The sequence below is a fragment of the Salvelinus namaycush genome, chromosome 36 (genome assembly GCF_016432855.1).
Source record: "Salvelinus namaycush isolate Seneca chromosome 36, SaNama_1.0, whole genome shotgun sequence".
NCBI classification, from domain to species: domain Eukaryota; kingdom Metazoa; phylum Chordata; class Actinopteri; order Salmoniformes; family Salmonidae; genus Salvelinus; species Salvelinus namaycush.
In genome coordinates, this window is record NC_052342.1 from 19100131 (window position 1) to 19172219 (window position 72089).

At 44.4% G+C, this 72089-nt stretch overlaps 2 protein-coding genes across 3 annotated transcripts; both read right to left on the minus strand.

Annotated features, from left to right (window-relative positions):
• Positions 1-1110: 1110 nt before the first annotated feature.
• On the minus strand, positions 1111-9287 carry LOC120030652 (ER membrane protein complex subunit 4-like). Of its 2 annotated transcripts, XM_038976091.1 has the most exons (6): positions 8449-9287; positions 7654-7800; positions 7268-7382; positions 6352-6505; positions 1605-1765; positions 1111-1464 (listed from the first exon to the last, which is right to left on the minus strand). In XM_038976091.1, exons 2-6 carry the CDS (start codon positions 7749-7751, stop codon positions 1429-1431), a joined length of 564 nt encoding a protein of 187 aa, XP_038832019.1. In that variant the 5' UTR covers positions 7752-7800; positions 8449-9287; the 3' UTR covers positions 1111-1428. The 2 variants fall into 2 exon arrangements, with proteins under 2 accessions (XP_038832019.1, XP_038832020.1); XM_038976092.1 differs by having other exon boundaries at positions 7654-9287.
• A 1095-nt stretch (positions 9288-10382) lies between these two features.
• si:cabz01101003.1 (ubiquitin carboxyl-terminal hydrolase CYLD) lies at positions 10383-30490 on the minus strand. The gene is made up of 16 exons (XM_038975716.1): positions 30413-30490; positions 29601-29824; positions 27776-28051; positions 27109-27486; positions 26795-26900; positions 26065-26528; positions 25689-25854; positions 20029-20170; positions 19507-19629; positions 19262-19353; positions 17968-18031; positions 17607-17814; positions 17417-17525; positions 11406-11524; positions 11061-11268; positions 10383-10840 (listed from the first exon to the last, which is right to left on the minus strand). Exons 2-16 carry the CDS (start codon positions 29766-29768, stop codon positions 10656-10658), a joined length of 2808 nt encoding a protein of 935 aa, XP_038831644.1. The 5' UTR covers positions 29769-29824; positions 30413-30490; the 3' UTR covers positions 10383-10655.
• Between the last annotated feature and the right edge of the window lie 41599 nt (positions 30491-72089).

A 72089-nucleotide genomic window follows, 5' to 3' on the forward strand; every position in this document is an offset into this window, starting at 1 on the left:
GATGGGAGGGTCACAGCTAGGCATAGGTAGGCATGTCGTCAGTGCTTCATTCGTAATTCGGGAGGTGCCGGAACACATATCACATTTGTGTAGTGACATAGAGCAGTAGAGTACAGGCATTTACAGAGGTTGCACACATTGGCCCTCCCCTTCCCACCATTCACTAACAGCCTGATAGTAAGCAGCAGCAGGTCATATACAGTACCAGTCAAAAGTTTGAACACACCTATTCATTCAAGTTTTTCTTTATTTTTACTATTTTCTACATTGTAGAATAATAGTGAAGACATCAAAAATATGAAATAACACATATGGAATCATATAGTAACCAAGAAAGTGTTAAACAAATCGAAATATATTTTATATTCTTCAAAGTAGCCACCCTTTGAAAAAACATGACATATTGATGACAGCAAATAGTGAGGAAAGTCTTACCTGCAGTCTAAATTAGATTTCATTTATCTGCCATCTACACTCCGTGGATGGGCTACCATCGCCTATCTCTGACCACGTTTTGAAGCAGCGTATTCTCTTGGAAATAACCACATCGTGTGGAGGCAGGGGAACAAATACAAATAGGCAAGATTCATTTGTTTAACAGTGCAAATGCTGCTCAATGATTGGCTGGAATTTCAGTTAGTAATCTCATTCTTTTTCTTCTAACCTGTTTCGTTTGTAAAATTGTCAGCGTGAAAATTGCAGGTGTAACAAGCATTAGAATGCCATTGCTAATTTACATCAATTTAAGACTTGCAATGTGTAACATGCATGAGCAGAAATAGTAATATGTAACCATTTTTGCAAATATCACCTGATGAAATGACATGCCTGGACAAAGTGGATGATTTGGAAGAAATGGCCTGATGATACAATGCAAAACTTACCTTTCCACATTCTTCACCAATGTGGAGAAAACAAGTTTGAAAACAGAGGCGTGTCCAAGGTTAAAAGGGAAAATAATGTTTTTATTCACTATTCTAGAACAGTGACATTCCCACACATTTACCAGTGAAGTCATCATTTCTCACTGTGACAACTATTCTGTCCGGTGCAAGTTTTTCTTCAGTTTTCTATAAATACACATCCAAAAAATACATTTGACACCTTAAATTTGTTTTTTGACCCCTTTTATTTGACAAAAAGTTGAAATGAAAAACATGTTATGGTGACATCTTAATTTAACCTAATGTGGATTTAAGTAGGATGGTGGACGTGATTTCCCCCCTAATATTATCAGTTGTAACGTTTGATCACCTGTGAAAATTGCAATAAAAACGCACGAATGAACAGCAACAAAGTGTAGGGATCAATACAAACCTTGAGGGGTTTGACAAAAACCTAAAAGCCAGAGAATTGACTTGGAAGAGATTTCATGTATTCATAATTAATAGTTGAGCATATTTCAGTGTGCACACGCATCTGTCCTCTTCACAACACCATCCCTCCACCCATAATCTCCATTCTCTGCAGAGGACAGAAAAGGTGTGAGTAAGATTTCCAATGTATTCATTACACATGACAAATAAACCTGAAAAACATTATATAAACACAAAACAAGTGCTAAAACAGGAAACTGAATTGAACAGCATAGCAAAAAATCTCACCATAGGCGGTTCTATGAAAGCGAGCCAATCAGAAGAGTGCGTTGGGAGAAGCCCCATTGATTGACACTTGTAGATAGCCAATGCTGAGCCAAGCAGGTTTCCTACAGAATAGACCAGCCCCTGAAGCCATTGCTGGTTAGAGTTCTCCAACAGCTTGAATGCTGACAGAAAAGGCAACAGTGAGAAGTGGTAACATGCTTATAAAATACGTCAAATCAAATTGTATGTCACATAATGTACAACAGTGAAATGCTTACTTACAAGCCTTTAACCAACAGCGCAGTTAATAAAAATAAGTGTTAAGAAAGTATTTACGAAAATAAACTGAAGTTAAAAAAAATGGAAAAATACCAATTAAAGAGCAACAATAAAATAACAGTAGCGAGGCTATATACAGGGGGTACCGGTACAGAGTCAATGTGCGAGGGCACAGGTTAGTCGAGGTAATAATTCAATTATGATATGTAGGTTCAGGAGAGCGCCAGGAGAAAGGTTGACAACATTTTAGTGATTTAGCGGACACTCTTGTCCAGAGAGACTTAGTTAGTGCATTCATCTTAAGTAGCTAGGTGAGACAATCACAGTAAGTACATTTTTCCTTAATAAAGTTGAGGTGACCACTGCTGTAGTCTCAGACGGCAAGGTAGAGCTACCCTTTTGCTATTTTGTGTATTTGTACAGATGAAGTCGGAAGTTTACATAGACCTTAGCCAAATACATTTCAACTCAGTTTTTCACAATTCCTGACATTTAATCCAAGTAAAAAAAATCCCTGTCTTAGGTCAGTTAGGATCAACACTTTACTTTAAAAATGTGAAATGTCAGAATAATAGTAGAGAGAATGATTTATTTCAGCTTTTATTTCTTTCATCACATTCCCAGTGAGTGGGGAACGATACCATTCCTCTATGTATATTGCTACAGGAGAAAGCTCTTAGCAGAGGGAGGACAGGTAACTGTGCACAATATAGAGACTACTATGACGTTAAATTGAACGTTACACACACACACACCTAGATCATGGTGAGAGTAGCAGAGATAGTGTAATCATTTCAGACACTATCGTCAACTTTCAGTGATTGGTTTGTCAAAGAAGGTACCGTGCTTGAAATAATAGCCACAGATCCCTGTATATAGGAGGCCAAATCCCCAGAAGGGAAGTTAGCGGTAATAATAGCATCACATCTCCTGCAGAGTGTGATGAAACATGTGACTCAGAGTTTTGTACTCTTCCAACACCACTAATCTCTCCCCCATTTCTAACAGCTAGTAAACACTTGACATCTCTCCCAGAAGACTGGGACGAGTGACACAATTTTTACACTGTAACGAGGGTGTTCACAAAGGGGTGGGGTGTAGATCGGCCTTGGGATGAGCGACGTGTACCTAACCTGAGCACAGGAAAGTATTATCCACAGGTACCGACTGTAGCAGAACACAGTAGGTCATTGGAGATGTTGGTGGTTAGGGAACCGGGTATGAGTTGGGAGACAGGTAGGGAGTATCTGAAAGGTTCAGTCCTAGACTTATCAGTGAACCACGAAGATAACAGGAGAGCAGGAGACAGATTCACGACAGTCGCTGTAGGGACAGTAACTGAAGGAGTTGTAGCAATGGCAAAGGATAATATAGTAACAGCATGGAACAGGACTACAGAGCAAATGAAGAGGATTGTGAAGTACGCGTCAGGGGCAGTTAGTAGTAACAGGGGTTACTTAAGTAGCATTGTTGGGATATCATCTTTTGAGGGCATTGATGTTGAAACGTATATACAGTGCTGAGTTACCACAAGATGAAGTAAAGGGACCCTTTTCAGGACCCTGTCTTTCAAAGATAATTCATAAAAATCCAAATAACTTCACAGATCTTCATTGTAAAGGGTTTAAACACGGTTTCCCATGCTTGTTCAATGAACCATGAACAATTAATGAACATGCACCTGTGGAACGGTCATTAAGACACTAACAGCTTACAGACGGTAGGCAATTAAGGTCAGTTATGAAAACTTAGGACACTAAAGAGGCCTTTCTACTGACTCCAAAAGAAAGATGCCCAGGGTCCCTGCTCATCTACGTGAACATGCCTTAGGCATGCTGCAAGAAGGCATGAGGACTGCAGATGTGGCCAGGGCAATAAATTGCAATGTCCGTACTGTGAGACGCCTAAGACAGCGCTACAGGGAGACAGGACGGACAGCTGATCGTCCTCGCAGTGGCAGACCACGTGTAACAACACCTGCACAGGATGGGTACATCCGAACATCACACCTGCGGGACAGATACAGGATGGCAACAACAACTACCCGAGTTACACCAGGAACGCACAATCCCTCCATCAGTGCTCAGACTGTCCGCAATAGGCTGAAAGGCTGGACTGAGGGCTTGTAGGCCTGTTGTAAGGCAGGTCCTCACCAGACTTCACCGGTAACAACGTCGCCTATGGGCACAAACCCACCGTCGCTGGACCAGACAGGACTGGCAAAAAGTGCTCTTCTCTGACGAGTCGCGGTTTTGTCTCACCAGGGGTGATGGTCGGATTCGCGTTTAACGTCGAAGGAATGAGCGTTACACCGAGGCCTGTACTCTGGAGCGGGATTGATTTGGAGGTGGAGGGTCCGTCATGGTCTGGGGCCGTATGTCACAGCATCGTCGGACTGAGCTTGTTGTCATTGCAGGCAATCTCAACGCTGTGCGTTACAGGGAAGACATCCTCCTCCCTCATGATGTGGTACCCTTCCTGCAGGCTCATCCTGACATGACCCTCCAGCATGACAATGCCACACTGCTCATTCTGTGCGTGATTTCCTGCAAGACAGGAATGTCAGTGTTCTGCCATGGCCAGCGAAGAGCCCGGATCTCAATCCCATTGAGCACGTCTGGGACCTGTTGGATCGGAGGGTGAGGGCTAGGGCCATTCCCTCCAGAAATGTCTGTGAACTTGCAGGTGCCTTGGTGGAAGAGTGGGGTAACATCTCACAGTAAGAACTGGCAAATCTGGTGCAGTCCATGAGGAGGAGATGCACTGCAGTACTTAATGCAGCTAGTGGCCACACCAGATACTGACTGTTACTTTTGATTTTGATCCCCCTTTGTTCAGGGACACATTATTCCATTTCTGTTAGTCACATGTCTGTGGAACTTGTTCAGTTTATGTCTCAGTTGTTGAATCTTGTTATGTTCATACAAATATTTACACATGTTAAGTTTGCTGAAAATAAACGCAGTTGACAGTGAGAGGACGTTTCTTTTTTTGCAGAGTTCATGTAATTATGCATACCATAGCACATTATTAATACTTGTTACGTTTTGTGTTTCTATTTGCTTTCAAGTCTTGTGCTGTCACTCTCTTAGGAACCAGAAGGAGGAAATGAAGAACGTCAAAATCTCCAGCTGAAATGTCATTATCAGTTGTCCGATGAGAGATGGTGTCACGTTCCTGACCTGTTTTCCTTGTTTTTGTATGTGTTTAGTTGGTCAGGACGTGAGCTGGGTGGGTAGTCTATGTTATGTGTCTATGTGGGGTTAAATGTGTTGCCTGATATGGTTCTCAATTAGGGGCAGGTGTTTGACGTTTCCTCTGATTGAGAACCATATTAAGGTAGGCTGTTCTCACTGTTTGTTTGTGGGTGATTGTTCCTGTGTATGTCGCACCACACGGGACTGTTTCGTTTTCGTTCGTGTATGTGTTCGTTCCTGTTAGTGCGTTATGTTCTCTAGTTCAGGTTTGTTCACATCGTTTATTGTTTTGTAGTTATTCAAGTGTTCTTCGTGTTCGTCGTCTTGTTTAAATACATTTCATCATGTATTCCACCTACGCTGCATTTTGGTCCGATCCTTCTCGTCTCTCCTCATCCGAGGAGGAAGAAATAGACGAACGTTACAGATGGACATAAAAGTGTACATAGTGTAGTTATAGATCAGAAGTCTCAGAGGTGTAAACCTAATCATCAACTGTGTTAATGGTTTATTTTTTTGTTCATTCATAAGTAATTTCCAAGTTTATATAACGTTGAACAGTATGTCATTATTATTCAAAATGGGTACTGACTTCTAAACTTGAAATATCCTTATTCATGTCACTGAGGGAGAGAGTAGAATGCAGAGTTTACATCCGAACAGAACATGTTATTGTTACATATTAGGAACCCTATGGAGTGGAGAAGGACTACAGTCTGGTTTCAGTTGTTTGGTTATTATTTTAAATACTTGCTACACCAGAAGTGAATGGTTATACATAGGAGGAATGTATATGGTGGGGTCAATGAAGGGTGGATATGAGCCATGGGCTTGGAGAGTTACTAAGTAAGGGAAAAGGGAATCACATGGTTGCGGTCACTGATAAGGGTGGAGAGATGTGGTTTAGTGAGGAATGGGGGCGGAGGTCAGGTCAGGACACATTAAGGGAGAAGGAACAGTTTATTACACACATCACTTAACTTCCTGCCTAGCAACAAAGATGTCATGTTTAGAGAGGAGGAGACATCTAAAGTGGGGAATAAATACTTGTGCTGGTGGGAACATGTCTTTGTCATTTCAGCTGTCTGACCCATTGGGTGAATAAACTTGGTTTGAGCTTTTCCTCATTGTCTGTTAGTTTTTCGCTCTGCTTGTCAGAACCTAACAACGGCTAAGGGCTGTATCCAGGCACTCTGCATTGCGTTGTGCTTAAGAACAGCCCTTAGTTGTGGTTTATTGGCCATATACCACAAACCCACACAAGGTGCCTTATTGGTAAAATAAACACTTACTGGCAGACATGGACATGAGAGCCTGGATGGGCCTCCAGGCCATCATACAGACCATCATGATGGGGAAGATGGATATGGTGTTACCAGACATGTACATAATGAATAGATTCATAGGAATCTGCTTCAGGGGCCCCAGAGCTACGTCCCAGCAACGCTGTCATAGAGGTGGGGGGGGGGGGGGGGGAAGAGCAATTTAATAACAATCTACAGGTAACTGCCAAAATAAAGGAAGCACCAACGTAAAGTGTCTTAAAAGGTTGTTGGGTCGCCAGAACAGCTTCAATGCACCTTGGCATAGATTTTACAAGTGTCTGGAACTCTATTGGAGGGATGTGACACCATTCTTCCATGAGAAATTCGATCAAAGTGTTTTGTTGAATAAAAAAAATAAAAAAACAATTGCGGAAAAGGGGGATATTGCGCCGCTCCAGAATCTCCCCTAAGTGTTCAATTGGGTTGAGTTCTGGAGACTGACATACACACCCTTTAAACCCCCTATGCTCCTTTGAGACCCCTCTTTCAAAGTTACTGAGATCTCTTCTTCTAGCCATGGTAGGCAAAACAACAGGCTACTGGGCATTTTATACACAACCTTAACCAGGATGAGATGTTGATTGCTTAATTAACTCAGGAACCACACCTGTGTGGAAGCACCTGCTTTCAATATACTTTATATCCCTCATTTACTCAAGTGTTTCCTTTAGTTTGGCAGTTACCTGTATATTCAAGGCATTTTTTTTTTAAGTACAATGTGCACAGGGAGATTTGTTAATGCACCCTGATCATATGTAGCCCGAGGGCCAGTCTGTTTGTGCTACCATGCAAACTTCCTGTCACTCATTGACAATGATAGCAACGGATTTGGCAAAAGTACAAACAGATCAGATCATTTAAATTCCTCCTTTACACTACCTACCTTCTCCACCAGGTTTTTGTCTGATTCCTGGATGCTGGTGTCTGGGACTGGTTTGTCTGAATAGCCAATTGGATACATCACATCTCCCTGGTTACTCTGTCTGTCACCACGACCCCTGGAAGAGACAGAGGTCAGTTCAGTTCACTTTATTCAGAGGGCTATAGATGGTGAGAGAGGCTGTAGCATAGGATATACAGGTTATTCATAGTTCTAACAAGGTAGCTAGTTCTTCAAGCAGGTCATGCCTGTGTATCTGAATTCATGATCAAATGTGGGCTCTGGGCACAATAATCCACCATTTGTCAGGTAAAATCAACATGGCTGATAGAGTTCCAATCCAAAAATCAACCACTAAACCCTACGCACCTGTGGGTTTTTCTTCTTACCTGGCATTGCCCAATGTCATCGCCAAAGCCCATTTCATCCTCCTAGCTCCTCCTCTTGTAGACAACGCCCCTCCCCCCTGTCCCCCTGGAGTCGCCATGGCAACGTAGAACTCTGCTGAACAACCACACAAAGTAGCGCCACAAACCCTGCAAAGTGAAAACACATGATTACATGAAAGGAACTGAAGTATATATTAACAATGACCAAAACCAACACAGATCTTTGTTTTTGCAGAACTTCATAGATCTTGCTTGTGTCAGAGACTATTACAAAATAACACATATTTTCATCTAGAGGAAAGGGAAAAGGCCTTGGTTTTACTTGACATAAAACAAACAAGACTATAACAGGGGTGAAACGTATTGGTTTCGTTTTAAACTTGAAAGAAACGCTAGATCTGGTTACAATCAAAATCAAAGTGTATTTGTCACATGCCAGATTACAGCAGGTGTAAACCATACAGGGAAATGTTTCCGTACAAGCTCTTCAACAATGAAGAGTTCAATATCAGAGGCAAGACAGAAAATCCAGAATAGGATCTTAAAAAAAAGATATCTGCTTACGATGTTGTGTTTGAATGTTAACAATACGTTTGTAGACGTCATTTACATTTAAAGGCGCTGTCAAGACATATCCCTAATGTAAACTGGGACTTTTGCTAATAGAGTACAAATGTGCTGAAGCAGCTGGCTAGCTTGATAGCATGCAATCTTAGCTACCGTTACTAGCTAGTTTCAGACATCTACTATAGTAAACATTAGAGGTTAAATATATAAAATGACAACATTCCTTACCTTACAGACACGTTCCAACTACTGTTTAATATGCTTTAATATTAGTATTGTGCAGAATTAGCAGGCAAATAATGGATAATTATCAAATTAAATCACAAGCAGTGAACACAACTTGAATGGACGACATTAGATGGCCGAGAAAAAATAAAAATAACATACGATGGTCGGTCTCAAAATGATGACATATCATTATTGATGTCGCTCTTCACTGCCCTCTTGTGGGCAAACATAGTAGTAGAAAAGTAAAACTTCTTCAATGGGGTTTAAAGGCGGTTGGCATCCGATGTTAATGGCGCATTACCGCCACCAGCTAGACGGGGTGTTGAATGAGGATGAAATAAAAAGCATTACGGAAAAGGGGGATAACGACATCATATAAAATTAGACACGTCAACTAACAAAACACATCCCACGTCTTCAATCAAAGTCCACTCCAAAATACATCCCTAGCAGGCTCAGGGGCCTGTGATGACGGTACATCACCCACAGCCTCGGCTGTGAAATTATGAAAAACCAAAAAACGTTCAGCTGCATTCACAATGATTCCAATTTTCTTTGACATCCTCTCCGCTCGTGCTGTACAGTTTATGACCATTGCAATTAATAATACAAAGTCCACCTTTAACATGTTGCATTTCACTATCCCTCGTTTGATTAGAAACCTTCACTGGTCGTGGTGGCTCTATGAAAATAAAACGTGATGATAATAATAATCATTATTATTTGGAGGGGTGCATATATTTGTCCTGTTACACACAAGTGTGTAATGGAAATGTTTTCTATTTTCCCAACTCTCCCTGAGACACCTGCAGGGAGTGGGGTCACGGCCAAGGTCACCATATCCCAACTCCCCCTGAGACACCTGCAGGGAGTGGGGTCACGGCCAGGGTCACCATATCCCAACTCCCCCTGAGACACCTGCAGGGAGTGGGGTCACGGCCAGGTTCACCATATCCCAACTCTCCCTGAGACACCTGCAGGGAGTGGGGTCACGGCCAGGGTCACCATATCCCAACTCCCCCTGAGACACCTGCAGGGAGTGGGGTCACGGCCAGGGTCACCATATCCCAACTCCCCCTGAGACACCTGCAGGGAGTGGGGTCACGGCCAGGTTCACCATATCCCAACTCCCCCTGAGACACCTGCAGGGAGTGGGGTCACGGCCAGGTTCACCATATCCCAACTCCCCCTGAGACACCTGCAGGGAGTGGGGTCACGGCCAGGGTCACCATATCCCAACTCCCCCTGAGACACCTGCAGGGAGTGGGGTCACCATATCCCAACTCCCCCTGAGACACCTGCAGGGAGTGGGGTCACGGCCAGGTTCACCATTGTCCAGCAACCCTGGAGCAATTGAGGTTAAGTGCCTTGCTCAAGGGCATAGCAACAGATTCCTCACCTCGTTGGCTCCCGTATTCGAACCAGAGGCCTATCGGCTATTGGCCCAACACTCTAATCTCAAGACTACTTGGTGACGATAAGCATTTAGGGCTATTTTTCATACACCAGAATCATACTTTGACAATAACATGTTTCAAACAACATATTTCATTATAATTCTCTTTAATATATTCTCATGGTCATTTTCTCTATCTATGTATTACAACATAACCAATATGAAATTAAAAAGTGGTGTGTAAAATAAAAATATGCAAATTACATTTCCTATATAATAATATCATTATATTATATCAAATTATGATATTATATACAATTATTCATAATTTTCTTCTCAGATTTCCATTGAACATAAGGATAAAGTAAACAAAAGAGTGAAAAACAGGTTGTTCGTGTTGCAAAGGCACATTTGGGCAGTGGTTAAAGCACATTTGGGCAGTGGTTAAGGCACATTTGGGCAGTGGTTAAGGCACATTTGGGCAGTGGTTAAAGCACATTTGGGCAGTGGTTAAGGCACATTTGGGCAGTGGTTAAAGCACATTTGGGCAGTGGTTAAAGCACATTTGGGCAGTGGTTAAGGCACATTTGGGCAGTGGTTAAGGCACATTTGGGCAGTGGTTAAGGCACATTTGGGCAGTGGTTAAAGCACATTTGGGCAGTGGTTGTTGTAGGAGTCTGTTTCTGTGTCACTTGTTGGAGGCACATTGGTGCAATACTGGAACTTGTGCGTGTGTTACTTGAACAGGCACAACAGTGGTTAATGTAAAATACTGCATGTCACTCATCCTGAAGGCACATGGGTGTGTGTGTCACTTGTACAGGCTGAGCTCGGGGCTGTGGTAGAGACACATGTAGGAGTCACACAGCAGCCGGCGAGCGGACTCTCTCAAGGAGGCGGGGTCTAGCCTGCCCAGCTCCTCCGCCGATAGGCTGAGGTAGCGGCCCACCTCTGGACACGCCCTCACCTGGGGAATATTGAAACCGTTCTCCCCGCCTGGCCGTAACCATGGAAACAGAACATGGCAACTATTATGGGATGTCACGAGCATATAAATTAAGAGTTTCATAGTTTCAAGGGAGTGATTCAGATCTGGAACACCAGGTGAGTAGACTCTCTGGCCAATCAATGACATTATTCAATCAATTGACTAACAGGAAGAAATTAAAAGTAGCTGCAGGCCTTAAGGCCCCTTTTTAAAGTTGACATCTCTCACCTTCCCTGTCGGCCATACTGTCAAAGAACAGCCAGTCGTCGGGGCGGGGCCCGTGCTTGACGAAGCTCACGTAGTGGCTGGTCTCGATGCACGTCACAGCAAAGAGAGCCAATCGCTGACGAGTTCCATGCAGTGGGCCAGTCCACGGACCACCAGCCACACCCACCTGACATGGACTGTGGGACTGGCGCTTCTTGTGAATGTGCACCTAATGGAAGGATGGAGGGAGAGGGAGAATGAGGAAGGGAGAGAGGACATTGTTGGTCCTGCAGTGTGTAGATGTAAGGGAATTTTGAAGGAACTTTGAGAGCTGTACTATAGGTAATAATGGTGTGCTATGGTTACCTGAGTGTTGCAGGTGTGGCAGTACTGTTTGAGATGACCAGGTGTGATGTCCAAGTCTTCATAACACTCTAGACACTCCCATTCTGCTACTGCCTGGCAAATACTGCACTGTCTGAGAGCTAGAGAGAGGGGGGAGGAGAGAGAGACAACGGGAGGGAGAAATAGAGAGGAAGAGATAGCAATAGGGGAAAGGAGAGAGAGAGAGACGAGTGAAGAGAAAGAGAGAAAGAAAGAATTAAATAGGTCATCAACAGGAAACCCGCCCGATAAAATGTCCTCATGTTTTAACATAGCAGGGTTCTTACCATAGACGTACACGGAGTATACCAAACACTAGAAACACCTTCCTAATATTGAGTTGTACTCGACTCCCTTTACCCTCAGAACAGACTCAATTTGTCGGGGCATAGACTCTGCAAGGTGCCGAAAGCGTTCCACAGGGATGCTGGTCCATGTTGACTCCAATGCTTTTGTGTCACAGTTGTGTCAAGTTGTCTGGATGTCCTTTGGGTGGTGGACCATTCTTGATACACGTGAAACTGTAGTGTGAAAAACTCAGTAGCGTTGCTGTTCTTGTCACACATCGGTGCGCCTGGCACCTACTACCAGACCCCGTTCAAAGGCACTAAAATATTTTGTCTTGCCCATTCACCCTCAGAGTGGCACACATACACAATCCATGCCTCAATTGTCTCAAGACTTCAAAATCCTTCTTTAACCTGTCTCCTCCCCTTCATCTACACTTATTGAAGTAGATTTAACAAGTGACATCAATAAGGGATCATAGCTTTCACCTGAATTCACCTGGTCAGTCTATGTCATGGAAAGAACAGGTGTTGTTAAAGTGTTTTGTAGACTCAGTGTAAATGTTCATATTTGAGTTTATATTGTAATGGAATTTTAATGTTTGTGCTTTTCTAATAACCAATTTCTGTGTTCATGCAAGTGACCGATTTAACGAATCCTCACTATCAGAGGGTAGTGCGTACGGCCCAGTACATCACTGGGGCCAAGCTTCCTGCCATCCAGGACCTCTATACCAGGCGGTGTCAGAGGAAGGCTCTAAAAATGGTCAAAGACTCCAGCCACCCTAGTCATAGACTGTTCTCTCTGCTACCGCACATCAAGCGGTCCAAGAGGCTTCTAAACAGCTTCTATCCCCAAGCCATAAGACTCCTGAACAACTAATCAAATGACTACCCAGACTATTTGCATTGCCCCCCACCTCTTTTACGCCGCTGCTACTCTGTTATTATCTATGCATAGCCACTTTAATAACTCTACCTACATGTACATATTACCTCAATTACCTCGTCAAAAGTGCCCCCACACAAAATAAGATGGCGCCGAAGAACATGGCTGACGTTTTACATTCTCCCAACCAATTGTGCTATTTTTTATTTTATTTTAGCGTTTTGTGTAACTTATTTTTTACTTATTGTGTACATAATTTTGCTGCTACCATCTCTTATGACCGAAAATAACTTCTGGACATCAGAAAAGCGATTACTCACCGCGGACTGGAAGAAACTTTTTCCTTTAACGAGGCCGACGAGAAGGATATCCTGCTTTCACTGGAACAGGCCCAGATCCACGCCTTTTGCGTGAATAAAAGATGATGGAAAAGGGGCCGCCGATCAGGCATCCTTCTGAGAATCCGGAGGCGAGCGAGTAAACTCCCACTGCCTTCCATTCTTCTGGCTAACGTGCAATCATTGGAAAATAAAATTGATGACCTACGATTAAGATTATCCTACCAACGGGACATTAAAAACTATAACATCTTATGTTTCACCGAGATGTGGCTGAACGAAGATATGGACAATATAGAGCTAGCAGGATTTTCCATGCACCGGCAGAACAGAGACGCTACCTCTGGTAAGACGAGGGGTGGGGGTGTGTCTTTTTGTCAATAACAGCTGGTGTGCGATGTCTAATATTAAATAAGTCTCGAGGTATTGCTCGCCTGAGGTAGAGTACCTTATGATAAGCTGTCGACCACACTATCTACCAAGAGAGTTCTCATCTGTATTACTCTTAGCCATCTATTTACCACCACAAAACGAAGCTGGCACTAAGACCGCTCTCAACCAACTCTATAAGGCCATAAGCAAAGAAGAAAATGCTCACCCAGAAGTGGCACTCCTAGTGGCCGGGGACTTTAATGCAGGCAAACTTAAATCAGTTTTACCAAATTTACCAGCATGTCACATGTGCAACCAGGGGGAAAAAATATCCTAGACCACCTTTACTCCACACACAGAGATGCATACAAAGCTCTCCCCCGCCCTCCATTTGGCAAATCTGACCATAATTCTATCCTCCTGATTCCTGCTTAAAACTACAGGACTGTTTTGCTAGCAGACTGGAATATTTTCCGGGATTCATCCAATGTCATTGAGAAATACACCACGACAGTCATCAGCTTCATCAATAAGTGCATCGATGACGTCGTCCCCACAGTGACTGTACGTACATATCCCAACCAGAAGCCATGGATTACAGGCAACATCCACATCGAGCTAAAGGCTAGAGCTGCCGCTTTCATGGAGCGGTAGACTAATCCGGACGCTTATAAGAAATCCCGCTATGCCCTCAGACGAACCATCAAACAAGCAAAGTGTCTATACAGGATTAAGATTGAATCCTACTACACCGGCTCTGACGCTCGTCGGATGTGGCAGGGCTTGAAAACTATTAAGGACTACAAAGAGAAACCCAGACGTGAGCTGCCCAGTGACGCGAGCCTACCAGATGAGCTAAATGCCTTTTATGCTCGCTTCGAGGCAAGCAACACTGAAGCATGAACGAGAGCACCAGCTGTTCTGGATGATTGCGTGATAACGCTCTCGGTAGCCGATGTGAACAAAACCTTTAAACAGGTCAACATCAACAAAGCCACTGGGCCAGATGGATTACCAGGACGTGTACTCAAAGCATGCGCGGACCAACTATCAAGTGTCTTCACTGACATTTTCAACCTCTCCCTGACCGCGTCTGTAATACCAACATGTTTCAAGCAGACCACCGGGTCCCTGTACACAAGGAAGTGAAGGTAACCTGCTTAAATGATTACCGCCTCATGGCACTCACATTGGTAGCCATGAAGTGCTTTGAAAGGCTGGTCATGGCTCACAACAGCATCCTCCCGGACACCCTAGACCCACTCCAATTCGCATACCGCCCCAACAGATCCACAGATGACTCAATCGCACTCCACACTGCCATTTCTCACCTGGACAAAAGGAACACCTACAGTATGTGAGAATGCTGTTCATTGACTACAGCTCAGCGTTCAACACCATAGTGCCCACGAAGTGAGTTAGTTAAGGACTCTGGGACTAAACATCTCCCTCTGCAAATGGATCTTGTACTTCCTGACGGGCCGCCCCCAGGTGGTAAGAGTAGGCAACAACACGTCTGCCACACTGATCCTTAACGTCTGCCACGCTGATCCACTCAGGGGTGTGTACTTAGTCCCCTCCTGTATTCCCTGTTCACCCACGACTGCACGGCCAAACACGACTCGAACACCATCATTACGTTATCTGACGACACAACAGTCGTAGGCCTGATCACCGACAACGATGAGACGGCCTATAGACAGGTGGTCAGAGAACTGGCAGTGTGGTGCCAGGACAACAACCTCTCCCTCAATGTGAGCAAGACAAAGGAGCTGATCGTTGACTACAGGAAAAGGCGGGCGGAACAGGTCCCCCATTAACATCAACGGGGCTGTAGTGGAGAGGGTCGAGAGTTTCAAGTTCCTTGGTGTCCACATCCCCAACGAACTATCATGGTCCAAACATACCAAGACAGTCCTGAAGAGGGCACGACAAAACCTTTTCCCCCCTCAGGAGACTGAAAAGATTTGGCAAGGGTCCCCAGATCCTCAAAAGGTTCTACAGCTGCACCATCGAGAGCATCCTGACCTTTGCATCACCGCCTGGTATGGCAACTGCTCGGCATCTGACCGTAAGGCGCTACAGAGGGTAGTGCAAACAGCCCAGTACATCACTGGGGCCAAGCTCCCTGCCATCCAGGAGCTATATAAAACAGGCAGTGTCACAGGAAAGCCCATAAAATTGTCAGACTCCAGTCACCTAAGTCATAGACTGTTTTCTCTGCTACCGCACGGCAAGCGGTACCGGAGCGCCAAGTCTAGGACCAAAAGGCTCCTCAACAGCTTCTACCTCCAAGCCATAAGACCGCTGAACAATTCATAAAATCACCACCGGACAATTTACATTGACCCCTCCCCTTTGTACACTGCTGCTACTCGCTGTTTGCTTGTTACCTATGCATAGTAACTTCGCCCCACCTACATGTACAGATTACCTCAACTAGGCTGTAACCCTGCACACTGACTCGGTACCGGTGCCCCCTGTATATAGCCTCATTATTGTTATTCTTATTGTGTTACTTTTTATTATTACTTTTTATTTTAGCCTACTTGGTAAATATTTTCTTCTTCTTGAACTGCACTGCTGGTTAAGGGCTTGTAAGTAAGCATTTCACGGTAAAGTCTACACTTGTATTCGGCGTATATGACAAATAAAGATTTGATTTCATTTGATTTCATTTGATTGATTTCATTTGACATTGAGTCTGTACCGGTACCCCCTGTATATAGCTCCGCTATTGTTATTTGATTTCATTTGATTTCATTTGATTGATTTCATTTGACATTGAGTCTGTACCGGTACCCCCTGTATATAGCTCCGCTATTGTTATTTACTGCTGCTCTTTAATTATTTGTTATTCTTATCTCTTGATTTTTTTGTAGGTATTTTCTTAAAACTGCATTGTTTGTTAAGGGCTTGTAAGTAAGCATTTCATCGTAACACGGAACCCAAACCGGCTGCGCGCGTGCGCCATCGTGCGCTATCGTGCATAAATGTATTTTGTCCCCCTACACCAAACGCGATCACGACACGCAGGTTAAAATATCAAAACAAACTCTGAACCAATTACATTAATTTGGGGACAGGTCGAAAAGCATTAAACATGTATGGCAATTTAGCTAGTTAGCTTGCACTTGCTATTTAGCTAGCTTGCTGTTGCTAGCTAATTTGTCCTGGGATATAAACATTGAGTTGTTATTTTACCTGAAATGCACAAGGTCCTCTACTCTGACAATTAATCAACACATAAAACGGCCAACCGAATCGTTTCTAGTCATCTCTCCTCCTTCCAGGCTTTTTCATATTTGAACTTATATGGTGATCGGCATCTACACTTTCATAGTATTACCACGACAACCGGCAAAACAGTTCGTCTTTCAATCACCCACGTGGGTATAACCAATGAGGAGATGGCACGTGGGTACTTGCTTCTATAAACCAATGAGGAGATGGCACGTGGGTACTTGCTTCTATAAACCAATGAGGAGATGGGAGAGGCAGGACTTGCAGCGCGATCTGAGTCAGAAATAGAAAGGAGTTCTATTTTAGCCCATGGCATCGCAGATGCTCGTTGGCGCACGCGAGCAGTGTGGGTGCAATAATTGAATAACATGGATTTCAAAATTTATTTTGCGACGCCCGCGCACACGACGTGTCTGGTCTGGTCAGCATGTAAGGTTGTACCTGTTGTATTCGGCACATGTGACAAATAACATTTGATTTGATTTATCAGAATCCGCAATTTGGCAGTACGCCCAGACCTTGTTTTGAGAACGAACAAAAGCTATCTCAGTTTCAAGGTCTCAGCTTAGAGAGAAGCCTCGTGAGGTGTTGGTCTGTCACGTTATGAACCAGTATTGGTCTGTCACATGAATGAAACAAAACAGTAATGATGAATTAATTATGCAAATATAACTTGTCTGTGTATAGTCGTATAGAAGACAACTGCTGGGACTGCCCAGACAGAGTTCCTGATTGACATGTGTACTATGGTGCATTTAGTTGGTTGGAACCTCTCTGGCGCGCTGACAATAAACAATGATTCATTAAGATTGACTTCCAGTGTCCCCGTGTAAGAATTTCCACGACAATATCTTTGTTTCTTACTGTCATCCAGCAGGTCTGTGATGTCGATGGTGAGTGAAGGCAAGATGGCGTCAAACATCTTGAAGTCCTTCCCAAACCTAGGCATGAGGAGGGGGAGGCAGGAAGGGGCCTGGCGGAGGGGAGAGTCAATCCATCAACCCATGAATGTTGAGTTTGTTTGTGTATCTACTATGTCGTCTTGTGTTGTTACCTCAGCAAACTTTAGTCCCGCGTGGAGAAAAGATGTCTCTAGCAGAGTCTGAACATTGGCCACTCTCATGAGTACTGCAGGGGAGGAGAGAGGGATGGGACAGAGGGACGGAGACAGAGGGACAGGGGAAGAGGGACAGAGGGGAACGGATGGAGGGAAGAGCTGGTAGAGGTGACACTCCTGAGGCTGCTGCTTCTGTGTCACTGACCTGAAAGGAACGAGGGGGAGCAGGAGAGACAGTGTGTGTAACAGAGAATAAGAGAACAAGAGAGAGAGAGAGGGGGAAGGGAAGGAGAGAGAGAGGGGGAAGAAGAGAGAGAGAGAGAGAGAGAGAGAGAGGGGGGAAGGAGAGAAAGTATACCTGATCTTCAGAAGAGGTTCGACCCGGAGGAGCTGGAAAAGCTTGTTGAGGAACTCTTCTGGGTCTGACAGAAAGAAGACAGATGTGTTTAAAAACACTCACCACCAATGTTCCCTCAAATATCAGCCTGCGCAGAGTGGCACGAGATTCAACTTCACTCAACTTTCTAGAGTTAAATAACACTATCAACCTTTCCCCTTCACTGTGGAAATTGTGATCAAATCAATGCAACATTAGCCACTTTCAATGCAACATACCGAAACAAAATGAACTATGCAGGACTTATTATGCAAAACTAACTATGCAAGAGATTGTGTTGTAGACAGAACACATCGATCGGAGTAGGATTCTATTGCATTGACAGGCACGACTCAGGCCCTTACTCTAAATAGACTGATGTGCCATAAATAGAGCTGCAGTAGGCCTAGTTAAATAAAAAAAATATGCAAATAGACCATTGCCATATATGGATCTGTGATGTTTTCACAGCTTGAACGGTGGTGAGTAGACGCACCTGTTTTGAGATCAAAGTGAAAGCTGCATGTATTTCTAGATCTGTGAAAAGCGAGTCAGGTAAAGAGCTTTTTTGTCTTAAAGGGGCAGTATTGTATTTTGAGACGGTCTTGAATAAGCTTAGTAGCCAATAGGCAGAGGGTAGCATAATTTGTCTGATTCTCTGTAATAATGGTGTGGAAATAATAATGCATTTTATTTTGTAAAGTGGTTTCTTGCATCATCAACACAATAACATTTTCAGTCACCTCCTTGTCCGAAGGACAAGTGGATAAACAGGTTAATGTCAAGCCCTGCATGTTTTTTCCCCCAAAAAGTCTCATGGAATGTAGGTCTGCATTGAACACCACACATTGGCTGCTACTGTAGGCTGAATGATAGAACAGCTATTTTCATGTTAAAATTTTATTGGATGCATTTTCTCCATTGTTTTTGATGGTAGGCCACTCTGGTAAGCCTACATTATGATCAAATAGCCACATTAGTCTACTTGACCATTGTTAAAACTAACTTAAAGCGGGTACAGCCTCACTGTTCACAGTAAACGCGCACAGGAAGTTGCACAGAATTTTCACAACTTTCGAGTTTGCGCTCAGCAGACCTGAAATTTTCTCAGTGACAAAACAAATTAGAGGGAACATTAATCCACACATAGATGAACATACAGTCCCTTTCTCTCCCTCATGCCCCATCTTACTGACACGGACGGACAGACTGATGGACAGACAGCCAAACACCCTCTCCCTCTCACACGGACAAACGGACGGACACACACACACACCTTTTTCCTGGTTGGTGAAGCCTGTGTCACTACTCTCAGCCTCCAGTAGTCTTCTCAGGGCCATGGTTTTACTGGCACATACATAGCCAAACCTGAAAGATACACACATAGCCAAGTACATTCATAAAAGCTATTAAAATTCACTATATAAATACAAAGTGATACTGATCTACAACAGAACAATTTAAATCACAATATATGCCTATACATAAACATCCATTGTGAAGGAGCACACACACACACACCTGCGTAGGGGGTTGACTATCTCACAGCGAAGCAGGTCCTGGGCTTGGCTGCAGTGGGGACCGTCTGAGGGGTTCGAGGGCCACAGCAACACCCAGTCTACTGAACTGCAGCATGAAAACAGACTGAGAGGGAGAGAGAGGGGGAGAGAGAGGGGGAGGGGGAGAAAAGAGTTTAATGAACATGAATGCATCCAGCATTTCTTCTAGTTTAAAAAACAACCTTAGATTCGATATGACATTGCCCAATTTTACATTTTTGCACACAAAAAAAGCATTTGACTGCATTATCTAATCCTTAATTCGGTTCTATCGGAGTGTTCCGGTTCTAACTGAGGGTTCCGGTTCTGAGGGTTCCGGTTCTAACTGAGGGTTCCGGTTCTAACTGAGGGTTCCGGTTCTAACTGAGGGTTCCGGTTCTAACTGAGGGTTCCGGTTCTCAACATCCTATTACATAACTGAATAACAATTATTGGCTTAATAATATCACAAACAGGACGGAGGGAGAATGCCAGCGTTAGTCACCTGAATAGTGAGGCGTCCAGGTAGCAGGAGTTGAGGTGGCCTTGGATGCCTCTCTTCCAGCCCTGGTACATATCTCTGGCCTCGTCCCCCTGGACTGGAGGGGTGTGCTCCTCGACACGCTCACTGCCCCACTCGGCAAACGCTGGTGGTTGGAGTGGTCATCATGTTACATGGTATGGAGACACACACGCATGCACACACACACTCATAGAGACAAAAATGTGCCACACACACACGCAAACTCTGGGATGGATGTCACCCCTGCTGAGACAACGGCTTCTGGGATGGAGAGAAAACAGAGACTCAAGGGGGCGGGAAAAGGAACAGAAGGGAGAGAGCCGAGAGGCACCGCAGAAAGAGGAGGAGGCAGCTAGGACTGTTTCGGTGACCGTATTACCGCCATACCGGCGGTCACGAGTTATGACGGCAGTGAAATTTCACGTGACCGTTTAGTCATGGTAATTAGGCTTCTCCAAGCTGTGATGCTGATGATGGTCATTAGTAGCCTACCAAACTTGCTAACTGGTACTCAGCACTCTACTGTCCCTCTAATCACACTGACATCAATGCAAATGTAATCAAAAATGTAATCAAACACTTCATGAGAGCCCATGAGCTCATGTTGCGCAACATTTCTATAGGCTATGAAATGTTGTGAGAAAACAGAGTGATGGCCTCTATTAAAAAGAGGAGGATCACATCAGCTTTCTATAGGCCAGGCCAGGTATTCCCAAACTGGGGTACGCGCAACGCCGTCTGAGGTACGCCAAATAAAAATGTGATTCACATTATATATAAACCCCCCCCCCCCACACACATTTTCAAACAGTACATTTATATTTTTCAACAGGGCTATACATTTGGGTGAGGTTTTTCTCTCGCCTGAATAGCCTTGTTTCACTGCCAAAAATAAAATTGGTGGTCAAGATGTGTTGGTATCTGTACTGATGGCACAAAAGCCATGAAAGGGAGACATAGTGGAGTGGTAACGCGCATGTAAGCAGTTGCTCCCGACACCACTTGGGTACACTGCAGCATCCACCGAGAGGCTCTTGCTGCCAAGGGAATGCCCGATAGCTTGAAAGACGTTTTGGACACTACAGTGAAAATGGTTAACTTTGTTAAAGCAAGGCCCCTGAACTCTCGTGTATTTTCTGCATTATGAAATGATGTGAGCAGCGACCATGTAAAGCTTTTACAACATACAGAAGTGCGCTGGTTATCAAGGGGCAAAGTATTGAAACTTTTTTTGAATTGAGAGACGAGCTTAACGTTTTCTTTACTGACCATAATTTTCACTTGTCTGACCGCTTGCATGATGACAAGTTTCCTCACATGACTGGCCTATCTGGGTGATGTTTTTCCTCACCTGAATGATCTGAATCTAGGATTACAGGGAATCTCCGCAACTATATTCAATGTGCGGGACAAAATTGAGGCTATAATTAAGAAGTTGGAGCTCGTTTCTGTCTGCATTAACAAGGACAACACACAGGTCTTTCCACCATTGTATGATTTTTGGTGTGCAACTGAACTCAAGCTTACGGACAATGTCAAATGTGATATAGCGAAGCACCTGAGTGAGCTGGGTGCGCAATTACGCAGGTACTTTCCCGAAATGAACGACACAAACAACTGGATTCGTTATCCCTTTCATGCCCTGCCTCCAGTCCATTTACCGATATCTGAACAAGAGAGCCTCATCGAAATTGCAACAAGCAGTTCTGTGAAAATGGAATTTAATCAGAAGCCACTACCAGATTACTGGATTTGGCTGCGCTCAGAGTATCTTGCAATGGCAAATTGCGCTGTTAAGACACTGATGCCCTTTGCAACCACGTACCTATACGAGAGTGAATTCTCGGCCCTCACTAGCATGAAAACTAAATACAGGCACAGATTGTTTGTGGAAAATGATTTAAGACTGAGATTCTCTCCAATACAACCCAACATTTCAGAGTTATGTGCATCCTTTCAAGCACACCCTTCTCATTAACCTGTGGTGAGTTATTCACAATTTTTGATGAACAAATAAGGTTTTATATGCAAGATGGCTAAATAAAGAGCAAAATTATTGATTATTATTATATTACTATTTGTGCCCTGAGATCTTTGAGCTCTTTGTCACTTCCCACAAGCCGGGTTGTGACAAAAACTCACACTCATTCTTATGTTTAATAAATGTATCGTATAGTGTGTGTGTGGCAGGCTTACAATGATGGCAAAAAACAATATTTGAGAGTGCACTGACCCTGGTGCTAGAGGGGGTACGCAGCTGGAGGTTGAATGTTTGAAGGGGTACGGGACTATAAAAAGTTTGGGAACCACTGGGTTAGGTCTACTATATTTATTTCTCAACTTACCTAATATTAAGTACATTTCTTCTCTTTACAACAGGAGTATAGCCTACCTTGCTGGCATGAAAATAAACCACGGGCAAAAGCAACCTCCATTTGCTATTAAAGTGCATAGATGACATGTATTTTCCCCCCTCTATCCCTCTAAAGCTCATTGCTTTAAACAGTTTTTTTGATGCTAGTGGTTGTGTTAATTTGGGATCTATCGCATCCCACAACTGTCCCAGACTATGTTTGGAATATTTATTTCGCTCACAGAATAGGTCAACTTTTGTTATTGTTGTTAATGTTGTAAATTACTATTGTAACTGGAAATGGCAGATTTTTATGGAATATCTTCAGTTGAAGTCGGAAGTTTACATACACCTTAGACAAATACATTTAAACTCAGTTTCACAATTCCTGATATTTAATCCTAGTAAGAATTCCCTGTCTTGGGTCAGTTAGTATCACCACTTTATTTTAAGAATGTGAAATGTCAGAATAATAGTAGAGAGAATGATTTATTTCAGCTTTTATTTCTTTCATCACATTCCCAGTGGGTCAGAAGTTTACAAACACTCAATTAGTATTTGGTAGCATTGGCTTTAAATTGTTAAACTTGGGTCAAACGTTTTGGGTAGCCTTCCACAAGCTTCCCACAATAAGTTGGGTGAATTTTGGCCCATTCCTCCTGACAGAGCTGGTGTAACTGTCAGGTTTGTAGGCCTGCTTGCTCGCACATGCTTTTTCAGTTCTGCCCACAAATTGTCTATGGGATTGAGGTCAGGGCTTTGTGATGGCCACTCCAGTACAGTCATGCCCTGACCATAGAGATACTTTTTATTCTCTATTTTGGTTAGGTCGGGGTGTGACTAGGGTGGGTAATCTAGGTTGTTTAATTTCTATGTTGGCCTGGTATGGTTCCCAATCGGAGGCAGCTGTTTATTGTTGTCTCTGATTGGGAATCATATTTAGGCAGCCATTTCCCCACTGTGTTTTGTGGGATCTTGTTTATGTGTAGTTGCCTGTGAGCACTCCATAGCTTCACGTATCGTTTGCTTTTTTTATTGTTGTGTGCGTTTCATGTCAATAAATATATGGAACCCATATCACGCTGCGCTTTGGTCCGAATGTTCTTACGACGATCATGACAAGTACCTTGACTTTGTTGTCCTTAAGCCATTTTGCCACAACTTTGGAAGTATGCTTGGCGTCATTGTCCATTTGGAAGACCAAGCTTTAACTTCCTGACTGATGTCTTGAGATGTTGCTTCTATATATCCACATAATTTTCCTTCCTCATGAAGCCATCTATTTTGTGAAGTGCACCAGTCCCTCCTGCAGCAAAGCACCCCCACAACATGATGCTGCCACCCCCGTGCTTCACGGTTGGGATGGTGTTCTTTGACTTGCAATCCTCCCCCTTTTTCCTCCAAACATAACAATGGTCCTTATGACAAAACTGTTCTATTTTTGTTTCGCCAGACCAGAGGACATTTCTCCAAAAAGTACGATCTTTGTCCCCATGTGCAGTTGCAAACTGTAGTCTGGCTTTTTTTATGCGGTTTTGGAGCAGTGGCTTCTTCATTGCTGAGCGACCTTTCAGGTTATGTTGATATAGGACTCGTTTTACTGTGGATATAGATACTTTTGTACCGGTTTCCTCCAGCATCTTCACAAGGTCCTTTGCTGTTGTTCTGGGATTGATTTGCACTTTTTGCACCAAAGTACGTTCATCTCTAGGAGACAGAACGCGTCTCCTTCCTGAGCGGTATGATGGCTGCGTGGTCCCATGGTGTTTATACTTGCGTACTATTGTTTGTACAGATGAACGTGGTACCTTCAGGCATTTGGAAATTACTCCCAAGGATGAACCAGACTTGTGGAGGTCTACAATGTTTTCTGAGGTCTTGGCTGATTTCTTTTGATTTCCCCATGATGTCAAGCAAAGAGGCACCGAGTTTGAAGGTAGGCCTTGAAATACATCCACAGGTACACCTCCAATTGACTCAAATGATGTCAATTAGCCTATCAGAAGCTTCTAAAGCCATGACATCATTTTCTGGAATTTTCCAAGCTGTTTAAAGGCACAGTCAACTTAGTGTATGTAAACTTCTGACCCACTGGAATTGTGATACAGTGAATTATAAGTGAAATAATCTGTCTGTAAACAATTGTTGGAAAAATGACTTGTGTCATGCACAAAGTAGATGTCCTAACGGACTTGCCAAAACTATAGTTTGTTAACAAGAAATTTGTGGAGTGGTTGAAAACCAAGTTTTAATGACTCCAACCTAAGTGTATGTAAACTTCCGACTTCAACTGTACATAGGCATACAGAGGCCCTTTATAAAAAGAAAAGATTAAGATGGGCAAAAGAACAGACACTGGACAGACAAACTCTGCCTAGAAGGCCAGCATCCCGGAGTCGCCTCTTCACTGTTGACGTTGAGACTGGTGTTTTGCGGGTACTATTTAATGAAGCAGCCAATTGAGAACTTGTGAGGAGTCTGTTTCCTCTGGGTTGAGAGCTAGGGTATTCACAAGATAAGTAGTCTTTGTAAAGGGCTTTGCTTGAATAAATACAGGTGGTGTACTTCCTCTCAAGGGGCCACTGACCGAAATAGACCAGATGGTTTCCTCTCTTGGTAACTGTGTGGGTTCATGCTTGGGGTGTGTATGAAAATGTCTTAGGTGTGACTATACCTCTTCCGTCTCGTAGGACACTAGGTCCCGTTACGGTGAGTAACTTCAGGTCCACAGGTGAACGGTTCGTGACGCGCACCCGTGTAAAACTAAGGTATCTATATTTAATAAAAACAGTTGCAGAGGAGAAACTATACTCTCCCTCTAGTTCCCCTGGTCTTATGCTTCCCCTGGTCTTATGCTTCCCCTGGTCTTATGCTTCCCCTGGTCTTATGCTTCCCCTGGTCTTATAGCCCTAGGATAGCCTGATGACCTACGGGTTGCCCTACCCCGGAGTTGGATGCCCTGCTGAGTGGTTTTGAACAAAAAAAAGTTCTCCCACTCCAGCTGTCGGCCGCCAAGAACTACGCCGGTGCCGCGGCTGGAATTGGCGGGTTGCTGGCATCTGGACTGGGCTGGAAGGGCGGCACCTGTAGGTCATAGACCTGAAGCAGTGGGAACCTAGGCTAGTTCATTCATCTCAAGGGAGTGGCGTGAGTCGGGCAAGACAACACACACACACACACACACACACACACACACACACACACACACACACACACACACACACACACACACACACACACACACACACACACACACACACACACACACACACACACACAGATAACACACCTATGGAGTTGCAGCGCTCCACCTGATTGACTGGTGTCTCAGGGGCAGGGAATCTGGAATCCCGCCTACAGTTCCGGAGTTTGACGAACAGCCCCTTGTTGGCAGGGCAACGGAAGTGGCGTTCGCCAAGGTAACTGCCGTCTGTTCCAGCGGTCAGTTCCTGGTCCTGAGAGAGGAAAGTAAGCAGATAAATATGTTACAAACACACACTAGACATTTTGGAGTTTTTAAGGGGGCCTTAGTTGAAAATGTTTGAATACCGCTGCTTTACAACGTTGTCATACACTGATTGACTTGACACTGACACAATTACAGAGTTGATGGAATTACAGGGAGTTGATGACACACAGTGACAGTGTTGACAGTGTTACCGTACCAGCTCGATTCCTGACACCAGTTGTGGAACTCCACTGATTCGTCCAATCCAACGAATCACTCCAAAAAGGGGCGGGTCATTCACCTCCACCATGGACCCCACCTCCAACTCAATCTCCAATCCCGCGTCTCCGTTCTCCTCAGCGTCCAATCCGTCACCTCGACCCGGAGAGAGGGGACCGGGCGAATCGCTCAAGAGCTGTGGTTGGTCGGTGGCGGTCGGGGAGGGCAGGGTTAGAGGTTTGATGGTGGGAGGGGTTGGGGGAAGGGGGTGAGGTTTCGTGAAAGGTTTGGGGCTGGGGAGGGGTGGAGGTTTTAAGGCCAGTTTGGCTGAGAGGAGTTGGGGGGGCATCAGAGCGATCTTTGGGGTGGAGGCAGGTGAGGATACAGGGGCAGGTGGTTGGGTGGGTTTGAGGACCGGTTTGGGGTTCTGGAGGGGAGGAGTGTGGCGGCGTGACCTTGGTTCTGCGGGGGGGGGGGGGGGGGGGGGGGGGGGGGTCAGTAGAGGTCAACGGTCAAACACAGCACACAATTCAAAGACCGGTAGGAGGAAAATGAAAGAGAATCAGGGGTAAAGGAAGGGAGGACGTCAGTCATCTAACAGTCATGATTTTCCACACCGTTTTGTTTTCCAATTACACCCTCTCTCATAACTGTCATAATAGTAACTCAACAGCAAACCAAACAGGATCTCTGATCTGCCGTAACATTTGAACCAGGGAGTGACGTACCAGGGGACACCTTGGAGATGGGTAGCAGGCAACCATACAGAGAAGAGGAGATGGAGCACAACTTCTCTCCTTTATATGAACCATCCCAGTTACCAACCGCATTGTCCTGCGTATAAACAAACTGATTAGCGCAAATATACAGTAAACATTGACTGTTAGATGAAGAATATTGCCTAAAAGTGTGTGAATGTTATCCACAAAACACTATATTTTGGGTGTCTTAAAACACAATAATTACTATAAAATCTAAAATGTGTATAATCACACTGATTGCATTTCTATATACAGCCACACCCTCCAGCAGTGATACTCACCAACAGGATTCCTACAAACACCCCAGTGGAGGTCCGTCCAGGCAGGACCCCACAGAACCTCACCTCTCCCCCATGGACAGTATCCTCCAGGGGGAAGCACACCCTGTGGCCCACCTGGAGGGGAGGTGGGGAGCTGGGGTTTCGAGCCAGGACTGGGGCCAGGCTGGGAGACGATTCGGCCGTTCTAGCAATGATGTTACCAATGGAGGGTTGAGGTTGAGGAGGAAGAGCGTTGTTGTGATGGTCGTCATTGGCACGGGACCAGCGTCGTAGCCTGATCTGATTGGCCGGTAGGAAGAGGGCGGAGGCTTCGGGACAGGTGAAGAGCTGATGGCCTTTGTAAGAACCATTACTGTTGCCTCTACCTACTGCTGAGTCCTGAGAGAGAGAGAGACAGAGAGTCAGAAACAGAGAGAGAGAGAGAGAGAGAGAGACAGAAACAGAGAGAGAGAGAGAGAGAGAGACAGAGAGTCAGAAACAGAGAGAGAGAGAGAGAGAGAGAGAGAAAAAAAGGTAGATCCGAGTCATTTGACAATTTGGGTAGTACTGTGTGACAGTGGCTAACTAAAATACAAGTAAAATGACGTTCAAGACGATCATCAAAGAGTGAAAGTTTGTTGTTATGATCTATTGTCTATAGCTAAAAACACCACGTTAGCAACAATACCTTCAGCTGCACCCCAAACAACACAGCAGTACTTCCCCTGGTCAGCGGTCCTCGATACCTCAGCTCTGCCTCCGCCAGCTCCCCTGGTTGGCCCATCTGGACATAGAGGGGGGTGCCTAGGGGTAAGGCAGCCAATCGGTAAAGTTGCTTGGGGTTAATGAGCAAATTGAGGCGGGACTCCGGATCGGATACAGGCTCCAATAGGCCGGTCAGGTCGGTGGGGACTTCTATAAGGAGCTGTTTGTCAATCTTTACCATACAACCATAGTCTAACACCTGAGGGAGAGAGAAAGAAATGAGAGGAGTTTATAACTTGTCAATCTTCAGCTGCTTGACAGTCTTCAACATACTGGCATTGTCAAATACCTGATGGAGAGCGAGAGAGCGAGAACTGCATGCAGAATTCTGCAAAAATATCCTCCGTGTACAACGTAGAACACCAAATAATGCATGCAGAGCAGAATTAGGCCGATACCTACTAATTATCAAAATCCAGAAAAGAGCCGTTAAATTCTACAACCACCTAAAAGGAAGCGATTCCCAAACCTTCCATAACAAAGCCATCACCTACAGAGAGATGAACCTGGAGAAGAGTCCCCTAAGCAAGCTGGTCCTAGGGCTCTGTTCACAAACACAAACACACCCCACAGAGCCCCAGGACAACAGCACAATTAGACCCAACCAAATCATGAGAAAACAAAAAGATAATTACTTGACACATTGGAAAGAATTAACAAAAAAACAGCGCAAACTAGAATGCTATTTGGCCCTAAACAGAGAGTACACAGTGGCAGAATACCTGACCACTGTGACTGACCCAAACTTAAGGAAAGCTTTGACTATGTACAGACTCAGTGAGCATAGCCTTGCTATTGAGAAAGGCCACCGTAGGCAGACATGGCTCTCAAGAGAAGACAGGCTATGTGCTCACTGCCCACAAAATGAGGTGGAAACTGAGCTGCACTTCCTAACCTCCTGCCCAATGTATGACCATATTAGAGACACATATTTCCCTCAGATTACACAGATCCACAAAGAATTCGAAAACAAATCCAATTTTGATAAACTCCCATATCTACTGGTTGAAATTCCACAGTGTGCCATCACAGCAGCAAGATTTGTGTCCTGTTGTCACAAGAAAAGGGCAACCAGTGAAGAACAAACACCATTGTAAATACAACCCATATTTATGCTTATTTATTTTAACTTGTGTGCTTTAACCATTCGTACATTGTTACAACACTGTATATATATATAATATGACATTTGTAATGTCTTTATTGTTTTGAAACTTCTGTATGTGTAATGTTTACTGTTAATTTGTATTGTTTGTTTCACTTTTGTGTATTGTCTACCTCACTTGCTTTGGCAATGTTAACACATGTTTCCCATGCCAATAAAGCCCCTTGAATTGAATTGAATTGAGAGAAAGAGAGAGCGAGAGAGTGAGACGGAGGGTGGTGGGGGACAAGGAGAGAGAGGACGGGCGAGAGAGCACGGGCGAGAGAGAGAGGAAGGGAGAGAGAGCGAGAGAGAGGGAGAGAGGGAGAAAGGGAGAGAGAGAGGAAGGGCGAGAGAGAGGGGAAGGGAGGGAGAGAGAGACAGGGAGTGGTGGGGGACCAGGAGAGAGAGGGAGGAAGGGAGAGAGAGCAAGAGAGGAGGAGAGAGCGAGAGAGAGGGACGGAGGGTGGTGTGGGACAAGGAGAAAGAGAGTGCAGAGAGAGAGGGAGGGAGAGAGAGCAGAGAAAGAGAAAAAGGAGAGAGAATATTCAAACACAAGGATGAGAGAAGACAGGCGTGATAAAGTATTAATTCATTTTCTTACCTTTACCCACAGTTGGTCGCCCCTGCTCCTTCCCCCCTCTTGCTCCTGACAGAGGTTCCCCCGTAGCAGTCGGATGGTACCTTCCAACTGGTCCTGAATCTTTAGGTTGGATACCACCAAGTACATTTTCGGGGGTTGCTGTCTCTTGTACTCCTGGGCCCCAGACATTGTGGTGTGAGTATGTGTCCTCAGTCGAGTGAGCTCACCTATCCATCAGCCCCTATCTGTGTGAATAGAGCAGGTGAGTGTTTCTCGTGGCATTGATGGTGCTGTCACTAAATGGCACAACATAGCCTCAAAAAGGTAGATTATAAACTAGTTATAAAACATAACCTGCACATTTTAAGATAACCTAATCTCGGACCAGAGCCGAATCTCGCGTGAATGTAGTTACAGGATATTGGGCGTCTAGCTAGATGTATGGTCATGGCTAAAAGGGTTCCAGTTTCTGTCAGATTAGACTTTCCCCAACAGGTTAGGAGAATTAACGTAGCTGTTAGGAGAATCAAGATAATTAAGGCTAGGAAAAGGGTTAGGGTTAGCTAAAATATATACTTTTGACGTAAATTTGACAAAAGTTGGAATCCTTCTAGCCATAACCCTACAATAGCCCACATCGCAATGTTCAACATTTCTGACCAGCTAGCTACGGTCACGCTACCTGACGATTCCGACGCGTTACCAGCTACCAAAACGAGTCATTCTACCTCACAAACCATGACGAAAAGGAAACAGGTGCCATATCGTTTCAAAACTCGACTGAAACTAATATATTTGCACATTATTTGACAGTTAATAATATCAACACTTACCAATTTCACCAACTTTTAGATCAACCAAAACTTGCATAGAACATAACTCACGAAATGTCCCAAAACAGAAGGAGGACCAATAACGAGCGAGAAGTTTTACATATAAATCGTTCTGGCCATTCAGAGAGGTCTGTGGGTGTGGCTTAAACAGAGGGGAAATTCCACAGCTCTCAGTTCATGTCGGAAACTGACGTATCCGAGAATAAAAAGGTAGGCCTGGTTCTTTGAGCTTCATGACACGTTATGAGTACGAACTAATAGGCTACACATTATTATCATCTTACTAAAGTAATAATGCACTAACAGTATTTAAAGAATTTGGTCGCTTAGAAGTAATTACAAAATCTCCCACATCTTAGATCATTTTTATGTGCATTAATTTATACTTGCTTTTATTATAAATTGTTCAGAATAGACAACACATACTAATCTCTTTAATACAAACTAAATACAAAACATGTAATTACATTATCAAAAGTTATATTGCATTCTCAGGCCACTAAAGTGGCAGCAGATGGATTAAAAAAGGTGTCGCTATGTGTGAATGTTTCAATACCTTTAGCAGAGAAGCCTACTGGCCAGAACCTCCTGTCCATTGCAATAACATAACACCATTCTTATTATATGCAGCACCACTTATTTCAAACATCCCTTTAAGGGAACCATTGAAGAGCACACAATCTAGAGTTTCCATATACTCTGTCATTTCCTAATAAGGCCCTTTCAATGTCATTTCTTGCCTTGAACCCACTCTGTGTGTGTCATTAGTAATAAGAGGATGTTGCTAAAGGTCTTTGGTTTGGTGTCTGCCATACACAGATCACACATAGATACATACAGTAGTACATGAGTAGAGAGTTATTAAAAACACAATTAATAAATTATCACAAATTATTGCCAACTAAGTATATATATTCTGACAGTCTGGATTTTGGTTTAACATCTTCATCAAAAAGACAACAGAAAGGAACTGACTGGGATCAGAAATCAACCCGGGTATTTCTAACACAAAATTGTTTGGCCAGATGAGTGTTGATGATTGGTTGGAGAGGTCAGAACAGGGGAGCTGATTGGTCAGTTTGTGTGCTCCAATCACCCCTGCAATCACTGGACCATGGTTTATCCATATTAAAGAGAATATTAAAACGTGAGTAGGAAGGGAGAGATGGTTATAAAGTTAAGGCTCAATCTCTTTTAGTCTTTCCTTGATTCTGTGCATCCTCAACCGTAGGAGAAGGTCCCTTCCCTCAAACTTTCTTCTCCAATACATTTTGAGAATCAGGCAAGGAGAGACGACAAGGAATCGAGTAAAGATTAAATGAGTCAGTCCATATTTTTCTTGTCCCACTGACTCACCGATTCATAGCTTGAAGCTGTTGAAGGAGTGTTGGTTGATGGACTCCAGGTTGTTCTTCAGAGCGATGGAAAACTCTACCATACTGCGCACATGGCTGTAGGACATATCACAGCCCTACAGGGGGAGACAGAGAACAAGAGAACACTTCCACTTCATTGACAAGATTTGATTGGCGAAAACAATAACATGATAAGTGACCTTTCTTTCTCTTATCCAATCACATACAGATCACTAACTACCTCAGAGAAGAGAGTAAGTAAGGGCGTATTTTTTTTAAGTATTTGAACTCGACCCAGTGAGGCAGAACAGAGCTATCTATATACGACCTTTCGCTCTTTCACAAAACAGAACTTTGGCTTAGAGAGAAGCTGCAAGACACAGAGGGGTTGAGAGAGAAGCGGCTAGAGACAGAGGGGTTGAGAGAGAAGCTGCTAGAGACAGAGGGGTTGAGAGAGAAGCTGCTAGAGACAGAGGGGTTGAGAGAGAAGCTGCTAGAGACAGAGGGGTTGAGAGAGAAGCTGCTAGAGACAGAGGGGTTGAGAGAGAAGCTGCTAGAGACAGAGGGGTTGAGAGAGAAGCTGCTAGAGACAGAGGGGTTGAGAGAGAAGCTGCAAGAGACAGAGGGGTTGAGAGAGAAGCTGCTAGAGACAGAGGGGTTGAGAGAGAAGCTGCAAGAGACAGAGGGGTTGAGAGAGAAGCTGCAAGAGACAGAGGGGTTGAGAGAGAAGCTGCTAGAGACAGAGGGGTTGAGAGAGAAGCTGCTAGAGACAGAGGGGTTGAGAGAGAAGCTGCTAGAGACAGAGGGGTTGAGAGAGAAGCTGCTAGAGACAGAGGGGTTGAGAGAGAAGCTGCTAGAGACAGAGGGGTTGAGAGAGAAGCTGCTAGAGACAGAGGGGTTGAGAGAGAAGCTGCTAGAGACAGAGGGGTTGAGAGAGAAGCTGCTAGAGACAGAGGGTTTGAGAGAGAAGCTGCTAGAGACAGAGGGGTTGAGAGAGAAGCTGCAAGAGACAGAGGGGTTGAGAGAGAAGCTGCTAGAGACAGAGGGGTTGAGAGAGAAGCTGCAAGAGACAGAGGGGTTGAGAGAGAAGCTGCTAGAGACAGAGGGGTTGAGAGAGAAGCTGCTAGAGACAGAGGGGTTGAGAGAGAAGCTGCTAGAGACAGAGGGGTTGAGAGAGAAGCTGCTAGAGACAGAGGGGTTGAGAGAGAAGCTGCTAGAGACAGAGGGGTTGAGAGAGAAGCTGCTAGAGACAGAGGGGTTGAGAGAGAAGCTGCTAGAGACAGAGGGGTTGAGAGAGAAGCTGCTAGAGACAGAGGGGTTGAGAGAGAAGCTGCTAGAGACAGAGGGGTTGAGAGAGAAGCTGCTAGAGACAGAGGGGTTGAGAGAGAAGCTGCTAGAGACAGAGGGGTTGAGAGAGAAGCTGCTAGAGACAGAAGGGTTGAGAGAGAAGCTGCTAGAGACAGAGGGGTTGAGAGAGAAGCTGCAAGAGACAGAGGGGTTGAGAGAGAAGCTGCAAGAGACAGAGGGGTTGAGAGAGAAGCTGCAAGAGACAGAGGGGTTGAGAGAGAAGCTGCTAGAGACAGAGGGGTTGAGAGAGAAGCTGCAAGAGACAGAGGGGTTGAGAGAGAAGCTGCTAGAGACATAGGGGTTGAGAGAGAAGCTGCTAGAGACAGAGGGGTTGAGAGAGAAGCTGCTAGAGACAGAGGGGTTGAGAGAGAAGCTGCTAGAGACAGAGGGGTTGAGAGAGAAGCTGCTAGAGACAGAGGGGTTGAGAGAGAAGCTGCTAGAGACAGAGGGGTTGAGAGAGAAGCTGCTAGAGACAGAGGGGTTGAGAGAGAAGCGGCTAGAGACAGAGGGGTTGAGAGAGAAGCTGCTAGAGACAGAGGGGTTGAGAGAGAAGCTGCTAGAGACAGAGGGGTTGAGAGAGAAGCGGCTAGAGACAGAGGGGTTGAGAGAGAAGCATCTAGAGACAGAGGGGTTGAGAAAGAAGCGGCTAGAGACAGAGGGGTTGAGAGAGAAGCTGCTAGAGACAGAGGGGTTGAGAGAGAAGCTGCTAGAGACAGAGGGGTTGAGAGAGAAGCTGCTAGAGACAGAGGGGTTGAGAGAGAAGCTGCTAGAGACAGAGGGGTTGAGAGAGAAGCTGCTAGAGACAGAAGGGTTGAGAGAGAAGCTGCTAGAGACAGAGGGGTTGAGAGAGAAGCTGCTAGAGACAGAGGGGTTGAGAGAGAGGGGGAGGCAGAGAAAGAGAAAGGGTACGTTTGGTAACAAACTAATGGTCAGTTCATGGTCAGGTTACCAGTTGAGGAAAATCTTCAGGCCCTTCTTCCCTTCTGAGTTCCAGACCAAACTCTGAAGTGGGACTCTATTCCCTATAGTTCACTACTTTTAAACCCAGACCTTTTTTATTTAACCTTTATTTAATTAGGCAAGTCAGTTAAGAACAAATTCTTATTTACAATGACGACCTACCCCGGCCAAAGGACGACGCTAGGCCAATTGTGCGCTGCCCTATGAGACTCCCAATCACGGTGATACAGCCTGGAATCAAACCAGGGTTTGTAGTGATGCCTATAGCACTGAGATGCAGTGCATTAGACCGCTGTGCCACTCGGGAATCCTGAGTGGCCCTAGTCAAAAGTAGTGCACTATATAGGGAATAGGGTGCTCTATTTGTACCTCATCAAAGTCTGAGATGATCTCGTTGAGGAGAGTCCATCTCGGTTCACGCTGCAATCGTTGTAGAAGTCCTTAAACTGGGGTACCGAGGCGAACACAACACACACACATTATATCATATAACACTGACACAACCACGTTATATATACACACAAAACACGTCATCATGTCATATCACAACACACACACATTATATCATATAACACTGACACAACCACGTTATATATACACACAAAACACGTCATCATGTCATATCACAACACACACACATTATATCATATAACACTGACACAACCACGTTATATATACACACAAAACACGTCATAATGTCATATCACAACACACAGACATTATATCAAGCACACACATGATATACACAAACACGTTATATACATGGTTTGGTTGGTCATTTGCATGAAGTGGCGCTCTCCCCGTTACAGTGCTGCTGGGGGCAATCAGACTGACCTTCTGTAGTCTCGAGACCTGGCTTCCACTACTATTTAATATCTTTACAACATTTGCTTTAGCCTGACGGGAGTGCCATCTGGGCATTTGCACTTTTGGGACTTTTGTAATAATTAAATTGCAAAAGGCAGCTCAATCAAGCACAGCTTAAGTATTTTAAATGATTTCAAATAGTACTTGAGTCCGGGTGTCACGTGTACTCCCTCTCCGACCTCTAGGTCATCAGGCTGCTGATTATCCTGTCACCATCGTCTCGCACACCAGCACCTCATGTGGACCTCACCTGGACACCATCAACTCTTTGATTATCTTCCCTATATCTGTCAGTCCCCTTTGGTTCTTTCCTCAGGTGTCATTGACTCTGTTTTCATGTCGGTGCGTTGTTTGTGTTTCGTGTTTTTTGTTTTGTTAATTTATTAAAACACTAACTCCCTGAACTTGCTTCCCGACACTCAGCGCACTCGTTACACCAGGTTGGACACACACGCACACACACACACACACACACACACACACACACACATGAAAGCAGAAAGGCATGGATGTGACAAGCACGCATGCATGTATGAACACACAGACAGACAGATGAAATAGAAGATGAACAACCAACTCCAGCCATGATCTTAGGGTCCTTTAGGACTCCAGGCCTGGGGAAATACAAACACACACTTTGAGCCACCATGTAATCATCCGTCTTTCCCTTGTTCTCTCCCCCCCTCGGTCATGTCAGTCTTTTAAAAAACATATTCAAACTCACTTTCCTGAGAGAGAGAGGGAGGGGGAGGGAAGGAGAGAGAGAGGGGGAGGGAAGGAGAGAGGGAGAGGGGGAGGGAAGGAGAGAGAGAGGGGGAGGGGGGAAGGAGAGAGGGGTTTCCACAATCTGGTATCACAGAGTGACAGACAAAAGACATGTCTGGCTCAACCCAGGTTTGAGTTTCATGCCTTTTGTCTGTCACTCTGTGAGTCCAGATTGTGGAACCCAGACGATAGTATCATTTTACCTTTATTTATTCACGCAGCTTAAACAAAGGGCCAAGGAGATAACACGGCCTCAGGCTTCGCTTTGATGAAAGCTGTTACTAAAGGTGTGTGTTACTATTTACATTTACATTTACATTTAAGTCATTTAGCAGACGCTCTTATCCAGAGCGACTTACAAATTGGTGCGTTCACCTTATGACACAGTTGTGGCCCGCAGACGACCCAGGTTTGTCATAAGGTGCACTATGTTACTATCTGTTATCCAGTCTTACTTGGTGTCGTTGTAGAGCAACGTGTGTGTGTGTCTCTCTCTCTATGGCTGCGTTCACACAGACAGCACAATTCGGATTCTTTTTTCCACTAATTGGTATTTTTGACCAATCAGATCAGCCCTGAAAAAGATCTGATGAGGGGGGAGAAAGAGAGTGATCACAGGTCACTGATATTAGACTAGATATCAAGCACCTTATGACAAACCTGGGTCGTCTGCGGGCCACAACTGTGTGTTAGGTTAGCCTACTGAGCTAAAGCCTAGGTACTTTCTCAGGGGGCTAACGAAAGTGTTTATGTCTCAGGTAAATGTATAATTGATTAATTGATTGGTTGATTGCTTGATGGATTGAGGAGGTACTCACAGGGACAGTGTATAGGTGGAGGTTATGTAGTGGAGGTTATGTAGTGGAGGTTATGTAGTGGTGGTTATGTAGTGGAGCTATGTAGTGGAGGTTATGTAGTGGTGATTATGTAGTGGAGGTTATGTAGTGGTGGTTATGTAGTGGTGGTTATGTAGTGGAGGTTATGTAGTGGTGGTTATGTAGTGGTGGTTATGTAGTGGAGGTTATGTAGTGGAGGTAATGTAGTGGAGGTTATGTAGTGGTGGTTATGTAGTGGAGCTTATGTAGTGGTGTTTATGTAGTGGTGTTTATGTAGTGGAGGTTATGTAGTGGAGGTTATGTAGTGGAGTTATGTAGTGGTGTTTATGTAGTGGAGGTTATGTAGTGGTGGTTATGTAATGGAGGTAATGTAATGTAGTGGAGGTTATGTAGTGGAGGTTATGTAGTGGAGTTTATGTAGTGGAGGGTATGTAGTGGAGGTTATGTAGTGGTGGTTATGTAGTGGAGGTTATGTAGTGGTGGTTATGTAGTGGTGGTTATGTAGTGGAGGTTATGTAGTGGAGGTAATGTAGTGGAGGTTATGTAGTGGAGGTTATGTAGTGTTGTTTATGTAGTGGTGGTTATGTAGTGGAGTTATGTAGTGGTGTTTATGTAGTGGAGGTTATGTAATGGAGGTAATGTAATGTAGTGGAGGTTATGTAGTGGAGTTTATGTAGTGGAGGTTATGTAGTGGAGGGTATGTAGTGGAGGTTATGTAGTGGAGATTATGTATTGGAGGTTATGTAGTGGTGGTTATGTAGTGGTGGTTATGTAGTGGATGTTATGTAGCGGATGTTATGTAGTGGAGGTTATGTAGTGGAGGTTTGTGAATGTTTGTGAATTCTAGTATGTGTGTGCATGCATGTTAACGTGTGTGCGTGTGTGTGTGTGACTTACAAAGTTCAGTATAGCCATGAGCAGGGTGATGAGGAGACAGAAGCAGACCAGTAGTGGCCAATCTGTGCGATAGCGACAACATCCAGTGGACATTTAAGTCATTTAGCAGACGCTCTTATCCAGAGCGACTTACAAATTGGAAAGTTCATACATATTCATCCTGGTCCCCCCGTGGGAATTGAACCCTGGTCCCCCCGTGGGAATTGAACCCACAACCCTGGCGTTGCAAGCGCCATGCTCTACCAACTGAGCCACACGGGACAGTGGACACCTTAGAGCTCAACCTCTGAAACGCACACACCCACACACACATATATACATCACATACCTTGCTAGAGCACTCACACTGGAATTGTTAAAGAGAAACATTTAGGGTTAGGGTTGAACCGGGATGTGGACATGAAGCTAGGTTTAGGGTTGTGTTTACAGTGTTACCTTGAGGTGTCCGGTGCAGACCACAGAGAGGAGTAGCACCTCAACAGGAAAGGTAACTTCATACGACACAGCCATAGCAATGTTTCTGAGAGAGAGAGAAAGAGAGCAACAACATCTATTCTCCACCTCTCTCCATTAATCCTTTTAGACCCTATATACCTCCTTCCCCCCTCCCTCCTGTTCTCCTTCCTCCTTTTTCCCCCTCCCTCCTTTATCCCTCCCTTCAGTTATAGTCCCTCCTTTTCCCCTCCCTCCTTTACCCCTCCAGTTCTCCTCCCTCCTTTACCCCTCCAGTTCTCCTCCCTCCTTTACCCCTCCAGTTCTCCTCCCTCCTTTTCCCCCTCCCTCCTTTTCCCCTCCCTCCTTTATCCCTCCCTCCTTTTCTCCTCCCTCCTTTACCCCTCCAGTTCTCCTCCCTCCTTTCCCCCTCATTCCTTTTCTCCTCCCTTCAGTTCTCCTCCCTCCTTTCCCCCTCCCTCCTTTATCCCTCCTTTTCTCCTCCCTCCTTTTCCCCTCCCTCCTTTATCCCTCCCTTCAGTTATCCTCCCTCCTTCCCCCTCCCTCCTTTTCCCCTCCCTCCTTTATCCCTCCCTCCTTTTCTCCTCCCTCCTTTACCCCTCCAGTTCTCCTCCCTCCTTTCCCCCTCATTCCTTTTCTCCTCCCTTCAGTTCTCCTCCCTCCTTTTCTCCTCCCTCCTTTATCCCTCCTTTTCTCCTCCCTCCTTTTCTCCTCCCTCCTTTATCCCACATTTTCTCCTCCATCCTTTACCCCTCCTTCCTCTTCTCCTCCCTTCAGTTATCCTCCCTCCTTTTCTCCTCCCTCCTTTATCCCTCATTTTCTCCTCCATCCTTTACCCCTCCTTCCTTTTCTCCTCCCTTCAGTTATCCTCCCTCCTTATCTCCTCCCTCCTTTATCCCTCATTTTCTCCTCCATCCTTTACCCCTCCTTCCTTTTCTCCTCCCTTCAGTTCTCCTCCCTCCTTTCCCCCTCCCGCCTTTCCCCTCCCTTCAGTTCTCCTCCCTCATTTCCACCTCCCTCCTTTCCCCTCCCTTCAGTTCTCCTCCCTCTCTTTCTCTGGATGTTACAGAAAATGCAAAACAAGAACTCTTTCTTTCCTTTGATCTCTGCTGGATTTACATGTGACATTTCACTTGCAGCACAACAGTAGTGTGTGTGTGTGTGTGTGTGTGTGTGTGTGTGTGTGTGTGTGTGTGTGTGTGTGTGTGTGTGTGTGTGTGTGTGTGTGTGTGTGTGTGTGTGTGTGTGTGTGTGTGTGTGTGTGTGTGTGATGGTGGTAAACAGAGACACGAAGATGAGAGCCATGCAGCCTACTGACTGGTGGAGACCTTTCACCTCCGAGAGACACACAACCCTATATAGTACATTACACAACTCAGGAAAATCCTTGGCAACAAAAGAGTGATCAAATTAAGATCCTACATCTGCAACCCCCATTACACCAGACACACCAACCATAATGCATCAGTCAGCCATAAAATACACTACACTGCTAGAAGAAATAGTTATACGTATATAGCACCTACAAGGGTTCAACGGCTCGATTCATGGCCCTCAAAAAGCTGCAAAGCACCCTTCCTTTTAGGAGTGTACTTTAATACAAGACCTATCACAACATACAACACTGACATTAACACCACACTTCAAAAGACAAGCCTTAACACACAGACATGTCACAAAACATGCCCGTAACTATGACACAACAAAACACAGCAGTAAAAAACTCCCACCTGTTTCTCCAGCTTTAGGTGTTTGAATAACAGGGATGGGCAGTTCAGCTTCTTGGCTCTCCGCCTGTGAAAGACAGAATAAGAGACGAGAGGAGACAGTCTGAGGAGAGAAATAACATAGAGGTATAATGTCATAAGCATGTACGAGCCTTTATAAGGTCTTATAACAAGGCTTATAATATGTTATGTCAGTTGGCAGAGAAAAGAACACGACACAACAGAAAAGTGTTAGAGCTAGGGGAAAACACTTACCTTGCAGCGTCTATGGTATCTAACGACCCTCTTATGCCATCGTCCAGGACCTGACTGCTACTAAGAAATATTCATTCATTAAAACTACAGTAATACAATAATGGGAAAAAATGATGAAAATAAAATACAAATAAAAATCTGGTTTACCTGTTGGAATCGGTCTGAGTAGGAGTTCGCTCTTAGAAACACACACACGCAAAACCACATAGTCAACAAAACACAGAGTTCATTCTGAATACACATACAATTAACTCTGTCAGCTGTGAAAGATTGACAGAAGAGAAAGTAAGCTGTTCAATGATTTGTTATGTAAGATAAAATAGACATTTGTGTCCTTTGTGAGGACGGCTAAGTAGTCATGTTAATGAATGGGAAAGGAGTGGGTGGGAGAAAGGCTCAGGGTGTGAACACCATGTCATGAATGGCGGTGTGTGTGTGTGTGAATACCATGTCATGGATGGCGGTGTGAGTGTGTGTGAATACCATGTCATGCATGGCGGTGTGAGTGTGTGTGAATACCATGTCATGGATGGCGGTGTGAGTGTGTGTGAATACCATTTCATGCATGGCGGTGTGAGTGTGTGTGAATACCATGTCATGCATGGCGGTGTGAGTGTGTGTGAATACAATGTCATGCATGGCAGTGTGAGTGTTTGTGAATACCACTTCATGCATGGCGGTGTGAGTGTGTGTGAATACAATGTCATGCATGGCAGTGTGAGTGTTTGTGAATACCACTTCATGCATGGCGGTGTGAGTGTGTGTGAACTTGAACTTGGTCTTTTACCAAATAGGGCTGTCTTCTGCTGTGTCACAACACAACTGATTGGCTGACACGCATTAAGGAAAGAAATTCCACAAATTTACTTTTAACAAAGCACACATGTTAATTCCAGGTGACTACCTCATGAAACTGGTTGAGAGAATGCCAATAGTGTGTAATGCTGTCATCAAGGCAAAGGGTGGCTACTTTGAAGAATCTCGAATATAAAGTATATTTTGTAAAGTATACTTTTTTGGTGCCTACATGCTTCCATATGTGTTATTTCATAGTTTTAATATCTTCACTATTATTCTGCAATGTAGAAAATAGTAAAAATAAAGAGAAACCCCTGAATGAGTAGGTGTGTCCAAACTTTTGACTGGTACTGTACATAAATACATCAATACACACAACAACAGGTTCTAAAACATGCATTTTACACACACCTCTTCCTTCTTCTTAGAGGTGGTATCTTCCTTATGGGGGTCGACCACCAGGTAGGTTTTCCTCCCCTTTAGCAGAGAGTCCCAGCTCCCCCCGTCAGTGTCGTCCACTTGGTATGCCCCAGCTAAGTGACCCAGTGTCTCCTCTGTGATGTGGACATGCCTTGGGTGGGAAACATTGCAGGTAGAATTGTACTGAATAGAACTGACACAATGTCGTATTCTGCATGGTAAACACTAATATCTGTTCTACCTAAGAAATTTCTGTCTGAATGATCTGTAACGTTGTGCCCACCTGAACACACACTTGCATAAAGATATCATAACACACACACACCACATGGGTTTTTAACCCAGGTATGACACATGTCTTATAAAGCTTATTACTTATTTATAACAGTTAATAAAACAAACACATCAGCTTCCTGGTTCCTTACGCTGACATGCCCCCAGACTCCAAAAGATTGGCCAGGGGCACGTCATGTGACCAGACATCGTACTGTCACTTCTGTAGACCAATTACGCCACAGAGAATGTTGCCGGAGTGCACGCCCACTCTCATACTGATCTCCACACCTGTAGCCTCCCGTAATTTACTACAGAGATATGACAAGGTTATAACAATCAGTCTTGATCACAAACCATGTCATACAGACTATGTTAAATGATTTCTGCGTTGGCAGGGAGACAAGGTGATTTATCAGAAACAGAGCCAATAAAATAATGAATAGAGAAATTAGATTACTGATTGAGATAAATGATTGATTTATCTACATGATACATGTAGGCAAGTCAGTTAAGAATCAATTCTTATTTTCAATGACGGCCTAGGATAGATGAAGGTGATACATGGAAGTGATACATGGAGGTGATACATGGAGGTGATACATGGAGGTGATACATGGTGGGGATAGATGGAGGTGATACATGGTGGTGATAGATGGAGGTGATACATGGAGGAGAGAGATCCAGAGATGGAAGCAGGGAGGGAGAGAGGGGTAGAAGAGGAAGGGAGAGCGAGGGGGACGGAGACGAGGGGAGAGGGGAGAGGGAGGGGAGAGAGAGAGATGGAGAAAGAGTCAGAGAGTCAGTGATGGAAGTTTTTACATGGTACCCTCTGAGTAGTATGAGAGGGAAAGATTAGGATTAGTATGAGATGGTGTTTGAGTGAACGTATGTCATCGGGATCTATTGAGCTGTTGTTGAAATGATATGTCACCTTGGCAATGTCATCAAACCTGCTGAAGAGTTTGTTGATGACTCCCACCAGCTCCTCTGGAGAACAGGTACTGGCCAGCTTAGTAAACCCCACGATGTCAGAATACAGAATACTACACAGAGCAAATAAGATACAGTAGGGGAATCAATGAGACTCTGCTAAATCCTCTGATAGTATTTAGGTGGCCAAAGTAACAGATCATTGGTGTTTCAGAAAAGGGAAGATGATAGCAACTCCTCCCAAAAAGCAGGTTGATGTTTATTGGGATGTATCTTGAGTGGTTTCCGCTAAATTGTCAAGCTGCGAAGTCAGAATTGGCTATATCGTAAATAGTTTAGAAAAACAAAACATTTATTTTTGGTCTTAATTTAAGGTTAGGATTAGGCATAATGTTAGCAGTGTGGTTGAGGTTAGGGTTAATGCTAGGGTTACTGTAGGTTTAAAATCAGATTTTATGACTTTCTGGTCTAAATAAGATAGTGAACACTCTGCAGAGCTTCCTCCAGGACAAGACTCATCCCAATAAATGCCAATCTGACAAAAAAAGACTGCAACAACTTGTGTGCGATATCATCATCACCTTGCCTTTTTTGGAATACCAAGGATGTAAAAAGTCCTCACCTAGTCCTTCTAGCAGTATTCATTGGTGCACAATCATTCAAGTGCACATTTCCTGAGCTGACGTCTTTGTGTTGGCGGATGTACAGACACATTTCCTGAGCTGACGTCTTTGTGTTGGCGGATGTACAGACACATTTCCTGAGCTGACGTCTTTGTGTTGGCGGATGTACAGACACATTTCCTGAGCTGACGTCTTTGTGTTGGCGGATGTACAGACACATTTCCTGAGCTGACGTCTTTGTGTTGGCGGATGTACAGACATTTCCTGAGCTGACGTCTTTGTGTTGGCGGATGTACAGACACATTTCCTGACCTGACGCCTTTGTGTTGGCGTATGTACAGACTGTAGAAGTTCTGTCCTTTGTCTTTATTCTCTGACAGTCATTTGATGATCTCTGTCTTCAGCTCCATGGTGATGTACCGTGGCAACAGGAGGAGATGCTCCTGTTGTCAGGGGGAGGGGCATGGGGAGGGTTTGCATGTAACTATCAAACTGAGGGGAATGATCAATAGGACTATAGAATTGAATTGACTTGACTTGAGCTGAATTGAGATGAGTTCAGTTGATTTTGAACTGAATCGAACTGAACTGTACTGAACTGAGTTGACTTGACTTTAAGTGATTTGAATTGAACTGAACTGAATTTAAAACTGATGCGAACTCAACTCAACTCAACAACTTGACTTGTCTACCTGCTGGTGTTTCTGTATGACTCTTTGTGAGTGCACAGTGCTGAACCTCTCTCTCTCTTCTTACTGGACTTCCTGTGGGCATGCTCAGTCAGCCACAGGAGAAACACGCCCACGCTTTGACACACAAACAATACTGCATTGACCTCCAGCTGTCAGGGAGGGAGATGGGGGTGAGGGGGAGAGACACACATTTTTTATAAATGTTTTATTTAACGTTTATTTAACCAGGCAATTAAATCTGTCCATTAAGAACAGATTCTCATTTACAATGAGAGAGTGGGGAAGAGGGGGAAGAGAGGAAGGAATATGGGAACGAGAGTGAGAAAGATTTATGAGGAAGCAGATGGATATGGAGAGGATAAGGAGAGAAAGAGAGACAGAGAGAGAAAGAGAGACAGAGAAAGAGAGAGAGAGACAGAGACAGAGAGACACAGAGAGAGACAGAGAGAGACATAGAGACACAGAGACAGAGAGAGAGCGAGAAAGGGAGACAGAGAGAGACACAGAGACAGAGAGACACACAGAGAGAGACAGAGAGAGGCAGTGAGAGACAGAGAGAGACAGAGAGAGCCATAGAGACACGGAGACAGAGAGAGAGAGAAAGGGAGACAGAGAGAAAGAGAGAAAGAGACAGAGAGACACAGAGACAGAGAGAGACAGAGAGAGACAGAGAGAGACAGAGAGAGACACAGAGAGACACAGAGACACAGAGAGAGAGACACAGAGAGACACAGAGACACAGAGAGAGAGACAGCGAGAGACAGCGAGAGACAGAGAGACACACAGAGAGAGAGAGAGATAGAGAGAGAGAGAGAAAGGGAGACAGAGCGAAAGAGAGACAGAGCGAAAGAGAGACAGAGAGAAAGAGGGAGAGAGACAGAGATAGAGACAGAGAGAGAGTGAGAAAGAGAGAGAGAAAGAGAAAGAGAGAGAGAAAGAGAGAAAGAGAAAGAGGGAGAGAGACAGAGAGATACAGAGAGAGAGAGTGAGAAAGAGAGAGAGAGAAAGAGAGAGAGAGAAAGAGGGAGAGAGACAGAGAGAGACAGAGAGAGAGTGAGAAAGAGAGAGAGAGACATAGAGACAGAGAGAGAGACATAGAGACAGAGAGAGAGAGACAGAGAGAGAGAGTGAGAAAGAGAGAGAGAGAGAGAGAAAGAGAGAGAGAGAAAGAGAGAGAGAGAAAGAGCACCGTCTTGCTATAGAGACCGGTCGTCACAGACAAACCTGGCTGCCCAGAGAGGATAGGCTGTGCTCACTCTGCTCCAGGGGAGAGGTAGAGACAGAGGTGCATTTCCTACTACACTGTGACAAATACTCAGACCTAAGAGCATATTTCTTTCCCAAAATTATAACTCAATACAAAGAATTTGAAACTATAAAAAAATCTAATATTTATTGGGTGAAAAGCCAAAATGTGCAGTTTTGGCAGCCAAATATGTGTCCTCCTGCCACAACCTGAGGGACAGCCAGTGAAAAATCCCATTTAGCTTAGTTTTGTTTTGTCTTTCATACCAGGTCATATGTCTTCTCAAGTCATGTTGACACGGTTCTACTACCATTGATTTAATGTATTGTTGTTCTGATTAATATTGTTGTTGTAGTTGTTGTTAATGGTGATCCCATGTCCACTACTACTAGTATTATTACTGTTGGTCCCACCATTTATTTATATATAAATATATATATATTTTGTATATATATACATATATATTTGATTTTTATTTTTCGATATGTATACTTTGACAATGTAAGTAATAATGAACTTGCCATGTCAATAAAGTCAATTGAATTGAATTGAATTGAATTGAGAGAAAGAGGGAGAGAGACAGAGAGATACAGAGAGAGAGATAGAGACAGAGAGAGAGTGAGAAATAGAGAGAGAGAAAGAGGGAGAGAGACAGAGAGACACACAGAGAGAGATAGAGACAGAGAGAGAGTGAGAAAGAGAGAGAGAGACATAGAGACAGAGAGAGAGACATAGAGACAGAGAGAGAGAGACAGAGAGAGAGTGAGAAAGAGAGAGACCTAACATCAGCACCACAGGTAACTTCCACAAAGCTGTGAACGATCTGAGAGACAAGGCAAGAAGGGCATTCTATGCCATCAAAAGGAACATAAATTTCAACATACCAATTAGGATCTGGCTAAAAATACTTGAATCAGTCATAGAGCCCATTGCCCTTTATGGTTGTGAGGTCTGGGGTCCGCTCACCAACCAAGATTTCACAAAATGGGGCAAACACCAAATTGAGACTCTGCATGCAGAATTCTGCAAAAATATCCTCGGTGTACAACGCAGAACACCAAATAATGCATGCAGAGCAGAATTAGGCCGATACCCACTAATTATCAAAATCCAGAAAAGAGCCGTTAAATTCTACAACCACCTAAAAGGAAGCGATTCCCAAACCTTCCATAACAAAGCCATCACCTACAGAGAGGTGAACCTGGAGAAGAGTCCCCTAAGCAAACTGGTCCTAGGGCTCTGTTCACAAACACAAACACACCCCACAAAGCCCCAGGACAACAGCACAATTAGACCCAACCAAATCATGAGAAAACAAAAAGATAATTACTTGACACATTGGAAAGAATTAACAAAAAAACAGAGCAAACTAGAATGCTATTTGGCCCTAAACAGAGAGTACACAGTGGCAGAATACCTGACCACTGTGACTGACCCAAACTTAAGGAAAGCTTTGACTATGTACAGACTCAGTGAGCATAGCCTTGCTATTGAGAAAGGCCGCCGTAGGCAGACATGGCTCTCAAGAGAAGACAGGCTATGTGCACACTGCCCACAAAATGAGGTGGAAACCGAGCTGCACTTCATAACCTCCTGCCCAATGTATGACCATATTAGAGACACATATTTCGCTCAGATCACACAGATCCACAAAGAATTCGAAAACAAATCCAATTTTGATAAACTCCCATATCTACTGGGTGAAATTCCACAGTGTGCCATCACAGCAGCAAGATTTGTGACCTGTTGCCACAAGAAAAGGGCAACCAGTGAAAAACAAACACCATTGTAAATACAACCCATATTTATGCTTACTTATTTTAACTTGTGTGCTTTAACCATTTGTACATTGTTACAACACTGTATATATTTAATATGACACTCGTAATGTCTTTATTGTTTTGAAACTTCTGTATGTGTAATGTTTACTGTTAATTCGTTTTGTTTGTTTCACTTTTGTGTATTGTCTACCTCATTTGCTTTGGCAATGTTAAAACATGTTTCCCATGCCAATAAAGCCCCTTGAATTGAATTGAATTGAATTGAGAGAGAGAGAGAGAGAGAGAGAAAGAGAGACAGAGGGTTTGGAGAAAGAAAGTTAGTAAAGCATTCAGTAAAATAACAGAACCAACATACCGTGTGAGGAGAAATTAGATACACAGTGTGTTGTGGGCTGTGGTATCGAGCACATTGTCCTGGTAAGATGTTAATAGGGACGCTATGTTTCAGACGATGCAAATGTGTGAGTGTGTGTGCGTGTGTGCTTACATTAACTCTTTCTTTCGTTCATTGCAGCTCATTTGCAAGAGTTTGCCTGTGACCTTTCTATTTGCAATACATTTAGTGTGGGTGTTTTTTTTCATACTACTGCACCAAGCTGAACCAAACCAATCTCTACTGCTCTGTCCTGGCTACACAACCATTATAGATCTCTACTGCTCTGTCCTGGCTACACAACCACTATAGATCTCTACTGCTCTGTCCTGGCTACACAACCACTATAGATCTCTACTGCTCTGTCCTGGCTACACAACCACTATAGATCTCTACTGCTCTGTCCTGGCTACACAACCACGATAGAGCTCTACTGCTCTGTCCTGGCTACACAACCACTATAGATCTCTACTGCTCTGTCCTGGCTACACAACCACGATAGAGCTCTACTGCTCTGTCCTGGCTACATAACCACTATAGAGCTCTACTGCTCTGTCCTGGCTACACAACCACTATAGAGCTCTACTGTTCTGTCCTGGCTACACAACCACTATAGAGCTCTACTGCTCTGTCCTGGCTACACAACCACTATAGAGCTCTACTGTTCTGTCCTGGCTACACAACCACTATAGAGCTCTACTGTTCTGTCCTGGCTACACAACTACTATAGAGCTCTACTGTTCTGTCCTGGCTACACAACCACTATAGAGCTCTACTGTTCTGTCCTGGCTACACAACCACTATAGAGCTCTACTGCTCTGTCCTGGCTACACAACCACTATAGAGCTCTACTGCTCTGTCCTGGCTACACAACCACTATAGAGCTTTCCAGCTCTGTCCTGGCTACACAACCATTATAGATCTCTACTGCTCTGTCCTGGCTACACAACCACTATAGAGCTCTACTGTTCTGTCCTGGCTACACAACTACTATAGAGCTCTACTGCTCTGTCCTGGCTACACAACTACTATAGAGCTCTACTGCTCTGTCCTGGCTACACAACCACTATAGAGCTCTACTACTCTGTCCTGGCTACACAACCACTATAGATCTCTACTGCTCTGTCCTGGCTACACAACCACTATAGATCTCTACTGCTCTGTCCTGGCTACACAACCATTATAGAGCTCTACTGCTCTGTCCTGGCTACACAACCACTATAGAGCTCTACTGCTCTGTCCTGGCTACACAACCACTATAGATCTCTACTGCGCTGTCCTGGCTACACAACCACTATAGAGCTCTACTGCTCTGTCCTGGCTACACAACCACTATTAGATCTCTACTGCTCTGTCCTGGCTACACAACCACTATAGAGCTCTACTGCTCTGTCCTGGCTACACAACCAGTTTAAAGCTCTACTGCTCTGTCCTGGCTACATAACCACTATAGAGCTCTACTGCTCTGTCCTGGCTACAAAACCACTATAGAGCTCTACTGCTCTGTCCTGGCTACAAAACCACTATAGAGCTCTACTGCTCTGTCCTGGCTACACAACCACTATAGAGCTCTACTGCTCTGTCCTGGCTACACAACCACTATAGAGCTCTACTACTCTGTCCTGGCTACACAACCACTATAGAGCTCTACTGCTCTGTCCTGGCTACACAACCACTATAGAGCTCTACTGTTCTGTCCTGGCTACACAACCACTATAGAGCTCTACTGCTCTGTCCTGGCTACACAACCACTATAGAGCTCTACTGCTCTGTCCTGGCTACACAACCACTATAGAGCTCTACTACTCTGTCCTGGCTACACAACCACTATAGAGCTCTACTACTCTGTCCTGGCTACACAACCACTATAGAGCTCTACTGCTCTGTCCTGGCTGCACTACCACTATAGAGCTCTACTGCTCTGTCCTGGATACACAACCACTATAGAGCTCTACTGCTCTGTCCTGGCTACACAACCAGTATAAAGCTCTACTGCTCTGTCCTGGCTACACAACCACTATAACACAACACTTTCTGCTTTCGTGTGTGTGTGTGTGTGTGTGTGTGTGTGTGTGTGTGTGTGTGTGTGTGTGTGTGTGTGTGTGTGTGTGTGTGTGTGTTTCTGTGTGTGTGAGTTAACTGAACAGCCAGGTCTTGTGTGTATGGGCTGGTGACTGGGACGTAATCAAATCAAATTGTATTAGTCACATGCGCCGAATACAACAGGTGTAGACCTTACAGTGATATGCTTACTTACGAGCCAATAACCAACATTGCAGTTTCAAAAAATACAGATAAGAATAACAGATAAAAGTAACAAGTAATTAAAAAGCAGCAGTAAAAAATAACAATATATACACAATATATACAGAGGTGTGCCGGTACAGAGTCAATGTGCGGGGGCACCGGTTATTTGAGGTAGTATGTACATGTAGGTAGGGTTAATTAAAGTGACTATGCATAGATGACAACAGAGAGTAGCAGTGGTGTAAAGAGGGGGAGAAGGGGGGGGGGGGCAATGCAAATATTCTGCGTAGCCATTTGACTAGATGTTCAGGAGTGTTATGGCTTGGGGGTAGAAGCTGTTTAGAAGCCTCTTGGACCTAGACTTGGCGCATCGTTACCGCTTGCCATGTGGTAGCAGAGAGAACAGTCTATGACTAGGGTGGCTGGAGTCTTTGACTATTTTTAGGGCCTTCCTCTGACACCGCCTGGTATAGAGGTCCTGGATGGCAGGAAGCTTGGCCCCAGTGATGTACTGGGCCGTTCGCACTACCCTCTGTAGTGCCTTGCGGTCAGAGGCCGAGCAGTTGTCACAACAGGCGGTGATGCAACCAGTCAGGATGCTCTCAATGGTACAGCTGTAGAACCTTTTGAGGATCTGAGGACCCATGACAAATCTTTTCTGTCTCCTGAAGGGGAATAGGTTTTGTCATGCCCGCTTCATGACTGTCTTGGTGTACGTGGACCATGTTAGTTTGTTGGTGATGTGGACACCAAGGAACTTAAAGCTCTCAACCTGCTCCACTGCAGCCCCGTTGATGAGAATGGGGGCGTGCTCGGTCCTCCTTTTCCTGTAGTCCACAATAATCTCCTTTGTCTTGGTCACATTGAGGGAGAGGTTGTTGTCCTGGCTCCACATGGCCAGTTCTCTGACCTCCTCCCTATAGGCTGTCTCGTTGTTGTCGGTGATCAGTCCTACCACTGTTGTGTCATCGGCAAATTTAATGATGGTGTTGGAGTCGTGCCTGGCCGTGCAGTCATGAGTAAACAGGGAGTACAGGAGGGGGCTGAGCACGCACTCCTGAGGGGCCCCTGTGTTAAGGATCAGCATTGCGGATGTGTTGTTACCTACCCTTACCACCTGGGGGCGGCCCATCAGGAAGTCCAGGATCCAGTTGCAGAGGGAGGTGTTTAGTCCCAGGGTCCTTAGCTTATTGATGAGCTTTGAGGGCTCTATGGTGTTGAAGGCTGAGCTGTAGTCAATGAATAGCATTCTCACATAGGTGTTCCTTTTGTCCAGGTGGGAAAGGGCAGTGTGGAGTGCAATAGAGACTGCATCATCTGTGGATCTGTTTTGGCGTGGTTTGCAAATTGGAGTGGGTCTAGGGTTTCTGGGATGATGGTGTTGATGTGAGCCATGACCAGCCTTTCAAAGCAATTCATGGCTACAGACGTGAATGCTACAGGTCGGTAGTCATTTAGACAGGTTACCTTAGTGTTCATGGGCATAGGCACTATGGTGGTCTGCTTAAAACATTTTGGTATTACAGACTTGGACAGGGAGAGGTTGAAAATGTCAGTGAAGACACTTGCTAGTTGATCAGCACATGCCCATCGTACACGTCCTGGTAGTCTGTCTGGCCCTGCGGCCTTGTGAATGTTGACCTGTGTAAAGGTCTTACTCACATCGGCTGCGGAGAGCGTGATCACACAGTCTTCCGGAGCAGCTGGTGCTTTCATGCATGTTTCAGTGTTATTTGCCTCGAAGCAAGCATAGACGTAGTTTAGCTTGTCTGGTAGGCTCGTGTCACTGGGCAGCTCTCGGCTGTGCTTCCCTTTGTAGTCTGCAAAGGGAAGCAGATCTTAGTCCTGTATTCACTCTTTGCCTGTTTGATGGTCGTCGGAGGGCGTAGCGGGATTTCTTATAAGCTTCCGGGTTAGAGTCCCGCTCCTTGCAAGCGGCAGCTCTAGCCTTTAGCTCAGTGCGAATGCTGCCTGTAATCCATGGCTTCTGGTTGGGCTATGTACGTTTGGTCACTGTGGGGACGATGTCATCAATGCACTTATTGATGAAGCCAGTGACTGATGTGGTGTACTCCTCAATGCCATCGAAAGAATCCCGGAACATATTCCAGTCTGTGCTAGAAAAAACAGTCCTGTAGCTTAGCATCAGCTTCGTCTGACTACTTTTTTATTGATCTAGTCACTGTTGCTTCCTGCTTTAATTTTTGCTTGTAAACAGGAATCAGGGGGACGGAGTTAGGGTCAGATTTGCCAAATGGAGGGCGAGGGAGAGCTTTGCATGCGTCTCTGTGTGTGGAGTAAAGGTGGTCCAGATTTATTTTCCCTCTGGTTGCACATTTAACATGCTGATAGAAATTTGGTAAAACTGATTTAAGTTTCCCTGCATTAAAGTCCCCGGCTACTAGGAGCTGCCGCCTCTGGGTGAGCGTTTTCTTGTTTGCTTATGGCGGAATACAGCTCAATCAATGCTATCTTAGTGCCAGCCTCTGACTGTGGTGGTATGTAAACAGGTACAGAGAATATAGATAAACACTCTCTCGGTAGGTAGTGTGGCCTGCAGCTTATCATGAGAAACTCTACCTCAGGCGAGAAATAGCTTGAGACTTCCTTAGATATTGTGCACCAGCTGTTATTTACAAAAATACATAGACCGCTGCCCCTTGTCTTACCAGACGGCGCTGTTCTATCCTGCTGGTACATCGTATAGCCAGCCAGCTGTATGTTGATATTGTCGTCAGCCACGACTCCGTGAAGCATAAGATGTTACAGTTTTTAAATGTCCCGTCGGTAGTTTATTCTTCCCAATAACTTGTCTATTTTATTGTCCAACGATTTCATGTTTGCTAGCAGAATTGAGGGGAGCGGGGGTTTATTCAATCTCTTTCGACTTTTTAGAAGACAGCCCACTGATGGTGGTCACTGATGATGATAATGTGTGACACGCTGGTCCCTATGCCCACCATTAGAAGGGCTACACCATGCGCTCTACTGCGTAACACGGTGTCTGCCCGTACTCTCGCTCTCCACGGTAAGCTCGGGAAGTTGGCGCAGGTCTCCTACCTAACTTCGCCACACTCCCCTTTAGCCCCCCCCCCCCCCCAAGAAATTTTTGGGTGAGCCTCTCTGGCTTCCAGCCGCTCTGCCTTGCTAGCGCCTCACAATGCCGCCTCTCCGCTTTAGATGCCTCCAGCTCCGCTTTTGGGCGGCGACACTCCTCTGGCTCTGCCCAGGGTCCTTCTCCGTCCAGAATCTCCTCCCATGTCCATTCCTCCTTGACCCACTGCTGCTGTCGCTGCTGCCCGTTAACCCGCTGCTTGATCCGGGTTTGGTGGGTGATTCTGTAACGTTCGTCTTGTGGTGAATGAACGGACCAAGGCGCAGCGGGTGATGAATACATACTGAATTTATTAAATGAAAGACGAAACACTAATGAACACTAGAACAAACTACAAAACAATAAACGAAGGCAACAGACCTGAAACAAACGAACTTACATATAGACGAAGAACGCACGAACAGGAACAGACTACCTAAAACGAACGAACAAACGAAACAGTCCCATGTGGTATACACTGACACAGGAACAATCACCCACAAACAAACAGTGAGAACAACCTACCTTAATATGGTTCTCAATCAGAGGAAACGTCAAACACCTGCCTCTAATTGAGAACCATACCAGGCAACACATTAACCCAACATAGAAAACACATAACATAGACTACCCACCCCAACTCACGCCCTGACCAACTAAACACATACAAAACAACAGAAAACAGGTCACGAACGTGACACTCTTTTTCTCTCTCATTCTCTCAAAACTACATTCAACTGCATTTCAAATAATATGTAACACAAAAGACAAAAAAAACGAATCACACGAAAAGCCACATTTCCACATTTCAAATAATATTTAGGCCTAAATAAATGTTTACATCTGGGTATCTTCCCTTGTCTATGTTCTCGTAGTGACACCAGGCTACTGGGAAGATAGCAGAAACAGATGACTTACTTTGATACAAAGATCACGGCTATCAGTTATAAAATATCAACAACTGTTAAAACTGTTAGAAGTTTTAAAAAGTAGCTTCCCTGTCGTTCAAGTTGTTTTATGTTAGTCTGGCTGACTGCGCCTCCCTCTCTTTCTCTCTCTTTCGCCCTTCTTCTTCCACTTTGCTGCTCTCTGTGTCGCTCACACATCCATCCCTCATTTGCCTGTCCTCCTTTTATGACCTTCATCTCTTTTCCTCCTCTATCTCCTCTACCCTATTGTTCTTTTCCTCCTCTATCTCCTCTACCCTATTGTTCTTCTCCTCCTCTATCTCCTCTACCCTATTGTTCTTTTCCTCCTCTATCTCCTCTACCCCATTGTTATTTTCCTCCTCTATCTCCTCTACCCTATTGTTCTTCTCCTCCTCTATCTCCTCTACCCTATTGTTCTTCTCCTCCTCTATCTCCTCTACCCTATTGTTCTTTTCCTCCTCTATCTCCTCTACCCTATTGTTCTTTTACATTTACATTTAAGTCATTTAGCAGACGCTCTTATCCAGAGCGACTTACAAATTGGTGCATTCACCTTATGATATCCAGTGGAACAACCACTTTACAATAGTGCATCTAACTCTTTTAAGGGGGGGGGTTAGAAAGGATTACTTTATCCTATCCTAGGTATTCCTTAAAGAGGTGGGGTTTCAGGTGTCTCCGAAAGGTGGTGATTGACTCCGCTGACCTGGCGTCGTAAGGGAGTTTGTTCCACCATTGGGGTGCCAGAGCAGCGAACAGTTTTGACTGGGCTGAGCGGGAACTGTACTTCCTCAGAGGTAGGGAGGCGAGCAGGCCAGAGGTGGATGAACGCAGTGCCCTTGTTTGGGTGTAGGGCCTGATCAGAGCCTGAAGGTACGGAGGTGCCGTTCCCCTCACAGCTCCGTAGGCAAGCACCATGGTCTTGTAGCGGATGCGAGCTTCAACTGGAAGCCAGTGGAGAGAGCGGAGGAGCGGGGTGACGTGAGAGAACTTGGGAAAGTTGAACACCAGACGGGCTGCGGCGTTCTGGATGAGTTGTAGGGGTTTAATGGCACAGGCAGGGAGCCCAGCCAACAGCGAGTTGCAGTAATCCAGACGGGAGATGACAAGTGCCTGGATTAGGACCTGCGCCGCTTCCTGCGTGAGGCAGGGTCGTACTCTGCGAATGTTGTAGAGCATGAACCTACAGGAACGGGTCACCGCCTTGATGTTAGTTGAGAACGACAGGGTGTTGTCCAGGATCACGCCAAGGTTCTTAGCACTCTGGGAGGAGGACACAATGGAGTTGTCAACCGTGATGGCGAGATCATGGAACGGGCAGTCCTTCCCCGGGAGGAAGAGCAGCTCCGTCTTGCCGAGGTTCAGCTTGAGGTGGTGATCCGTCATCCACACTGATATGTCTGCCAGACATGCAGAGATGCGATTCACCACCTGGTTATCAGAGGGGGGAAAGGAGAAGATTAATTGTGTGTCGTCTGCATAGCAATGATAGGAGAGACCATGTGAGGATATGACAGAGCCAAGTGACTTGGTGTATAGCGAGAATAGGAGAGGGCCTAGAACAGAGCCCTGGGGGACACCAGTGGTGAGAGCACGTGGTGCGGAGACAGATTCTCGCCACGCCACCTGGTAGGAGCGACCTGTCAGGTAGGACGCAATCCAAGCGTGGGCCGCGCCGGAGATGCCCAGCTCGGAGAGGGTGGAGAGGAGGATCTGATGTTCTTCTCCTCCTCTATCTCCTCTACCCTATTGTTCTTCTCCTCCTCTATCTCCTCTACCCTATTGTTCTTCTCCCCCTCTATCTCCTCTACCCTATTGTTCTTCTCCTCCTCTATCTCCTCTACCCTATTGTTCTTCTCCTCCTCTATCTCCTCTACCCTATTGTTCTTTTCCTCCTCTATCTCCTCTACCCTATTGTTCTTCTCCTCCTCTATCTCCTCTACCCTATTGTTATTTTCCTCCTCTATCTCCTCTACCCCATTGTTCTTTTCCTCCTCTATCTCCTCTACCCTATTGTTCTTTTCCTCCTCTATCTCATCTACCCCATTGTTCTTTTCCTCCTCTATCTCCTCTACCCTATTGTTCTTTTCCTCCTCTATCTCCTCTACCCCATTGTTCTTTTCCTCCTCTATCTCCTCTACCCCATTGTACTTTTCCTCCTCTATCTCCTCTACCCTATTGTTCTTTTCCTCCTCTATCTCTTCTACCCTATTGTTCTTTTCCTCCTCTATCTCCTCTACCCTATTGTTCTTCTCCTCCTCTATCTCCTCTACCCTATTGTTCTTCTCCTCCTCTATCTCCTCTACCCTATTGTTCTTCTCCTCCTCTATCTCCTCTACCCTATTGTTCTTTTCCTCCTCTATCTCCTCTACCCTATTGTTCTTCTCCTCCTCTATCTCCTCTACCCTATTGTTCTTCTCCTCCTCTATCTCCTCTACCCTATTGTTATTTTCCTCCTCTATCTCCTCTACCCTATTGTTCTTTTCCTCCTCTATCTCCTCTACCCTTGTCACGTTCCTGACCTGTTTTCTGTTATTTTTGTATGTGTTTAGTTGGTCAGGGCGTGAATTGGGGTGGGCATTCTATGTTTTCTGTTTCTATGTTTAGGTCAGGTGTAATTAGCCTTATATGGTTCTCAATCAGGGACAGGTGTTTGAAGTTTCCTCTGATTGAGAACCATATAAAGGTAGGCTGTTCACATTGTTTCCTGTCTTCTGTGTCTGTGTATGTTGCACCACACGGGACTGTTTCGGTTTGTTCGTTCGTTTGATGTAGTCTGTTCCTGTTCGTGAGTTCTTCGGTTATTTATGTAAGTTCCATGTTCAGGTCTGTCTACTTCGTTTTGATATTTTGTAGTTTGTTGAAGTGTTTTCGGTTTTTGTTTCTACTTTAATAAACTTCATTATGTCCAATTATCACGCTGCGCTTTGGTCCAATCCCTACTCCTCCTCTTCGTCTGAAGAGGAGGAGGACACCCGTTACAACCCTATTGTTATTTTCCTCCTCTATCTCCTCTACCCTATTGTTCTTCTCCTCCTCTATCTCCTCTACCCTATTGTTCTTTTCCTCCTCTATCTCCTCTACCCTATTGTTCTTTTCCTTCTATACTTCTATCTTTCTTTCTTCCGTCCTTCCTTTCTTTCTGTTCAATTGAAACCCAACATATCTGAACTGAAACCATGAACCCTCAAGTTCAATCATAATCTAAACATCAATTTATTCCGTAGCTGTATGTTTGATATCGCATTCATGATTTAAATCCCCACTCTGTAATTCAAACAGCAACAAAATGGTAGCCCCGCCACTTGGTTTCCTAAAAAGCTGAGGGATGACATTAGGGAAATATAACCACCCTCAAATTTAATTGAACTGTAATTTATAATTGATTCAATTAGTTTTTATCATACATTTAAATGGCTTAAAAATAGCTGTGCGCCTTTAAGCACATAACTGCAAGTGTGTATGGGAGCCTCCCAAATGGCATCCTAATCCCGGGTTTAGTGCACTACTTTTGACCAGGGCCCATAGGGTTCTGTTTGAAGGTAGTGCACTATACAGGGAATAGGGTGTTATTGGGACACAGACAGACTCACCTGGCTGGAACTGAAAGATGATCACACCGCTTGGTGAAGAATTCAAGGGCATATCCGACGACATATACATTTTCCCCATTTCAGTCATAAAGATAATATCAATGGGTTTATACATTGAATATCAGGTCCATTATTGTTTTTTTTTGCTTTATAATAGCTATAATGATAAACAATTTATGAACGATTTTCAAACTATTCATAAATATTTCATTATTGGTAAACATTTATAAAGGAATATGAGAGTTATAAAGTGTTACTTCTATATCTTAATCTCACCATTCATCTGGTCCAGCAGACAATCCTTATCTGACCTCTTCTCAAACACAGAAATAATAGTAAGTATAACTAAAGTTTTAAAGTAAGTTTAACTCTTCAAATAATCCAGTGCTATAAATATTTCTACAGTTTGTCAACCTCGGTATTAAAAGCAGAAACCATGATCTCCTCACCTCTTTCTTCCTCTCTCTCTCTCTCTCTCTCTCTCTCTCTCTCTCTCTCTCTCTCTCTCTCTCTCTGTCTCTCTGTCTGTCTCTCTCTCTCTGTCTCTGTCTCTATCTCTTTCTGTCTATCTCTCTCTCTCTCTCTGTCTCTCTATCTCTTTCTCTGTCTCTCTCTCTGTCTCTCTCTCTGTCTCTGTATCTCTTTCTCTGTCTCTCTATCTCTTTCTCTGTCTCTCTCTCTCTCTCTCTCTCTGTCTCTCTCTCTCTCTCTCTCTCTGTCTCTCTCTCTCTCTCTCTCTCTCTGTCTCTCTTTCTCTGTCTCTCTCTCTCTGTCTCTCTCTCTCTGTCTCTCTGTCTGTCTCTCTCTCTCTGTCTCTGTATCTCTCTGTCTCTCTCTCCTTCTCTCTCTGTCTCTCTCTCTCTCTCTTTCTCTGTCTCTATCTCTCTCTCACTCTCTCTCTCTTTCTCTGTCTCTCTATCGAGAGTCTCTCTCCCTCTGTGTGTGTGTTGCCTATTCTTCAGGAAGGTTCCTGAAATAGTTTGCAGTTCTCTTTTTCCTTACTCAAACTTGACTAACCGGTCCTAGATCATCACAATGAATAGAATGCCTACCAGATCATGGGTGTCAAACTCATTCCATGGAGGGCCGAATGTCTGCTGGTTTTTTGTTTTTTCCTTTCAATTTGTGTCCAATTACGACCTAGACAACCAGGTGAGGGGAGGTCCTAATTAATCAGTGACATTAATTGATGAATCAATTACAAGGGAAGAGTGAAAACTCTCCATGGAATGAGTTTCACAACAGTGTTCCACATTACCAGGAGCTAGGTAATGAAATGTCTTGAATAGAATAGAATTTATGCCTGAGAGACCTGTTTTCTTGCATGTCAGAAACAATTGTATTATCAGGTCAATTCTCCTTAAATGTTAAATGTTCTAAATATAGCCTGTCATTGAATGTGTAACGAGGGCAACAGATGCACATGGTAAACCATGCTGATAAACTGTAGATTACATGATGTCACCGGTGTATCCTAGGAAGAAAAACACACACAGTAAAACCTTATCAGTGAAATAATCTTTAATGCTGTAAAACATATTAAAATCCCATAATTATTCAATACATAATCAATCACATAATAAAGCAATCAATCAATCAACTGATCAACGATTTAGATAATAAATCAACCATTTACATATTCTCCTGGACTGAGGACTGTTACATTAAACCTACCTGAAAAAAATACTACAGAATAAACACAGAGGTACAACTATTTCCCCTTTAACCGACAATGTAAATTCAAACTCACTCTTTCATGTTAAGGTAGTTGTTTACAGTTAGAAACCACAAGAAAAAGAAATAGATTGAATCAATAACAAGAAAGCTGAAACATTTAGATATTTCTGGGATATTTCTAAGTGTGAAAACAATCCAGATGCAATTTGACATTATAATGTGTCAGTAATAAAGTAATAAAGAACAGGATTCAAAGAATATACGTTTTTTTATTTTAATATATAAAAGTTGGGAGAAACGAAGGAAACGAAGGGTACGTGAAAGACTATATTTCATTTCTTTATTGGTTAAAATGAGGTTAAGGTTAGGGTTAAGGGATTAGTTAAGGTTAGGGTTAGGGAGTTGGTTAAGGTTAGGGTTAGGGGTTTGGCTAAGGTTAGGGTTAGAGGGTTGGTTAGGGTTAAGGTCAGGGTTAGGGGGTTGGTTAAGGTTATGGTTAGGGGGTTGTTTAATGTTAGGGATACAGTAAGGGTTAGTTTTCAGGGTTTTGGTTAGTCGGGCTGTCAATGGGATGTTGGTCAGAAAAGTCCCCATAGTCTACAGTAATAGTGTTTACAGTTCCAGCTTCAAACTCGGTTCAGTTTCTCCTCCTTACTTCTTCTCCTTTTCTTCCTTGTGGAAGATCTTTCCATCAGGCTGCTTCTTCCAACTCAGTTTGATGTCATCAGAAATCCCCTTCTCAATCAACTTCTTCCTTATCTGGAACACAAACAGCATTTTGTTTACTGACTAGTCGACCGACTATGCAGCCAGTACTGGCTAACACTTTACTGTATTCCTCATTCATAAAGCCTTTATAACAGCTCCATAATACATAGCATCAGTGATATGTATAGCATCAGTCATAGGCAGTAATAAACATTATGAACAACAGCATAATGTGTTTTAAATGTATTGTACTTGTAATGGTTGCTGTGCATTTTGTTGCCAACCTTACTTTGCTACCTGACAACTTTACGGTTTTTACTTTTTAATTACCGTTTATATTTTTAGTTTTTCCCTCAACTTTTTTTTCATTCAACTTTTTCACTCCAGACGCTTTATCGGGACATGGTTCGTCAGCACCTTCAACAGCCGAAGCTAAGTAGTAACATTAACATGATGCATTGTAATTGCAGTCGCTGTACTCATAATATACAGGAGAACGATCGCCTTATGGCGAGGATAGCTGTGCTGCAAGCCCAGCTTCAGACGCAATCGTTAGGCAAGGGTAATTTCAGTGTAGGAAAGGATGAAACAGCGTCTGTGCCACCAGTAAGTACAGACAGATAGTAGTATAAATCCCCTCGCAGTCCCCGCAGCCGGACAACTTTCTCATGGCTTCAGGAGGGAAATGCTGTAGGAACCGGTGTCGCTCATTCAGCCGACAGAAACTTTCAACCGGTTTCCCCATTAAGCAGCAGGTCGGAGTCTGAGGCCGAGCCTTCTCTTGTCTCTACTCCTCCCGTTACGGGGTCTGTGACGCCGAAGCTTCCCACCATTAGCTCGGACAAATTGAAAACCCTAGTCATTGGCGACTCAATTACCAGCAGTATTGGACTTAAAACGAATCATCCAGCGATCATACACTGTTTACCAGGGGGCAGGGCTACCGACGTTAAGGCTAATCTGAAGATGGTGCTGGCTAAAGCTAAATCTGGCGAGTGTAGAGAGTATAGAGATATTATTATCCACGTCGGCACCAACAATGTTAGGATGAAACAGTCAGAGGTCACCAAGCGCAACATAGCTTCAGCATGTAAATCAGCTAGAAAGATGTGTCGGCATCGAGTAATTGTCTCTGGCCCCCTCCCAGTTAGGGGGAGTGATGAGCTCTACAGCAGAGTCTCACAACTCAATCGCTGGTTGAAAACTGTTTTCTGCCCCTCCCAAAAGATAGAATTTGTAGATAATTGGCCCTCTTTCTGGGACTCTCCCACAAACAGGACCAAGCCTGGCCTGCTGAGGAGTGACGGACTCCATCCTAGCTGGAGGGGTGCTCTCATCTTATCTACCAACATAGACAGGGCTCTAACTCCTCTAGCTCCACAATGAAATAGGGTGCAGGCCAGGCAGCAGGCTGTTAGCCAGCCTGCCAGCTTAGTGGAGTCTGCCACTAGCACAGTCAGTGTAGTCAGCTCAGCTATCCCCATTGAGACCGTGTCTGTGCCTCGACCTAGGTTGGGCAAAACTAAACATGGCGGTGTTCGCCTTAGCAATCTCACTAGGATAAAGACCTCCTCCATTCCTGCCATTATTGAAAGAGATCGTGATACCTCACATCTCAAAATAGGGCTACTTAATGTTAGATCCCTCACTTCAATTGCAGTTATAGTCAATGAACTAATCACTGATCATAATCTTGATGTGATTGGCCTGACGGAAACATGGCTTAAGCCTGATGAATTTACTGTGTTAAATGAGGCCTCACCTCCTGGTTACAATAGTGACCATATTCCCCGTGTGTCCCGCAAAGGCTGAGGTGTTGCTAACATTTACGATAGCAAAAAAAAAATGTAGTTTTTGTCTTTTGAGCTTCTAGTCAGAAAATCTATGCAGCCAACTCAATCACTTTTTATAGCTACTGTTTACAGGCCTTTTTTGGGCCATATACAGTGTTCCTTACTGAGTTCCCTGAATTCCTATCGGACCTTGTAGTCATAGCAGATAATATTCAAATTTTTGGTGATTTTAATATTCACATGGAAAAGTCTACAGACCCACTCCAAAAGGCTTTCGGAGCCATCATCGACTCAGTGGATTTGTCCAACATGTCTCTGGACCTACTCACTGCCACAGTCATACTCTGGACCTAGTTTTGTCCCATGGAATAAATGTTGTAGATCTTAATGTTTTTCCTCATAATCCTGGACTATCGGACCACCATTTTATTACGTTTGCAATCACAACAAATAATCTGCTCAGACCCCAACCAAGGAGCATCAAAAGTCGTGCTATAAACTCTCAGACAACACAAAGATTCATTGATGCCCTTCCAGACTCCTTCTGCCTACCCAAGGACGTCAGAGGACAAAAATCAGTTAACCACCTAACTGAGGAACTCAATTTAACCTTGCGCAATACCCTAGATGCAGTTGCACCCCTAAAAACTAAAAACATTTGTCATAAGAAACTAGCTCCCTGGTAATCAGAAAATACCCGAGCAGCATTCCCCAAGTGAGGATGGCTTTCACTTCAGCAGTAATAAATTCATGAACTTCTTTGAGGAAAAGATCATGAACATTAGAAAGCAAATTATGGACTCCTCTTTAAATCTGCGTATTCCTCCAAAGATCAGCTGTCCTGAGTCTGCACAACTCTGCCAGGACCTAGGATCAAGAGAGACACTCAAGTGTTTTAGTACTATATCTCTTGACACAATGATGAAAATAATCATGGCCTCTAAACCTTCAAGCTGCATACTGCATACCCTATCCCAACTAAACTACTGAAAGAGCTGCTTCCTGTGCTTGGCCCTCCTATGTTGAACATAATAAACGGCTCTCCATCCACCGGATGTGTACCAAACTCACTAAAAGTGGCAGTAATAAAGCCTCTCTTGAAAAAGCCAAACCTTGATCCAGAAAATATAAAAAACTATCGACCTATATCGAATCTTCCATTCCTCTCAATTTTTTTTGAAAAAGCTGTTGCGCAGCAACTCACTGCCTTCTTGAAGACAAACAATGTATACCAAATGCTTCAGTCTGGTTTTAGACCCCATCATAGCACTGAGACTGCACTTGTGAAGGTGGTAAATTACCTTTTAATGGCGTCAGACCGAGGCTCTGCATCTGTCCTCGTGCTCCTAGACCTTAGTGTTGCCTTTGATACCATCGATCACCACATTCTTTTGGAGAGATTGGAAACCCAAATTGGTCTACACAGACAAGTTCTGGCCTGGTTTAGATCTTATCTGTCGGAAAGATATCAGTTTGTCTCTGTGAATGTTTTGTCCTCTGACAAATCAACTGTACATTTCAGTGTTCCTCAAGGTTCCGTTTTAGGACCACTATTGTTTTCACTATATATTTTACCTCTTGGGGATGTCATTCGAAAACATAATGTTAACTTTCACTGCACAGCTGTACATTTCAATGAAACATGGTGAAGCCCCAAAATTGCCCTCGCTAGAAGCCTGTGTTTCAGACATAAGGAAGTGGATGGCTGAAAACGTTCTACTTTTAAACTCGGACAAAACAGAGATGTTTGTTCTAGGTCCCAAGAAACAAAGAGATATTCTGTTAAATCTGACAATTAATCTTGATGGTTGTTAAGTCGTCTCAAATAAAACTGTGAAGGACCTCGGCGTTACTCTGGACCCTGATCTCTCTTTTGACGAACATATCAAGACTGTTTCAAGGACAGCTTTTTTCCATCTACGTAACATTGCAAAAATCAGAAACCTTCTGTCCAAAAATGATGCAGAAAAATGAATCCATGCTTTTGTTACTTCTAGGTTAGACTATTGCAATGCTCTACTTTCAGGCTACCCGGATAAAGCACTAAATAAACTTCAGTTAGTGCTAAATACGTCTGCTAGAATCTTGACTAGAACCCCACATTTTTATCATATTACTCCAGTGCTAGCCTCCCTACACTGACTTCCTGTTAAGGCAAGGGCTGATTTCAAGGTTTTACTGCTAACCTACAAAGCGTTACATGGGCTTGCTCCTACCTATCTTTCCGAATTGGTCCTGCCGTACATACCTACACGTACGCTACGGTCACAAGACGCAGGCCTCCTAATTGTCCCTAGAATTTCTAAGCAAACAGCTGGAGGCAGGGCTTTCTCCTATAGATCTCCATTTTTATGGAATGGTCTGCCTACCCATGTGAGAGCCGCAGACTCGGTCTCAACTTTTAAGTCTTTACTGAAGACTCATCTCTTTAGTGGGTCATATGATTGAGTGTAGTCTGGCCCAGGAGTGTGAAGGTGAACGGAAAGGCTCTGGAGCAGCGAACCGCCCTTGCTGTCTCTGCCTGGCCGGTTCCCCTTTCTCCACTGGGATTCTCTGCCTCTAACCCTATTACAGGGGCTGAGTCACTGGCTTATTGGTGCTCTTTCATGCCGTCCCTAGGAGGGGTGCGTCACTTGAGTGGGTTGAGTCACTGACGTGATCTTCCTGTCTGGGTTGGCGCCCCCCCTTGGGTTGTGCCGTGGCGGAGATCTTTGTGGGCTATACTCGGCCTTGTCTCAGGATGGTAAGTTGGTGGTTGAAGATATCCCTCTAGTGGTGTGGGGGCTGTGCTTTGGCAAGTGGGTGGGGTTATATCCTTCCTGTTTGGCCCTGTCCGGGGGTATCATCGGATGGGGCCACAGTGTCTCCTGACCCCTCCTGTCTCAGCCTCCAGTATTCATGCTGCAGTAGTTTATGTGTCGGGGGGCTAGTGTCAGTTTGTTATATCTGGAGTACTTCTCCTGTCTTATCCGGTGTCCTGTGTGAATTTAAGTATGCTCTCTCTAATTATCTCTTTCTCTCTTCCTTTCTCTCTCTCGGAGGACCTGAGCCCTAGGACCATGCCTCAGGACTACCTGGCATGATAACTCCTTGCTGTCCCCAGTCCACCTGGCCGTGCTGCTGCTCCAGTTTCAACTGTTCTGCCTGCGGCTATGGAACCCTGACCTGTTCACCGGACGTGCTACCTGTCCCAGACCTGCTGTTTTCAACTCTCTAGAGACCGCAGGAGCGGTAGAGATACTCTTAATGATCGGCTATTAAAAGCCAACTGACATTTACTCCTGAGGTGCTGACTTGCTGCACCCTCGACAACTACTGTGATTATTATTATTGACTATGCTGGTCATTTATGAACATTTGAACATCTTGGCCATGTTCTGTTATAATCTCCACCCGGCACAGCCAGAAGAGGACTGGCCACCCCTCATAGCCTGGTTCCTCTCTAGGTTTCTTCCTAGGGAGTTTTTCCTAGCCACCGTGCTTCTACATGTAACGGCAGCCTTCCTCCTCTTCGTCTGAAGAGGAGGTGTAGCAGGGATCGGACCAATACGCAGCGTAGTTAGTGTCCATGTTTTAATAAAAGACGATAACGTGAACACAATACAAAATAACAAATGTGGCAAAACCGAACCAGTCCTATCTGGTGCAATGAACACAAAGACAGAAGACAACCACCCACAAACCCCAACACAAAACAAGCTACCTAAATATGGTTCCCAATCAGAGACAATGACAAACACCTGCCTCTGATTGAGAACCATATTAGGCCAAACAACACACCCAACATAGAAACACAACATATAGATAACCCACCCAACTCACGCCCTGACCACACTAAAACAAAGACAAAACCAAAAGAACTATGGTCAGAACGTGACACTACACCTGCATTGCTTGCTGTTTGGGGTTTTAGTCTGGGTTTCTGTACAGCACTTTGAGATATCAGCTGATGTAAGAAGGGCTTTATAAATACATTTGATTTGATTTGGTCTTTATAGATGACAGGTACTACATCTGTAGTCAATGGTATATATTATGGCCAGATACTGCAGTAACCCTTTATCAATTGCACTAAAGTGGTTCTAATCTCTCAAAAAAGAAAGAGAAGGTGAGATTCACCTGCTGCAAGATGGCCTCCTGAACAGCAGGATCAGTCAGGTCCATGTCCTGGTCCCTTGGGGTCAGCTTCACTCTCACCACCTGCTGTGTCTTCACTGGAGCTAACACAGACAGACAGAGACAAAGAGACAGCCGTACATACCTATGCAAGATGCAGGCCTCCTCATTGTCCCTAGAATTTCAAAGCAAAGAGCAGAAGGCAGGGCTTTCTCTTAAAAAGCAAAATTTTTATGGAATGGCCTGCCGATCCATGTGAGAGACGCAAACCTAAACCTTTAAGTCTATACTCAACTTGAGTGGGTTGCGTCACTGACATGATCGTCCTGTCTAGTTTTTCTCCCCCTCGGTCTTGTGCGGTGGGGAGATCTTTGTGGGCTATACTCGGCCTTGTCTCAGTGGGGGTAGGGCCAGTCTGTCCTGTCTGGTGAAATTTTCCTGTTTTAGCTGGTGTCCTGGATGAATTTAAGTATGCTCCCACTAATTTCCTCTCTCCTTCTCCCTTATCTCCCAGAGGATCTGAGCCCTAGGACCACACATGGACAGAGACACAGACACAGATCCTTCTCAGCAATGTTTGTGTACTGAGGATAAATGTGATAAAAAAGGAGCATAACTCACCGCCGTAGCAAAAGAACGGACTGTTTATGAAACACTGCATATCATCCCATCTTCCCAAGTTATTCAACCTTGTCGAGGCACAGTCCTGATTTCCTTCCAAATTGTTGGGCTTTTCCTTTATCCAGTATGTGAATGAGGAGTTACTTCCGTCCGACCACTTCCAGGAGTCTCTGAACAGGCCGATCCACCCTTCATTACCAGCAGCCACTGTCACTACCTCATGGTTCTGAGTCTGGTTCCTCACACTGGCCAGGTCTGTGTGGTACTCTGCAGTAACTCTGCGCCTCGCCCCACGTTTTAGTCTCCTTAATGAAATGGAAAGACTCCTTGGAATTTTTCACTGTAATGTAAGTATGACATTAAGTAAGATTGTGTGTTATTCTGATTTAACTACTACAGTATCATAGTTCCATGATCAACAGATATTTGCTGAATATTTTGATATACCGTACATGTATTATACATTGATTTAGGTGTCGAAAACATTCAACAAGGATTCTGGCCCATGTTGACTCCAATGCATCCCACAGTTGTGTCAAGTTGGCTGGATGTCCTTTGGGCGGTGGACCATTCTTGATACACACAGGAAACGGTTGAGCATTAATAACCCAGCAGCGTTACAGTTCTTGACACCTGGCACCGACTACCATTCCCCATTCAAAGGCACTTAAATATTTTGTCTTGCCCGTTCACCCTCTGAACGGCACACATACACAATCCATGCCTCAACTGTCTCAAGGCTTAAACATCCTTCTGTAACCCGTCGCCTCTCCATCTACACTGATTGAAGTGGACTTAACAAGTGACATCAAAAAGGGATCATAACTTTCACCTAGATTCACCTGGTCAGTCCATGTCATGGAAAGAGCAGGTGTTCCTAATAGGGTTACTTACTGCCATAGCAGATGAAGAAATGCTGAACGTTACACGGGGCATCATTCCATTGACCACTGCGTCTCATGAATACACAGTCCTCCTTCCCTCTGGCATTATTGGGTTCGTTCTCTTCCCAGTTGACATATCCCTGACTGTAATCTCTGTCTGCCAGAGACCACTGCCACTCTCCCTTCTGCAGCCCTATACAGGCTGATCCATTATAACCACTGTCTACAGTGTTGATCAGTCTGTTCATATCCTCCATGTTGTCTATGGTGGCCAGGTCAGTGTACTTCTCTCTGCAGTAGGCTTGTGCTTCAGTCCAAGTCTTATTCATGTTCACAAAGTGATACTCGTGAGCAAGGCATGAGGAGAGAGTGTAGAGCCCTGTGGAGAAGTCCATTATGTCATTCATATTTTCACTGTAGTGTCTATGTGAGGAACATTATCTACATGTTGGAAGCACTGGTTCAATAACTGCCATGGTTTTCTCTCCATGCAGTGTGACACAAGCATAAAAAGCTGTTAACTTTTCGACCAGCGTACCTGTACATATAAATGTTCTTAGCAAACCAATGATGATATTTTCTAACTACTGTAGCCTATAGATATCCATTCCAGCTCAATATGTGAAAATACGTGTAAATGGAAAATTCTGCCAGATAAATATTGTCAACTTAAAATCTAAAATATGGATTTAAAAACAAAACCATAATAAAGACACTGACCAGAGAGAAACAGGACCAGCACCATCTTGTCCATGACTTAATAAGACAGACCTCTTGTACCTACAGACCAAAGGTGAATACATTTAGACAGGATTGTTGTCATCCTCATCACCCATAAAATATGATACATTTAATGAATTATGTTGGTATCACTTTTGACAAGAAAACCAGCTAGCTTTCCTCTGTATTGGTGAAATGTCTTTACCTGATGTAGTACTGTGGAGTCTCTCTGTTCATCTGAACATCTCTCTGGAGGCAGCACGATCTATAATCCCTGTCAGAATAAAGGGGCTGACAGTACACCTATTCATCACTTTGTTTATTATGTTTAGAGAACACGTCACTGTTCTATGTACCACCAGTTAACCACAGAGATAGTCAAATGAGCAGTGAATAGGACAGACCTCTTGTACCTACAGACCAAAGGTGAATACATTTAGACATGATACTAGAATTGTCATTGTAGTCATCCTCATCATTATCACTAGTGGTGAGCACCAATATCGAGAATTCGATTTGATATGGTTTGACATCGATATGAGAAAGGCATATTGTGATATCGGTTTATCCTTGCTGTTAAGCTACACTATTATGTAAAATAGCATACATGACTGTTCCCGCTGGCACAGAACCCTCTCACAGTGACTCCACTTATCATAGTTAACTGCCTGCTGATGGGCCATCAACTGGCTTACCATTGGATTCTAACTGGTTGGGAAGGTCAGAACATTCACACCTGGTACAGCAGGCAATCAGCAAGCAGTTGTCTGGATTTCACAAAGCCGTGAAAGTGAAGTCCACACAGTTGCGATGTAATTCATTCAAACCTATACATATGAGTTTGAAAAACATACAACTGACAAGGATATTCCATACCAGTGCCCATCACTAATCGTCATCACCAGCAACAGAAGCATCACTACCAGCAGTTGAAGCATCACCAGCAACAGAATCATCACCACCAGTAGTAGAATCATCATTATCACCACCAACAGTGGAATCATCACCACCACCATCAGCAGTAGAATCATCACCACCACCATCAGCAGTAGAATCATCACCACCACCAGCAGCAGTAGAATCATCACCACCACCAGTAGTAGAATCATCATCATCACCACCAACAGTGGAATCATCACCACCACCATCAGCAGTAGAATCATCACCACCACCATCAGCAGTAGAATCATCACCACCACCAGCAGTGGAATCATCATCATCACCACCAACAGTGGAATCATCATCATCACCAGCTAGCTTTCCTCTGTATTGGTGAAATGTCTTTACCTGATGTAGTACTGTGGAGTCTCTCTGTTCATCTGAACCTCTCTCTGGAGGCAGCACTGTCTATAATCCCTGTCAGAATAAAGGGGCTGACAGTACACCTATTCATCTCTTTGTTTATCACATTTTATAGTGTTTAAAGAACACGTCACTGTTCTATGTACCACAAGTTTACAACAGAGATAGTGAAAGGAGTAGTGTTAGCCTTTTGCATTTTTTGACTGTTCATGGCTTTCTGAAAAACAGCTTCTGTCTCAAGGCCAGACTGTTAAACATCCATCACTAACATTGAGAGGCTACTGCCAACATACTGACTCATCTCTAGCCACTTTAATAATGAAAAATGTATGTAATAAATGTATCACTAGCGACTTTAAACAATGCTTTTACATAATGTTTACATACCCTACATTACTCGTCTCATATGTATATACTGTACTCTATACCATCTACTGCATCTTGCCTATGCCGTTCGGCCATCACTCATTCATATATTTTTATGTACATATTCTTATTCATTCCTTTACACTTGTGTGTATAAGGTAGTTGTTGTGAAATTGTTAGGTTAGATATTACTGCATGGTCGGAACTAGAAGCACAAGCATTTTGCTACACTCGCTTTAACATCTGCTAACCATGTGTATGTGTCACGAGAGACTAGGTGCGTGAGGCAGAATCAGGCGCAGAGAGCACAAGTTCCACAGGAAGAAGTGCACTTTAATAACGCACCGAAAAACGATGCCCACGACACAGGGCGCGGAAAGAATGTGGACCAACCCAAACACACAGGTTACCAGGTCTGGAGCACGAACACCAACAAATGAGTTGACCACGTCAAGTAATATCCTTGGTTAGAAAGGGAAACAAGAAGTTCCATTAATTCATATGTGGAAAATCACACAATTTTAAATGTACATATTGTCATGAATTGCACATGTGATTTACATTTAAATGTTTTATTGTGTATGTAGTTTAACATCCATGTATTTTAGTGACCTTGACTGCCATGTCAGTAAAAACATGAACTTGACCTCGACCGTAGTCAACAACAGAGCCAGTCAAATGAGTATGCGACTGTTAGTGTTTTTGTTTGCTGTAAAAGGACGAGTGGCGCGGCGGTCTAAGGCATTGCATCGCAGTGCATGAGGCGTCACTACAGATCCGGTTCGATTCCGGGCTGTTTCACAGCAGGCAGCGACTGGGAGATCCATGAGACAGTGTACAATTGGCCCAGCGTCGTCCGGGATAGGGGAGGGTTTGGCCGGCCGGGATGTTCTTGTCCCATCGCGCTCTAGGGACTCCTGTGGCGAGCGAGGCGCATGGACGCTGACATGGTTGCCAGTTGTACGGTGTTTCCTCCAACATATTGGTGCAGCTGGCTTCCAGTGCGGCTTGGCAGGGTCGTGTTTTGGAGGACGCATGGCTCTGGACCTTCGCCTCTCCCAAGAGAGTTCCAGCGATGGGACAAGACTGTAATTACCAATTGGGGAGGAAAGGGGTAAAATATTTTAAAAGGCAGGATGTAAATTGCGGCTTACGATTAAGGTTTCCAGTCTAATCCAACCCAAACTCTAAACTTAACCTAACACTGACCTTAAACTTCTTGCCTAAACTTAACCCATAAAATTAGTTGAAGTTGGAGTTTGCCCTAGACACTGATCTTGAGTAATGGTTAAGGTCAGGATTGAGGGAGAGGAAGCTGATGCAAGATCTTTATTGTACCTGGGGGAAACTTCACCCCAGAGTGTCTTTTAGGCCTATGTAAAACACTGCAACCACAGTCAACAAATGAGCGGACCGTAGTCAAATATTTCAACAGCCATTTGCATCAGAGGCTAATTTAACAGTTCCATAATACTGTCTGTCAACAGGCTCAATGTCACCAGGTTCTACAGTTCTCGACTACGACGGCAAACTAGACCTTTTATCTACTCAGTTTAGTTGTCCAGAATAAGCTCACCCTTTTTCTGTGTAGGTCCGGGGTGACGTTTCCCCTAGGTACAGATCTAAAGGTTCTACAGCTGCACCATCGAGAGCATCCTGACTGGTTGCATCACTGCCTGGTACGGCAATTGCTCGGCCTCTGACCGCAAGGCACTACAGATGGGAGTGCGTACGGCCCAGTACATCACTGGGGTTAAGCTGCCTGCCATCCAGGACCTCTACACCAGGCGGTGTCAGAGGAAGGCCCTAAAAATGTTCAAAGACCCCAGCCACCCCAGTCATCAAATCAAATCAAATGTATTTATATAGCCCTTCTTACATCAGCTGATATATCAAAGTGCTGTACAGAAACCCAGCCTAAAACCCCAAACAGCAAGCAATACAGGTGTAGAAGCACAGTCATAGACTGTTCTCTCTATTACCGCATGGCAAGTGGTACCAGAGTGCCAAGTCTAGGACAAAAAGGCTTCTAAACAGTTTTAACCCCCAAGCCATAAGACTCCTGAACAGGTAATCAAATGGCTACCCGGACTATTTGCATTGTGTGCCCCCCCCCAACCCCTCTTTTCACACTGCTGCTACTCTCTGTTTATCATATATGCATAGTCACTTTAACTATACATTCATGTACATACTTCCTCAATTGGGCCTACCAACCAGTGCTCCCGCACATTGGCTAACCGGGCTATCTGCATTGTGTCCCACCACCCACCAACCCCTCTTTTACGCTACTGCTACTCTCTGTTCATCATCTATGCATAGTCACTTTAACCATATCTACATGTACATACTACCTCAAATCAGCCTGACTAACCGGTGTCTGTATGTAGCCTCTGTCACGCCCTGGCCTTAGTATTCTTTGTTTTCTTTATTATTTTAGTTAGGTCAGGGTGTGACATGGGGAATGTTTGTGTTTTGTTGGTTTTGGGTGTTTTTATGGTAAAGGGGTTGTTGGGTATAGTATATGGGTTTGTGTTGAGTACATGTGTCTAGCGTTGTCTATGTATGTTTAGTTGTCTAGGAGAGTCTATGGTTACCTGAATGAGTTCCCAATTAGAGACAGCTGATTTCGGTTGTCTCTGATTGGGAGCCTTATTTAGGGTAGCCATAGGCTTTCATTGGTTGTGAGTAGTTGTCTATGTCAGAACGTTTGTAGCCTGTTGTATGTGCACGACGTTTATTAGCTTCACGATCGTTTGTAGTTTTGTTAGTTTGTATTAAGTGTTTCGTGTTTATTCTTCGTCGTCTTTAAAATAAAAGAAGATGGCTTATTTTCCAAATGCTGCGTTTTGGTCCGTCAATCCCCCACACGATCGTGACAGCCTCGCTACTTTTATAGCCTCGCTACTGTATATAGCCTGTCTTTTTACTGTTTTATTTCTTTACTTACCTATTGTTCACCTAATACCTTTTTTGCACTATTGGTTAGATTTTAGTTGATTTTATACTGAAAATAAAATCTATGC

What these genes read in the sequence shown, in the direction of transcription:
- LOC120030652 (XM_038976091.1), bottom strand. Translation starts at nt 7,751, where the DNA reads ATGGCGACTCCAGGGGGACAGGGGGGAGGGGCGTTGTCTACAAGAGGA. An exon ending in ACAAAAACCTGGTGGAGAAG is followed by an intron (nt 6,506 to 7,267) that starts GTAGGTAGTGTA and finishes CCTCTATGACAG; the next exon opens with CGTTGCTGGGACGTAGCTCT. An exon ending in TCTCATGTCCATGTCTGCCA is followed by an intron (nt 1,766 to 6,351) that starts GTAAGTGTTTAT and finishes CTTTTCTGTCAG; the next exon opens with CATTCAAGCTGTTGGAGAAC.
- si:cabz01101003.1 (XM_038975716.1), bottom strand. Translation starts at nt 29,768, where the DNA reads ATGTCTGGGGCCCAGGAGTACAAGAGACAGCAACCCCCGAAAATGTAC. An exon ending in CTTCACCAACCAGGAAAAAG is followed by an intron (nt 18,032 to 19,261) that starts GTGTGTGTGTGT and finishes TCTTTCTGTCAG; the next exon opens with ACCCAGAAGAGTTCCTCAAC. An exon ending in GAACCTCTTCTGAAGATCAG is followed by an intron (nt 17,815 to 17,967) that starts GTATACTTTCTC and finishes CGTTCCTTTCAG; the next exon opens with GTCAGTGACACAGAAGCAGC.